Source organism: Erigeron canadensis, chromosome 4 (assembly GCF_010389155.1).
Source record: "Erigeron canadensis isolate Cc75 chromosome 4, C_canadensis_v1, whole genome shotgun sequence".
NCBI lineage: Eukaryota > Viridiplantae > Streptophyta > Magnoliopsida > Asterales > Asteraceae > Erigeron > Erigeron canadensis.
Window position 1 is genome coordinate 31,874,260 of NC_057764.1, and position 72,089 is coordinate 31,946,348.

The 72,089-nt window shown below is 31.3% G+C and overlaps 6 protein-coding genes across 6 annotated transcripts; 5 read left to right on the top strand and 1 right to left on the bottom strand.

The window, feature by feature from the left end:
• Window positions 1-6,032: 6,032 nt before the first annotated feature.
• On the top strand, window positions 6,033-9,895 carry LOC122597411. Its single transcript, XM_043770009.1, has 3 exons — window positions 6,033-6,134; window positions 8,945-9,215; window positions 9,441-9,895. Exons 1-3 carry the CDS (start codon window positions 6,033-6,035, stop codon window positions 9,722-9,724), a joined length of 657 nt encoding a protein of 218 aa, XP_043625944.1. The 3' UTR covers window positions 9,725-9,895.
• Window positions 9,896-12,826: 2,931 nt separating this feature from the next.
• On the top strand, window positions 12,827-14,068 carry LOC122597412 (protein FAR1-RELATED SEQUENCE 5-like). The gene is made up of 2 exons (XM_043770010.1): window positions 12,827-13,353; window positions 13,537-14,068. The coding sequence occupies exons 1-2, from the start codon at window positions 12,827-12,829 to the stop codon at window positions 14,066-14,068; spliced, it is 1,059 nt and encodes a 352-aa protein (XP_043625945.1).
• A 311-nt stretch (window positions 14,069-14,379) lies between these two features.
• On the top strand, window positions 14,380-15,284 carry LOC122594875. Its single transcript, XM_043767176.1, has 3 exons — window positions 14,380-14,581; window positions 14,655-14,741; window positions 14,847-15,284. The coding sequence occupies exons 1-3, from the start codon at window positions 14,381-14,383 to the stop codon at window positions 14,961-14,963; spliced, it is 405 nt and encodes a 134-aa protein (XP_043623111.1). The 5' UTR covers window position 14,380; the 3' UTR covers window positions 14,964-15,284.
• Window positions 15,285-19,682: 4,398 nt separating this feature from the next.
• LOC122595632 (F-box/kelch-repeat protein SKIP11-like) lies at window positions 19,683-22,779 on the bottom strand. Its single transcript, XM_043768038.1, has 2 exons — window positions 22,125-22,779; window positions 19,683-21,712 (listed from the first exon to the last, which is right to left on the bottom strand). The coding sequence occupies exon 2, from the start codon at window positions 21,477-21,479 to the stop codon at window positions 20,142-20,144; it is 1,338 nt and encodes a 445-aa protein (XP_043623973.1). The 5' UTR covers window positions 21,480-21,712; window positions 22,125-22,779; the 3' UTR covers window positions 19,683-20,141.
• Window positions 22,780-38,733: 15,954 nt separating this feature from the next.
• LOC122597413 lies at window positions 38,734-40,115 on the top strand. Its single transcript, XM_043770011.1, has 4 exons — window positions 38,734-39,136; window positions 39,244-39,342; window positions 39,385-39,529; window positions 39,620-40,115. The coding sequence occupies exons 1-4, from the start codon at window positions 38,734-38,736 to the stop codon at window positions 40,113-40,115; spliced, it is 1,143 nt and encodes a 380-aa protein (XP_043625946.1).
• Window positions 40,116-63,214: 23,099 nt separating this feature from the next.
• Window positions 63,215-65,995, top strand: LOC122596170 (homeobox-leucine zipper protein ATHB-13-like). Its single transcript, XM_043768699.1, has 3 exons — window positions 63,215-63,492; window positions 64,022-64,413; window positions 65,330-65,995. The coding sequence occupies exons 1-3, from the start codon at window positions 63,348-63,350 to the stop codon at window positions 65,756-65,758; spliced, it is 966 nt and encodes a 321-aa protein (XP_043624634.1). The 5' UTR covers window positions 63,215-63,347; the 3' UTR covers window positions 65,759-65,995.
• The last annotated feature ends 6,094 nt before the right edge of the window (window positions 65,996-72,089 follow it).

A 72,089-nucleotide genomic window follows, 5' to 3' on the forward strand; every position in this document is an offset into this window, starting at 1 on the left:
CAATCCCAAAGTTATACATGAGGTATAGCGTTGGCCGGTTCAGGTTGCAATTCACTACAAGAAATTTGGGTTTTGGGGGCGACAAAGGTCACTTTTGTTATCACATATGGCCCCATATTGGGCCACGTGTGTTCTTTATTCGTTTGAATGAGTTTGTCGGGTCTTTAAACCTGTTTATTATATGATTTGAGTTTATTGGGCTTTTACACTCCTTTGTTATCTCATATGGGCCCATATTGGGCCATGTGTGTTCTTCATTCATTTGAATTGGCTTATTGGGTCTTTAAACCTGTTTGTTATATGATTTGAGCTTATTGGGTCTTTACATTCGTTTGTTATATCATATGGGCCCATATTTGGTCATGTGTGTTCTTCATTCGTTTAAATGGGCTTGTCGGGGTCTTTAAACATGTTTGTTATGTGATGTGAGCTTATTTGGGCCTATTGGACCCATTACGTTCATCAATGGGCCATATGTGTCGTCATTTACTTGAATGGGCCTAATGGGCCAATTATGTGTTCGCTTGGACCTAACGGGTCAAGTAGGTACATACCTTGTGTATACGAGCATGTTGTGCCCAATACGTTCATCAATTGTGTTAATGGGCCATACGTGTCTGTCTTTCGCTCGAATACGCATATTGGGTCTTAAACCTCGTTTGTTATCTCATGTGGGCTTAATAGGCCCAATATGTGGGTCTAATAAGCCTATTGGCTGACATAACTTACTACTCTCTCTGTCCCAGTTTAAATGTTCAAATTTGATTCGCTGGGTCTTTTTTCCTCTAATTTTGATTGTAAGTATGTGTGTTTGTATAATATAATATTTAATGAAAATTATATCAAAGAAAATACATCGAAAAATCAATCTATTCATATATTTTACATCAAATATTGTATAACAGAAACAAAAAAAAAATACGCTCAAAGTTGCGAAAAATCAAAATAGGACATTTCAATTGGGAAGGAGGGAATACGTATTATGCATTTTTCTAAAGTTAATAATTATTAAAAGAATTAACACTTTAAAAAATGGTTAAACAAATTAATAGTTAATGTAATATATTAATAAATAATGAAAACACTAAAATTTTTTTGTGTTATACACTTAATAAAATTATATTTTACAATTAATACTTATTTATACTTCAATATAATTTTTAAGACGAAGTAAAAACATATTATAATTAAATAATTGTTTTTGTGATGACTATGTCGTCCCTAAACATTGGAGGGAAATATTTTGTTATGGAGGGAAGTGAAATTTTCAATTTTTTTGGGAAATATATTTGGGACAACTTTTTCGTTCCAAAAGTCATCCCTAAAAGTATGGCGGGAAATTTTTGTTTAGGCGGGTAAACGAAAAAATAAAAAAATAAAAGAAAATACATTTAGGGACGACTTTTGTGACGACAATGTCGTCCCCAAATCTTTTTTTGACTTCTTTAGTCAAAGTCTTGAACTTTTTGTCGTTTAGCGACTTTTAGATTCGTCCCAAAAAACCAACTTTCTTGTAGTGTCATATTGTCTCAATATAAAAAGAAAAGCAAAGAATTTCCAGGAGGCCATAATCGACCAAATTTAAAGCATTATAAAATAAGCTCCGAGGATTTCTTGTAGTGTCATCTTGTCATCGTGTATCTTATTTTGTCGCCTTTATCAGATTCTATTGCTTTGAGGAGGGCATTGAAAAATTCAATCGAGGGCATTGTGAATAATTGAGCTATATTCACCTTATAAACACATGACATCTACATTAACATTTTCAAAACTCTTGGGGCAGTACCCCCCGTTCCTATAAGTATACATCCGCCTCTGGTTCCAAGAACTGACTGACCAAGAGTGTTCACTGCTTTAAGGATGAAAGAAAAGAGGTTTCTGGAGGTGTTTATCACTTGTCACCCTCCTGAGATTGCCAAGGAGTTGATGGAATGCTTCTTAGGTGCTAAAAATGTCACAACGATGATCAAAAACGAATTCGCACAGAGATCTTCCTATTTAAGATGCTCAAAGGTTAAAGTCGTTTTGTGCTTGTAGTTAATTCGCTTATAATTTCACATGATGTGTAAATAAATTGGGTCAATTTACCTCTTTAGATGCGTGCGGGTCTTCTTATCGCACCTTTGGTCTCCAGGGGTATCTTCGGGTTTCAACCTCTGCCTGCTTGGATGTCATTAGGGTTCGAATCACTAACCAACTAACACGTCGTTCTAAAAAATTAAGAAACGGAGAGTTGATTATACAGTATCAAAAAGACTCAGACTATAAAGCCTACACGTCCAAGGTATTTTAAATTTCCTATTTCTACTAGATATTCAAAGAAACAAAATAGACATAATCGAGTGGAACATTTCATTGATTTATGATAAGCCATAATTAGATATATATTAAATGGTTTAAAAATGATAAATTCTATTAAAATAGGCCTACTTTAATATATGTTTCGTGAATTTCATGTTTGAATTAAAAAGGTAAAATATGACTTAAAATGGTGATCAAGCGAAGTGACGTTGCTCTGGTTCATGACAAAAACATGGCATGCAGTTGACTTCTATTGTTCAAAAGCTCAGCTAGTCAACAGTTATATTCCCATTGAAAGAACTAGCTAGCTTTTGCTGTGATTGGTGGTGTACCAATTTCAAGGAAAAACTATTTTCATTGGTAGATTTGGGGGTAATTGGATGAAACTCACTGATCCTATGGATCATTTGGTACCCACTAATCCCCAGTCAGGCTATTGTCCAGGTGAATCTCAACCACTTAATAATCCCCTGATTATCTTAAGTTTGCCTTTGGCAAGACTCGAACTTAGGACTTCTCCTGAAAAGTAGCGGCTGATGGCCACTGGGCTATTACCCAATGGTTTTCCTTAGTAGATTTTGTACGTGGTATTGTGAGAAGCAACAAGCAGAGACTACAATTTACAAGTTGAAGACTTTGTGTTGGTATAATTTATTTGGGTCGTGGATCACTAAAGCAGTAAAGCCCAACATCTCGTTTGAAGTCCAAACGAGTAAGGAATCAAAGAAAACCCATTTATTGTTTTGTGATGTCGGTTAGGAAGCAAACACACGTGAACATCAAGAAAAGGACATTATATATACTTCTTTTAGCTGCGGTTTAGCTAGGCAGACATAATATTCGGCAGAAATTAATATTCGCGAGGATTGATGGGGATAAGTAATCAATAACGAACAAAACAAGATATAATATTCAATCTTCGAAGGTGTGTAAACACTATCAGATTGAATCAATTCGGTGGTTCACCCAAAATTACTTAATCGGATACAATCAGAGATTCGAGAACGTTTTGTGTGCTTTGTTTGAGAGAGTATGTGTGAAAACAGGGAGAATTCTCAGAGAATTCGTATGTTTTATGTGTTCAGAATAATGGCCCAATAACTGTTTTGTAGACAGTTTTTAAAGGGTTTCGAATTTGTCATTTTTGGTCCCTCAAGTTCCGAAAATAAAATTTTCGGAGGGATTTTCAATATAGCAATATGTCGGAAATAACAAAAGTTTTGAATTTGCCAGGGGCTCTGCCCCTTGGACCCCGCTAGGGGCTGCCGCCCCTTAAACCCCGCTCCCGGGGGCGCTGCCCCCGGACCCCCGTTCCTTAGGGGCTTTGCCCCTAAGATCATAACAAATTCATATAAGTGTGCTCTCCGCACCACCAAACTTATATGATGTATTATTATGATTTAAATAAACCATTAACCCAATTACACTAAAAAACCAACAAGGATTTTAGTCGACACATATTTGTGGCGGTAGAGAAAGGGCAAAGAGAAGAAACGAACAGAAAAGTTTGAGCAGATGGAACGAGTATATGTCTCATCAAGTATAATATCCGGCTAAGTTTTTTGCTATATCTCCCGATGGCCAATTGTTAGTTAATGTTATATGATGAACTTTACTTTCACTCACGTAAACATCGTTCTTTTTGGATTATAATTCATATGACTTATTGAGTATTTGTTCACTATTTGAATTCTCGTAACACAATCTATTGTGAGTTAATGATTTGTGCCGAGTCCACCTAGTTTAGGGGTTAAGACATGTTATCTAATTAACATAGGTTGTGTCAAAAACTGCTCTTGTCAAGTAATAAAATTATGTCTATGTAATTTAGAATAAATACTCGGTAAAGTTTATTAAGTAAATTAATACGACTTTTGGGATTCGGGAGGGATGCACTTTTTACTATTGTTTACAACTTATATTCTTATTTTTGTCTTGTTTCAGTAATTTAAGTTTAGCTATTTTGTTAATTAAAATTAGTTTTCTTATTATTTTTCAAAACCAAATAAAAAGTGTAAAAACTAAACCACAAACGCTATTTGTGGGAACGATATCCACTTACCCTATCTAGTATAAGGTATTTAGATTTATTTTTGATTGATACTTCGACGTCGATCAATTTAACTACGATCCTCGAAGAATGCCACTTCATGTTGGATTCTAGTGTAATTAGATTAACTTGTTTGATCATTATTGTCATAATAATACATCATTTTGGTTATGAGGTGCGGATTGCACACTTATATGAATTTATTATAACCTTAAGCCCCTAAGGTCCAGTGGTTTGGAGGCAGCACCCCTGGGAACGAGGTCCAATGGGCGGCAGAAAAGAAAATACTCCAGAAATAAAGTTTCAGAATTTGAGGGGTTGTTTTTGGCAATTTGAAAAACCTTCTAAATTAGCTAAAACATATAAAACAAACTTTCGCTCTTATATTCCCCATTTCTGGTCGATATGTCTTTCTTCTTGGTTCTGTTTTCCTTTAAACACAAAACATACTCAATCTCTGATTGTATTCGATTGAATATTTTGGGGTAAACCACCAAAATGATTCAATCTTAAAGCGAATACGTGCCTTCAAAAATTACTATATATCCGGTTTTTGTTCGTTATATACTGAATTTCCTCAACACTTCATTTCTTTGTTTCCATAACGACCATTATCATATATAACAAATCAATGGGAATTTTCATTTTGAAAGCTTTTCAAAATATGCATCTATTACTTTTTCATGAGTTTCATTTAACCAGTCACAGTTACATGGTTACTGTTGGAATATGATCACGTAAAATGAACGTATGTCCGAAAAGTATTTAAGCCTACGGGGTCACACCTCAACGTGAATGTTACTATAAATTAATTAATATATTAAATGTAATTTATTGATTAATTTGATCACGAAAATCTAACGGGGGTTCGTTAAAAGAGTTAAAAGTTAACGGTACTTAATTAAAGGACTTAACGGAGAAGAGTTGGAATTAGGAAACAATTAGGAAACTCCTCTAGATTGTTCTAGGGAGGGGCCGGTCGAACTAGGGCCTAAAAACCCTACAAGACTTGGTCATTAAGTTTCCTAATCCTATAAATACAAACCTATGCTTTTGGTTTTTCATACAATTAAATTCATAGGGTTTTCTCCTCTCTTTTCCTCCCCTCTCTCTCGACCGAAACCAAGAACCCCAAGGGTTTTTTGGTTTTCGGTTTTCATAGCTAGGAAAAGGAGTTTTCGGGTTAGCTAGGTTTTCGGGTTTAAGCAAAGGGTTGTTTGTGATCAAGTACTAGCATACATACGTTCCACCGTTGAGTGTGCAATCGTAGAGAGGTTAATTTAAACCTTATTTTGTCTTCAATCTCTCCATAATAAGGTACAAATTCTATTCCTTGCTTATTTATTTAAACTACATAGATCTTGTCTTCCGTTACGTACTTTGTGAATTGTTGTGATAATTAGTTATAAAACCCAACAGTTACGAGATAAATAATTTTAACATGTTTAACTAATATAGCTCGACTATCATTTCTTTTTTCATTATGCTCTCAAAGTCTAACCTGTAACTCGTTGAAATTAAAATACATATCAAATTTAAAACAACCACATAGATGAGTTGACATTAAACCTCGTCATAGTTAATACTCAATTAAATATTGTAGAAAAATATAAAACAAAGTCAAATGGTATTATACCTAATTTTGCTTTGTTCAAATCTTGAAAAGGTTATGAAGCCACGAATGACGGTTGCATGGAAAATAGATGATATGGGTTTGGTTCCAAGAATTGACGGGCCAAGAGTGTTCACTGCTTTAAGGATGAAGGAAAAGAGGTTTCTGGAGGTGTTTATTATTACTTGTCATCCTCCTAAGATTGCCAAGGAGTTGATGGAGTGCTTCTTAATTAGGTGCTAAAAATGTCACAACGATTGGCCGACGAACCAAAAACAAATTCACTTAGAGGTCTTCCTATTTGAGATGCTCAGAAGTTAAAGTAGTTTTGTGCTTGTCGTTTATTCACTTATGATTTCACATGATGAGTAGATAAATTGGGTCAATTTAATTTACTAGGAGAGTACATAGTAGGAGTAGCAAACAAGATAGATATTCATGACAGTAATCCAGTGATTTCATTTATAGTTATTGTAATCTTGTAGAATCTATAAAGATATTTGGTTCCGTCTCTTGATGTTGTCATGGCTCATGTACGTGGGGGTAAAAGACTAGTCTAACAGGGAATGGTTTAGCATTAAGGACTTATCCACCAATGATTTCAACATACACATGTTAATTAATGAGTCAACAGATTTTCCATTTATATTGTAGAACAGAAGGCAACGGATAATCGAAAACACATGGCTTAGAGATAAAATAAGATTGTAACAAAATCAAACTCAAGATTATTAAAAGAGATAAAAATAAGTTGATAGTGCTAACGAAGTTTTTTTTTTTTTTTTTGAACGCCAGAATATATTAAAATATAATAACCACTAGTAAGATGCTATAAGCTAAAAAATAAAGTTACAATCTAGGAATATAACAAATTTATCCAAGTTTTTCTTAGATGTGGAGGCACAAATATACACAAAATCATAATATGGATAAAAATCACAGCTAGGAATCGGATAATGGGTTTTTTCTAATAGCGTTTGTATTACTCTTCGACAAGGCATTTTTGGGTAGCGGGATATATTGGCTTAGAGAACAAAAATTGAACCTCAACTTCTCATGGTTTCGGGCATTTACCTCTTTAGATGCATGTGGGTCTTCTTATCGCACCCTTGGTCTCCAGAGGTAGCTTCGGGTTCCAACCTCTGCCCGCGTGGATGCCACTGGAGTTCGAACAACTAACCAACAAACACGCCGTTCTAAAACAAACAGAAATGTAAAGTTAATTATACAGTATCAAAAAGACTCGGACTATAAAGCCTACACGTCCAAGGTTTAGGGTTTAGGGACTATAAAGACTCGGACTATAAAGACTCGATTATGTCTATTTAATTCTATCATGACCTTAAGCCCCTAAGGTCCGGGGTCTGGAGGCAACGTCCCTGAAAACGGGGTCCATGGGGTGGCAGATATAAATACCTCAGAAATAAATTTTTAGAACTTGAGGGGTTGTTTTTGGCAATTCAAAAAAACCTTCTAAATTAATTACAACAGATAAAACAAACTTTCACTCCTTTATTCCCCATTTCTGGTCGATCTGTCTTTCTTCTAGGTTCTGTTTTCCCTCAAACACAAAACATTCTCAATCTTTGATCGTATTCGATTGAATATTTTGGAGTGAACAACCAAATTGATTCAATCTTAAAGCGAATATGTGCCTTCAAAAATTACTAATATATCCGGTTTTTGTTCATTATATACTAAATTTCCCCAATTTCTTTGTTTCCATGACGACCATTATCATATATAACAAATCACTGGGAATTTTCTTTTTGAAAGCTTTTCAAAATTTGCATCTATTATTTTTCATGACTTTCATTTAACAAGTCACTGTTATATGGTTACGAGATATCACTACAAATTATGTTGCATTTGTTCACACTTTATACTTAGTGTGAACAAATTAAAAATTTTGTCACGCTTTTATGTGTGTAAAAATATATAGAATTAAAAGTGTGTAGAAATTTTTAAACACTAAAAAGTATGTAGAATCAAAAGTTCACACTTTTTAGTATGAACAAATGAAATATTTTTTGTAGTGTATATAATTTTAACATGTTTAACTGATATAGCTCGACTATCATTTCTTTTTCACTATGTTCTCAAAGTCTAACCTGTAACTCGTTGAAATTAAAATACATATCAAATTCAAAACAACCACATAGATGAGTTGACATTAAACCTCGTCATAGTTAATACTCAATTAAATATTATAGAAAAATATAAAATAAAGTCAAATTGTATTATACCTAATTAGTACATATTAATTTCAAATTAAAAGATAAAACTAATTATGATATCATCAAATTGATACAAAGACGGTGAAAAGAGTGCTAAAAGTTGTCCAATGGTCCGGTGTTTATAATTGTTTAAGTTACTAACGTTAAAAAAAAAAAAAGAGAGAGAGAGTTAAGATTAATCTTTGTATATATGATAGATTGGTAGGGAAAGAGAAAACATACTATTTGTATCGTTAAGGTTTAAGGCTGGAACTCTATTTTCAAGAAAAAAATATAGTATAAGTTTATAGGTTGAATCTATTGGTTAATACTTTTGCATCAGAAGACACAGATTAAGAGTTATATCATGTCTAGATATCTAGTTGATCGATCTCATGTCTTGCAACATCGGAGTTCATCTTGTATTTAAGAAAAAACCCTTAAAGTACGTACCCTCTTTAGTGAGATAAGTGTAAATTATGCAGTTACATTTCAACCTCCCCATATACATACACTCTTGACTCTTGTGATATGTATATATGACAGTTTTACAACAAAATCATCTTTTAATTAAAAATATAAGAAAGAGCAAACCCCAAAAATGTACTGTATTTGGGTTGCCACTACTGTTTAATGTTTACGCATAACCTAAATCAAAATTTTCATCTTTAGCATTTAATTCACCATTAATAACTTTTTCTAAATTTCAATTGCATGGATTAAAGAGTTTCATAATCTAAGTCTCCAAACTTGCCCTATAAATAGGCAGCTTCTATGTATAGTTTTATATCAAGTTACAAAAAACTTAAATTGGATCTTTTGCAAATCAACATATATAATATAATGGCAATGAAATCTATGATCACCTTGCTAATCACCCTTTTGGTAGTTGTTTTTGTTGCACAAGAAGCCAAGGCTACTGTTGGTGTTGTAAGTGTCACTGGAACTGTAGTTTGCCCTGTGATCAATGGGTCTACTAATATTAATACTACTACCAATGTCACAATCCCGACTCCTCCTCGTCTTCCTGTCGTCAGTAAGTTATCTATATATTGTAATATGATCAAACGAATATATATCTTTAATTTTGATCATGAGCAAGCAAATTAAATTGCATTTTTTTTTATGATTCTAATGAGGTCGATCAATACCCTAGCATGCATATATGCGTTCAAACTTTTAAAATTACTTCGCTAGCTAATTAGTAAGATTAATGAATGAATTAATCAAACATAATAACTGGCATAATATATATATGCAGATGGTAGCGTTCAAGCAACGATACTCGATGTTCCAGTTGGAGCGATGGTAAGAACAGATGGACTTGGACGATTCGCTGTAACTTTTGTTCGGCCAGTGCTAAGGTCCGTTGAAAACCTGCGACAAGTTACCACCATTAACGTGACTCCACCACCCACGGCTTGCAATTCAACCCTCCCCCCAAACACCGTCCTACGATCCATCCCGCCATTACAAGTGGTGAGCCAATTCATTCTTTCTGTGCAGTTGAATACGACAGCAGGATTCCAGCTGCCTGCAGTCTAATTAATATATATACGTAATGTAATAATAGTACGTAATGTATAAGAATAAAGGAAGAGATCGATTGATATATTGCACGCTTTGATGCTCATCACTCTCGAGTCTCTCCGTCTCCAGTGTAATATAATATTCGATCGTTTCCATATATATATACTCGATCCGTATTATATAGTATTATTGTGTTGTACGTTTGATTTTGATGATATTGTATGTACGTGGTATAACTGCATATTCCACTAGCTAGCAACTATACGTACATGCATGCATGCTCGAATTTGCCATTGATTGTTAAAAGTATGCATATATATAAACGTACACCTACCTAGTTATCTACTACATCAAAAAACATGTAAGATATGGCACCTTATTATTGTTTGGTATCCTAAACAAAAATGTTATTAACATTGAAATTTGAAACCAATGTATAGCTTCACGTTGCATCTCAATAGACTTAAATTCAGTTGTCAAAGTGGTAGGCCCAAAAGTGTCAACCCAATTTCTATATTACATACATTTGTTCTCATTTTACTTAAACTTTTTCTTTTGTTTTCATTTAACTTACATTGGTCCATCTAAGTAGATCATTGGATTTTTAATATGTTTCAACTTTCTAAGTTAAAAACTTTTGCATATTTAATATATGAATATAAATATTGATAATGCCGTGTCATACTGGATACAAGTCTAAAATTTAATTTAATATTATGATGTGATGAGTTAAATTTTTGATTATTAAATTTGAAATTAAAAAAAAAACATTACAAATTAAAATTAACAGTTTATTTGGTATTAATTAATCGGATGAACTTTCAAATTGTTCATTTATAGTTGAGAGGTTGTTAATTATTATTTTTTTAGACAGTTTAAGTAGAAAACGAAAATATTCATGAAAACAAACAACTATTTTAAAGCTTAGTAGTATTTTTTGGTTTCTCAAACTCGTATATCTTAAGGAAATATTTGTTCTCTCACATATAAAACCAATTTACTTTCTTTGAAAACAATGGTACGCATAATACATTACAAGAAATTCAGTTTTTCGTCGAGAAAAGCCGCTAAACGATAAAAGGATGTACCTTTTAACTTAATTAATCACACTACAACGAATTAGTTAATTTTACACACTTTATTCTACACACTTTTAAAAATATTATTAGATTATTCACACTTATAAATGTGTACAAAGTGTCTACATCAATAAGTGGTACAAATTTAAAAGTTTCACATTTAAAAATGTGAAAATAATATTCACACTAATAAGTGTGTACAAATTTTATATTTTATGCACTTATAAGTGTGAAGATCATTTCTTCGCCAGTGATTTCGTCGCACTTGTGTTATTATCGCCCGCTAAGAAATGATTTTTATAGTGCGTAGAAAATCACTCGCGAAGAAATTATCTTTACATTTAAAAGCGCGTACAAATCTTATATTGCACACACTTATTAGTGTGTAAAAATTTTATTCGCACTTTTAAATGTCAAACTTGTAACTTTTTTCACACTTTTTAATGTAGACTATTTGTACACATTTTTTAGTGCGAACAACTTAGTATATTTTTTCGCATTTTTAAAAAGTGGTGCGTACGTACAAAGGACAAATTTTTATAGTGTCAACTAATTAAACCAAAAGCTTTGCGATGAAAAGTTTGCGACAAAATAATTATATATTTGAATCTTTGAGCCCTCAGGGTCATACACAATATCATGATCTATAATGTTGAACCATAAAGCTACGGAATAATATTTGATCATTTACTCATTTAATTAAATAGTTTTAATTAAATTATTCGTCTATAAATTAACGCGAGTTAATTAATGATAAATGGATAAACTGACAAATATTATTTATAGAAGTCAATTAAAGTTCACTATATATAACTGATTGATAAATAACCTACTAATCAAAAGAAGTTTAATTAATTAAAGGAAAATGCTACGATGACTAACACATTACTAACAATTTTTTACTAACTGACATGGAGGGTGATGTGACCCATCCACATCATTAATCATTAAATATTGCTTAAATAAACTAACCTAGGTTGGATAACCCTAATACTAAATTTCCATCGTTTCCCTCCGTACTCTATAATATTACGCACAAGAACAAGAATGGATTCCCTCTGCTCTTAACTTCTCTTATAATCTTCTCCACAACAAAAACCACCTCTCAACATGAATCAATCTTCTAATGTTTCTTCTCCATTACATAATGAAGACATATTATCAGATTGCTCGTCTTTTTTTTCTTCCCCACTAGATGATGATGGGTTGTTATCGGGTTATGATCAGGGGTTATTACAGCATTCTGATCCATCACCATTACCAGAGCCATCATCAAAAACTATGAATTTTCAGTATTATGAGGATGTAGATGGGTAAGTTCTATCTATTATAGGCTTCTTAGTAACATATTGAATTAAATTATATATATATACGTAATGCTGCTTTTAGATTTACAAATGAAATTAAAATTAATGCTAAAAAATAGCTTGTCTTCATATAATACGAAGTAACGGACATGTGAATTGGGCTATTATGTTCATTTGATTTGAATTTAATTGTTATAATTGTTGTTATTTTAGAGATCATCAATATTGCTTGGAAAAAGAAACCAGTTGTGAGATAAATATCGATAAAAGCAAACATCATGAAGATGTGTTTTTTAAAGACAAAGGTAACATTAGTAACCATGATGAAGATATTGAAGAACCAAAAGTTGGCATGACTTTTGATACTATCGAAGAGCTTGCTAGTTTTTATGCAAATTATGGGGAAAAAAGGGATTTGGAGTTTGTAAAAGGTCCTCGCGAAAGTCTTATATGGATGATCAGAAAAGTATGCCACTTTTTCATGTAGTCGGGCTAGGAAGTCCGTGTCGAAATCAAAAAATATATTGAACCCTCGATCCGTTTCAAAAACAAATTATCCAGCAAAAGTTAATGTAGTTCTTGGCATTGATAAAAAATGGAATGTGTCTAAAGTTGAACTCAAGTACAATCATCCGTTTAGCAGAAGCAAAGGACGCTTTTAACGGTGTCAAAGAGTTGTGAACCGAAATGTCAAAAGACGACTTGAAATTTATCAAAGAGCCGGAGTAAGAATGAATAAAGGTTTCAATACCTTTGTCGTGGAGAGTGGGGGATACGAAAATGTACCATTTACAGAAAAGGATTGTCGCAACTGCTTTGACAAAGTGAAACAGTTGAAGTTTGGCGAAGGTGATGCTGAAGCAATTCAAAGTTATTTCACAAAGGTGCAATCATCGTACTGTGATATTTTTTACACGTGGGATTTAGATGATGAAAATCGACTAAAGAGTTTGTTTTGGGCTGATGCGAGGTGTAGGGCAACTTATGAAGAATTTGGTGATGTAATCACATTCGATACTACATATCCTACAAATGAGTATGAGATGCCAATGGCTCCATTTGTAGGAGTAAATCATCATGGACAATCAATATTGCTTGGTTGCGGATTGATTTCAAATGAAGATAATGAGACATTCACATGGCTATTTCGGTCATGGCTTGCGTGTATGTCTGGACGTCCTCCTCAAGCCATTATCACAGATCAAGACCAAGCTATGAAGAACGCAATACAAAATGTATTTCCTGATGCACGGCATAGGTGATAAGTATTTTCCCTTCTAACTAGCTGGTATACTTTATCTATTTCTAAACTATTTTAATTTATATATAAATGGCCCTTAAAAAGCAACATGTTTGCCTTTTTACATTAAATATATGAAAGTGTTAGTTGCAAGTCTAAAAAATAATTGTGTCGTTAAATACATCATGTTCTTGTTTTTAGGTGGTGTTTGTGGCACATCATGAAAAAACTACCTGAGAAGTTAGGCAGCCATAGAAAATACAAATTCATTAAGTACAGGCTTAAAAAGGTTGTGTACTTGATAAGCTTGTATTTAGAAAGACATGGATGGGTTCCTTGTTACGTGAAAGATACCTTCTGGGCAAGGATGTCTACTACACAACGTAGCGAGAGTATTAATGCATTTTTTGACAAATATGTAAACAAGAAAACTACCTTGAAGCAATTTGTCGAACAGTACGAAAATGCATTAAGGGATAGGGCCGAGAAAGAAAACAAAGAAGATTTTAATTCTTATAATATACACTATCCACCAATTGCCCATTATGCCATGGAAGAACAAATGAGGGAAATTTTCACCCATGCTAAGTTTAAAGAATTTACAGAAGAATTAACAGGAAAAATGTATTGTAGGATAGGTTCTTTAAAAACACAAGATGGTATTTCAAAATATGAAGTAATTGAGGATGTTATGGTCAATGGAAATATAATAAAGAAACCATTTGCAATTTAATTCAAAAAGGGTGATTCAGGGGAAGAATCTGATGTGAGATGTATTTGTCGCTTGTTTGAATACCGTGGAATGTTGTGTAGGCATGTACTTACCGTACTTATCAATGAGAATATAAATTTAGTGCCAGATAAATACATATTGTGAAGATGGAGAAAAGATGTCAAGCGGAGACATACTAAGGTTAAAGTAACTTATAGTGACTGGGTTGGCTCAAATGAGGGGCGTCGTTATAGTAGAATGTGTAGTGCTTTCTCAATGGTGGCAGACTTGGCATCTGAATTAGAAGAAAAATGTAATCTTGTACTTAACCGAATGAGTGAAATAATGAGTGAAGTTTCAGGTAAAAAAATTGTTCATGATAACTTCATATGTACCCCGGGGCAGAGTACTTTTCCAAAGAATAGCAAAAAGATTCTTGATCCGTTGGTAGTGCGGAGAAAAGGTCATCCTATGACTAAGAGACTCAAGTCCAATATTGAAGAAATTATTACAAAAAAGCCAAAAAAGAAGAAGGTATGTTAGTAAATTTTATATATTTCACTTTTTATAACAATAACTTTACGGTTATGCTTGATTGTGATTTCAGAAATTGACCGAAACTGGAGATGAAGAAGTTGGTTGTGAAGTTGATAATGATTTACCAAAGAAAAAACGTACAATGAAGGAAAAAACGGTAATCATGTTACACTAATATTCAGTTAAAAGTTGTCTGATTATTATGTTTGATAATTAATCATTAGTTGTTTCAAGTATTTAAGGTGTATTATTATTCTTGTAGAAAAATCAAAATGAGAACGTTTACCGTGGTACGGGTGATACAAGTCATAGCGGATATGCTAATTTCCAGCCTCACTATGGTGGATTTCTTCCAAATTATCCTATGCAACATCATTAGTTTCATGTGCAAACTGGAGACATGTTCCACCAAGTTTCTCCACAGCAATATGTAGGATTTCAAGTGCAGAAATCATCACAAGTTGGCCGTCCTGATGCATCATTGAATCCCCCGAATACACAGCCCTCCAAAGTCAACAATTAGCTTTCCATAGCCGGTTTGTCTATTTTTGTTGTCCGGTAAATTTTCATCTGTGTTTTTCGTTATTTGGTACATTTGTTTGGATTGTTTTAATAATTGGAGTAGTATCTCAGTAAAAGATAGGGACATATTTTATGTGAGGCATTTGTTTTGTTGGAGTTTTAGCCCAGTTATGTTTCATAATGGAATAATGTAGTATTGATATTTTATACTGCCATTCTTTCCTTCATATTTAAAGCTCTACTATATAATTCATTTAATTGCACTTCCTTCCCAGAAAGCTTCAAAAAATACACATGGTTTCTAATGTTTGAGCCAACCTGAAATAATTCGTTTATTAGAAGTTAGTGACAAACCCCCAAACAAACTAGAATTACACATACTACTAGATTAGGTAAAATAACGTGTCCTGCGAACGATCCTGTAACTTACCACTAGGTTATATTACACTGACCGGGTTCTCTGCTTGTTACGTGTGTTTAGGTTAGATAGTTACTTGTACAACATAAATTTAAAGACTAGAAATAAAAATGCACATCAAGGTATACTTCTAAGATTTCGGTTGGTTGCGGTCGTAAGCTTAAAGGTCCCTAGCAGATCCATGGTTGAGGCATTGTTCGTGTACGCACTTACGAAGGGTTTCTATACTTGGAATCTTGTTTCCGGAATCTTCAACATCATGAGGAATCTTGTCTACCTCAACAAGGTTAGTTTTGTATTTATTTAAGTTACTTATATTGCAATGCATGTGATCTTGAAAAGGGATATTAAAATTGTTTTAATAGTTTATTAACACGCTTTCGCCACGTACTTTGATTTGAATTTTTGAAAACCTTAAAGTTGTCACTCAAACCGAGTCGGTCTCCAATTTGAGCTTGAATAATTTTTATTGAGTTGTTTTATTTTTACATGAATTTTCAATACTACTATCCACTTCAAAAATTTTAATTTCTACTGCTTTTTTTGCAAAAGTAATATATCTACAGTCTCCACTGAACAATAACTAAACACTTCAAAAATTTACAGAGTAACATGTATACATAAAGAAAGGGATTTTATAGACTTTAAAAAAGGCCCTAGAAATTGGTGCCGCTTAGATCCACCAAAAAAGTTGAGCCGGCTCTGCCTATACACGATACTACCTTAGCTAGCTGGAACATACATAGACTAGTCTTTCAGACGTTTGGTTCAGTTAGTGTTCCTTCTTTTGATATAATTTTGCATAAAGTGTCCCTCTCTGAGATGCTCCATGACCATGAGGTTAAAGTTTGGTACTTAATGTGGTTTTAATTTACCTTTTTAACTTCAGATTAATTAGCAAAATAGATTTGTTTGTGTGACTGATTTCAAAGATTTCATTTTTGATTATTTGGTTTCAGTATAAAGTTACATTGTATTCTTTCGGGCTCTTTAAAGATTGTTTTGGCCTTTTGGATTCCTTTCTTGATGTTTTTTTTTGCCAAATTCATGTAGACTTTAGCCTTTCATATAATTAAAGCACTTCAGATATTACATAATCTAAACAAGATAACAAAAAGTTTGGTTACGGGAACCAACAGATATTTTTATCGACTTATAACATCATTAGTTTGGTATGGGTCCAACGATGTTTTAAATCAGTACCCAACCAAATATTTCAAACTCTTTAATTTCTGTTTATGATTCATTTCATTCTAGTTCAGTTTTGTACCATCAGCAAATAAGATTCGGATTCGAGTCCAAAGAACGCTAAATATCATTAAAAAGAAGCGAGTCCCCGTGGAACAAGCAAAGTTCCGCCATAATGAACCTACCGGTTGAACTCTGTGAATCTGTCCAACCTTTATATTGTGAACGGCTTCCTAAATGATTATCTAGGAGAAGCTTGGAAAATAAATGTGCTAGATTCACCCTCAAACGAATTCGTTGCGAGTATGGGTATTCATTGGTTCAGTTTTCGAGTTCTTTAGCATATTTGGTATGGTTTTCTCGATTTTTTATTTTCTGGTGTTCAAACTGAAAACAGGTTGAAATTGAATTCAATTTATACAAAACCGAATCTGAGTTCAGGCCGTTTTTGGTTTAAAAACTAAAAAACAGAATATGAATTTTCGAAAACCTTTCAGACCAAAAATTTTCTTATCAAAGATTTCATTAACCCTTGCTAAGATTTATCATAATTGATACGTTCAATAACATTTAGACTGTATAATATACCTTAACGACATAAAGTCGAACCGAAAATGATTACAATAGAGATGGAATGCATGTGACGAGAAATAAACAAAGATATGTGACAAAACTAACCAAGGTTTTGTAACTAATGCCAATAAGCAACTTAAAAGTATGAAACAATGCTCAATGACTTTTAATAGCTTAGGGAATTTAAAATACTCTCATAACTAAGAGTTATTATAAGATATAAGTTATAGAAAGCTATTTCATAGTAGTTATATTAAAAAATTGATTAAGATATTTTAAATTATAACTTAATGTTTATGTTATAAAAGTATGACTAATTCGCAATTGAAAACTTCAGTAATCTAATACGAAAAAGGGCTAGCTGAGGTTGCGGGTGGGGGGAAATACGAAACTACTATCCTTATCTGCGGGACATGTGACTTGGCTCAACGAAAAAATTTTATGCCATCACACAGAATCGTGCAACAAAGTTGTTTAGTATGAACGTATTTGGTTAAAAATCTTGAACAAAGATGTAATCCACTAATAGGTAAATCATATGGACGACTCTGTAATTAACTCCAATATTTATTAATGTATTATAGATACACGTTCTATGTAAATAAAACAAGTATTAAATAATGTATTATAGATACACGTTCTATGTAAATAAAACAAGTATTAAAGTAAAACAATTAAAACAATAAGTTACTTTTCACTGAAAATCGTCATGCATCATGAAAATCATCGTGAATCATTATATATACTTGTGACCCGTGAATCTTTGTGCATCAAATTTATCATGATACAAGGGTCAAAATCTTGTCAGTGTTAATTTTAATTTGAATCTCGAGTTAAATGGATTGAAACCAAATGTCAACCCCTATGTTGAAGCAATAGTACTCCATATGTAAATTCGTAATCAGATATCCATTTTGAAACAGTTTCACATATATCATATAGATATCTCATATATCTGGAAACAATGTTGAAACCGACTGTCGAATGTCACAAATCTATGTTTATAACTAGAGGATGTTCTAACGTTAATGTCGTTGTCTCGGTCCACTATAAAATGCCCCACGAATGACAAACTAGAATACATTGGAAGAACATATGCACATCCAAAGATTCGAAAATGCACAAATTTGTGGTGAACTTTCACACATCAACAACAAAACAAACTGATGGAACGCTTTATAGATGCTAAACATGACAGATATTTGGCCAAAGAATGAAAAAAGAATTTGCAAAAAGGGTTTCCTTTTTAAGATGCTCAATGAGGTTTACGTCTCGTACTATATGTGGTTATCTCAGCATAAAATCACATGTTTAGAGAACTTGGGTCAACTTGGTCTCTATAGCTTTAGAGTTCAGATTAGCAAACAAGAAGTTTTTGTTCACTAAAAGACTTGTATTATCACACCCCATTGTCATGGCCCATGTGGGTTAACACTGGCCCTGAGAATGTGAGTTTGAATGGACCAGTACTCCAGACAAAAATTGCAATATGGTAAATTAAACAGGACAACTGAACCTGTACTGCTGCAAAGCTCGTTTGTGAATTGTGATCATAGCCAAAAAACAGTACTTGGCTCGTCACTGTCCAGCCCAAACCGTTTCTTTTTTCATTTTTCTTTTACTTTTACTTCTATGACCAGTGTTGTAAATAACGGCCTTAACGGCCGTTATAACAGTAACGGAGGTCCAGCATTACGTTAAGGGGGTTGGAGGGTAAATTTAAAGGTCTGAGGATTTAACGGCCGTTATAACGGATTTAACGGTCTTAATGGCCTTTATAACGGAATTTAACGGTCAAATAACAGAATTTAACGGTCAAATAACAGATTTAACGGAGCTTAACGGTCAAAAGACATTTTTTTGACTAATTTTGTTAGGATATTGCTAATATATATATTTTTTATATAAATTCCTTTCAATTTTATAGTCTCCGTTATAACGTCGTTATAACTCCGCGAAATGAGATTTAATCTTAAAGGTGGTCGACCGCCGAGCGTTATTTACAACCTTGTCTATGACACCACATTAAGAGAAAAAATTAGACTTGAATAGCTAGTCCCAAGCTTAACTTCAGTACGGGTCCAAAATTTTCTGAAACTAAGGTATCAACAATATACTGGATTTCGGTTTTCAAATTTCCAGGATCCTATTAATTTTGTTTTGTACCACTAGCAAGGTTTTGGGTTGACAAATTTCTTAACAGATGATAAACAACATACAGTCTAGACGTCTAGTTTTGGGTTTCCAAACTCTTAAATTTATGATCTCAGTTTAATTTGGTCTAGTTCATTTTTGTATCACTAACAAGGCTTGCAGTCCAACCCCCAAGAATCCTAAATTTCATTTTAGAGGAGAAAAGAAAATAGTAGACCGTAAGCATGTGTAACACAATTCGAAAACCAAAAACCAATGCAGTCTAACCGAAAGGAACTAAAATCAAACACAAAGAGCTTATAATTCGTTATCAACAAAAACATAATAAATACAAGGACAAGAGTGCTCAATAGGAAACCATATATGTTATGTTTTCTTGTAGCTTATTTCTCCTTTGAGCAAGGTTAAGATACTAAAGACCATAAAAAAAAAACATGTATCAAACTGTTTAGATCATTTTTGACAAAACTCTACCTACCGAAGATAAGTTATTAGATCCTCTAACCTTGAGATAGATGAGAATGTAAAGAAATGTACTCAAGATCTATCAAGAAATCTTTAATCTCAAGTAAAAATCTGTTTTCTTTTCCTGATTAACAATGAAAAATGATAAGAAAAAAAAAAAGAAAAGAAAGAGAAACCTTTGTTGAAATAGTTGAGTTACCCATGATCAAGAATCATATGCCCATGAAAACACCAACTTCAGCAGCCCATCACAGCACAATTGTACACAAAGTTACTCGACTGTTTCCAATCGAGCCTGGTCCAACGAGGTGGCCCATCTCTTGGAACCCACGAATTCACTTCAATAAACCCTGCCCCACTAGTTCTTGGTCCTCCGATGACGATGACCCGATCACCACAACCCCTAAATGCAATACCCCATCCATTCATCGAATCAGCCCGTTCAGGCAATCTTCCAACAGTTTCCCATTCTTGCCTTCCTTTATCAAACTTCCTCACCTCCATATCCGCACAATCAGCAGCGTATAATTCATTATCTACAACCGCCACTAGTGGCGGTGCCTCGGTTGTGGTCGTTGTGGCGTTGACGGCACCACCAGTTCTCACTGGTGACATATTCGGGATTTCCTTCCATTCCCGAGTTGCCAAATCATATTCTTCACCACAAGTCAGTGGCTTCATATCAGCCCCTCCAACCCCTCCAATTACATAAAATTTATCATCCATAAACACTCCCGAACACATCTTTCTTGGTTGAAGCATGTCCGGGAGTGTTTCCCACATTCCAGTCTCGCTGTTGTAAAGCTCAGCAGAGTTCACAATCTTTCCATTCGGGTCAGACCCACCGGCTACAATTGCGATTTCACCAAGACTAGCTGACCCAAATAAGCATCTGGGCTCATTCATTAGCTGCCCAAATGACCATGAGTTTTTTAACAAACTATACTTATATATTACATGATCCATAACTTCTTTTCCTAACACAAGTAGCTCAGTCCCTACGGCTAAAGATTCTTTATCGGAAAACTGGAAGCACGTGTTCGATGACATTGTTGGGAGACGCATCCATTTCTTATTTATCGGATCAAATGCTTCCCACTGGACCAAATGGCAGGAAAAGTAAACCCAATGCTCGATAATACCGTTCTTCCTTCTTAATCTATAGAGCTCCCCACTCCTAATCAGGTCACGAAACGTTCGGTTTAGCGATGCTAAAGACCCATAAGTAGATCTTGAGCATTTGAGTAAACAACTAATTGAGTTGTCACGACCGATGGCATGGATTAGGGAGCTTGAATCTGAATTATCACCTGCCTGATGTTCATTATTATCAGTTTGATCAACGGGGACCAATGCAAGATCAAGCAATCCTAATCCAAGATCAAGATTCTCATAGCTATTGGATTGCTTGCGGGTTTTTCTAATGTGAATGATTTCATCATCTTCAGCTTCTAACGGTCTTTTCTCTTGATGAGTTTCAATTTTTTCAATCCTGCAGTTGCTCATAAAACTCCAAGTGTTGTCCCTTTTGCTACTAAAGCTTCTCGAAACCAAAAAAGACCTCTCTTCCAACATGCCTTATTGAACCAGACCCAAAAGATGAAAACTTTTCTGGATTTCTGAACAGCCCTAATCAAGATTTCTTGATATCTAATTGAATCAGAACCAAAAGACAAAAACTTTTGGAAATGTCTTGAAATCTTATTGAATCACAGCTAAAGATGAAAACTTTTCAAAATTTCTGAAGAACCCTAATAGAGATTTCTTGACACCTTCCACTATGTTCACCAAGCAGGAATCTTTTTCAACTGAAATGATAACAAATACATAATTATCATACTCTCAAATATTCCCAAATCATGCAACAAAATCTTATTCAAGAAAACTCATGTGTCAGAAGTCTAATAAATTCAAGATCCATATATCAAATCAAGTAACTAAAAAAAGCACATAAAACAATTAAATTGATCTTAATCCACAAATGGCAATAGCTTGTAATCCATCCAAAACATAATAAAAATCCAATCTTTCTTACACAAGATTCAACTATAATCTAATACTAAGAAATCCTAGATCTTGCAATCTCAATATCAATCATCAAAAATCAGCATCAACCCAATCCAATCAATAAAGGTTTTTTTCAAAAAAATCATAAAAAATTCAAATTAGATCTAATAGATTCAAAATTATACTAAACAAACAAAAGGGAATTTCACTTACATACTGGATATGAATAAAGTTTCTTCCTTTGTATAGAATTATGCTCCAAACTTTCCAAAAAAAAAAAAACCCTTTTTTTTCTCTCTACAACAAGAAGAATATGTTAGTTCATTTCTTTTGTCTTTCTTTGTATTTCTTCATACATACATATACATATACAAATATATAGATATATATATGTATATATGTAGTTGTGAGCTTAAGTTATTAAACCTTTGACAAAACCAAAAAAAATAAAATTGCTTTTGGGATTTTAGGATTTTGGGTATTTATCTTTCCTTCTCTTTCTCTCTCTACTCTCTCTCTATATATGTGTATATAAATATAAGTAAAAGCAAAATGCTTTTTTTAAGGTTAAAATTTATTTATTTATTAGGGAAGAATGAAGAATAAAAGGGTGGAATGGATTTAATTGTAGTTTCTATTGCTTCATTTCTTATAAAAATCCCAACTTTTTATTTAATTTCTTCAAAAGAAAAATAATTAAACGTCTAGATACATTACATACATGTACATATACATATATATACATATAGATATAGATAGATATATCATATATGAGAGAGAAAGAGGGTGGTCGGGAAAATGAGAAAGTGAGGCGGAAGACGGTGGTCGGCGGTGGTTAATGGACCCACAACCAGCTGTGTTTTTTTTGTTTAACTTTGTATCGAGTCGCCGCCGTGTTCGACTGTTATTTTATTAAGGGAGGATGACCGGAAACCGGTAATAGCCGGTCATGACACGTGTTTTGGTTCATGTTATTATCTCGTGAGTTTTTGGGTCTAATTCGTGTACGTCTCTAAAGCCGTTTTTATCGAATAAATAAGTCGGCAGCTTTTTAGAGTTTTAGGAGAATTTTCTTCACTTGTACACATCCATGAAGTACCATTTTTACAAAATTAATTTACAAACTCGGCTAATACAATAATCTAGGTAAAGTTCTGTTTATCTATTTTTAAAAGAGCAAGTTTTTTTTGGACACTTGGATATCATTTTCGAAAATACTTTGTTTACTGCAATTTATCATATTCCAATTCTTAACAACTTTCAATATATTTCTATCTGTGAAAATTCAAATTTTAGTCATTTTTCAAAAACTTTAGTTGCTACAATTATAATTTAATTATTATATTATATATTATTTCTCTTTAGTTTGATTAGATTGACGCAAATAAATGTTAAAATAATATTTGGAATAATAGAAGCGACTTTGATTGAATTATTGTTTCAATCATATTGTTCTTAGATTTATTACTCGCCTTTGTGTTGGTCGTATTTATTAGTTTTTTTTGAAATAGTTTTATATAGGTTTCAGGTAAAATAAAACAAGTATTAAACGAAAACAAATAAAATAATATGTTTCTCTTTACTGAAAATCACCGTGTATCATGAAACTATCGTGCATCAATTGTTTCGTGAATCTTCATGCATCAATCTAACCATGATCTAGGGATCAAGATCTTGTTTTATTTGTTTTGCTTTAATACTTGTTTTACAATACCCAACCCGTTATATATATATATATCAAGGTAATTTAAGTGTTTCCTTTAAACGTTGAAATACTCAATTTATATTGAAGAAAATAATTTAGATATATAATCTATGCCAAACAAATGTTGTGTTAGCCTGGCCACTAAGTAAAAGGTTTTACTTTTTTATGTAGAGATCAAAGTTCAATTTTTAGCAATGGCCAATGGGTTAGTTTAGTCTTAATTGGTGTAATTTGATAGTATATTTGTCATTCAAAAAAAAAAAAATCTATGTCAAGGTTTTGTTTTAAAATACTAAAGTTTCTAATATCATTCAAAATGTTTTAATGTAGTATAATTTGATGTGATCATTCATAGTTTATGTTGATGTTTTTTTTTAACAGTTAGACGGTATTCGACATCAGGGAACACCTCAACGTATAATGGTGAAGCCCTGCACGTACTCTAGACTACGAGATGTAGACCATAAGCCGTTACAGGTAATTCAGGGAAAAAACTCATAGACTTGTCACTCCTAAGAGTCGAACCCAAGACCTGTGGGAAAAACCAGGGATGCATCTGTCAATTGAGCTACCTTCATTTGCTATGTTGATGTTTAATTAGTGGTTATATATATTTGATGGTAGAAAATTTGAGATTAAGTGCAATGGAGGACTCTAAGACCTTTAAAACTCAAAAGCTGATGGAAATTTGTAGTATTGTAGTTACGGTGAGCTTTACCTCGTTGTTTGAGGAATCAATATTGATGCAGATAAGCCGTTCAAAAAATAAAATAAAATGAACAATGTTGATGCAATAAGTTGCAAGTGTTACAACAAAGTCGCCTTGGCTCAAAGTCGGTCACAGTGGTATACCAAGATTCCCTTAACAGCTCACTGAAATAATTACTATCGATGATATGCAAAGTACAAGTTTAAAGTTATATGTTTCGGTTTGTAAAAAACATGACGAAATTGTGTAATTATAGCAAATTTGGAATATGAAGATTATAAGTGAATTGTGAATACACCTTTATGTGTAACAAATATCTAATGATCATCTCTTGGACACTACACCAAAATCTCCTACTTGCAAAGGAGGGGTTAATCAAGACCGGTTATAGGAATGGATTAAGTAGACTGTTTAAGCCATCACATTGATAAGGGGGCATTAAGTTACAAGTTTAGGCATCTTTATAAGAACACAACTCGGATCTAAGTAGTAGCTTTAATCGTTGTGAGAACTATATGATAAGGATAAACACACTCTATAATCTATATAGTACATTAAGACAACTTTATTTAGAAATAAACCATGCCTTAGATGTTGTCAACTTTTTCCACGCGTCCTGATCTGATGGTTATGAACATATGGTCCTGACTTGAAAGTGACATTATCCGTTCTGTCTCCCAGGTGCTTCTCTTGCATCGTGTCGCCAATGAATTAGTAGACACCTTATAGAATTTCGACAACCACTAACAATGGCACATGAATGTACCTTATACCTTTTGATCCTTTACATTGCAGTGGAAGTTATCCAAAGTTGTTGACGAAGCATCAAAAAACTTATAATATTTTGATCTTCCAGATGTTCTTCCAGGCTTAATCTTCTATCCTTTGACTTCACTCTTCGACTTCAGACCAAGTGTTTTACTTCATAGCATTGATCGCTTGTGGTTATTCTGGTCTGAACACCTCTACTGGATTTTTCCTATGATTTGCTTGATTAGATGTGCCTTTGTCTATATAGAGTAATGACCAAGATGAACAATGATATCAGTGTAAGATTTCTACTAGTTTACTTCAGGAATGATCTCAGACTGAGAATTCCTGGAATCTGAGAAGACTTCTTCACTATTAACTCTAAATTCTTTGATTAAACGATTTGGTTTTAATCATCAATGCAAATAACATATATATATATATATATATATATATATATATATATATATATATATATATATATATATATATATATATATTATATATATATATGTGGGAAAGAGAAATAGAGTATAAACAATCTAAAAAGTATAAAGGGATCAATCCTGGTCGTCCGATCAAGGGCTCAGATCAAGCCTTCTCCTCCTTCTTCCTCCTTCTCCGGCTACTGCGTCACCTTCTTCTTCTCCGGCGAGACAACCATCGCCACCACCATCATCTCTGACCACCCCAACCACGGCGCCGGCAGCAAGGGCGGATCCTGTACCGTATCAAACAGCTACCATCTCTTGGATCGTCGCCCATCAAATCCATACGATTCCTATATGCGTCCGTTGATAACCAATTTAGAACAGATGAGGGAAACGCTCATGCTGTATCCACCGGAAAACGAAACTAATGATTGTCGGAGATGTCACTGGAGGTGGTGGAGATGGTTGTCTCGCCGGAGAAGAAGGAAGAAAAAGGAAGTGGTGACGCTCGTCGGTAGAAAATGGGGTGGCTTGCGGCGACAGTCTCGCCGGAAAAGAAAGAAGGAGGAGGAAGAAGATGTTTGATCCAACGGTGGAGATTGTTCCCTTTATACTTTTTGAATTGTTTGCACTTTATTTAACTCACCCTATATATATATATATATATATATATATATATATATATATATATATATATATTAGCAGGATACTCACACAATGCGGAGATGGTAGTTATGACGGCAGTCCATGTGGTGTCGGCCACATGTGGTGATGGCACGACTATTGGTGGTAGTGGATATGTCGAGTGTATATTAATGTAAATGTAATTGTATAGAGGTAATTCATCTAAAGAGTAGTAGAAATATTTCAAAAGATAAGGGGCTAATAGTATAAATTATTTCATTAAGGGTAAAATAGTCATTTTGCATCTTTTCTTTTTCTAACTTTTCAACAAAAGTATATAATATTTATGGGAAGAGATTCCCTCCAGTTGTTTCCAACTTTATTGATTAAGTTGAAAATATCTTACCCTTGGATTAAAATCAAGTGTCAAGATTCAAAAATGAACTTTGAATCTTGTCCTTTAATTTCAATCCAAAGATCAAGATTTAAATAACATGAATAGTCATGTTAACCAACTTGATAAAATGATCTCCTAATATTTATATAGTATGTATATATATATATATATATATATATTTGTTGGCAGAACTTTTATTATATGTTAATTGTATATTCATATATAAAAGTATTAGTAACATATTCAATTTACCTTAAACCTAATTTACTTTAAAATTTAGATTGGAATAAAAAATGAATATAATATCTATTAATCATATGTCGGCGTGATGTGTCGTATAGTGTCGGTGACGACAGTGATGGGCGGCGGCGGCGGCGGCAGTGTTGTGGCTATTAATATAAAAATAATTGATATAAAAAGGGGTAATGTAGCTATTTAAGTGTTAAGGGTAAATTTGGTAAATCAAGTTCACTAAGTGTATTATAGATATTTCAAGGATATTTTTAAAATAGTGAATAAAAAAGAATGACATTTTGGGTTATCAACAACTTAATTGAAAAAAAACAAAAAAAACAGAGGGAACCAAATGTTTCATATTGTAGTATAGATAAATAAATTTTATTAAATTTTAAAAATACCAAATCTGATTAAAAGTAAAAGATACTAAAATAAAAAAATGTGAATGCAACAGTTAAAATATGTAACTACATATAAATAAAAGACTACTCATTTTAAGATGGCATACATGAAATTAACATCTTGTTTAGTGATATTAATAGCTATCTTTTCATATTTGACTTTGTGTACTGCATAAGCCATGGTAAAAGCGCACATTTGGACACCTTTGAAGTGTTTATTATGCAATAGAAGTACAAAATTCCTTGTACGAGTTTAACAAATGAATGAGATGCAATTTTATAGATATTTCTTATAGGACTGTCCTTGTTCTTTTTACACTTTTTCACATTTGGGAAAAAAAATTATTTAATGTTCTTTTAGGCGTCAAAAGAAACCCAAAAGCAAGCAACTAAAATCCAAGTTTATTTTGATCACCTCTTCTGGTAATGGTTATGGTTATGGACTTATGGTTATGGTTATGACCCCTTTAATCTAGTGTGATCATCCTTTTAAATCTCTTTTGTTTGTATTAGGCAACCTCCCTTAATCAACTTTCTTTACTTTATCTCTTTATTTAGATTACCAAAATTACATTTTTCACCTATTGTGACCCCACATCTCTTTTTTCTTTTAAGGTGCATTATCGTCTTTTCGGTGTATCCATACTTTTGGAATGACAATGACTTAGACCGACCAAAATTCTTGTGATCATAACACACAATAGAATAACATATCCCTTTTGGGTTTGCCAAAACGAACCAAGTTAATACTTATCTTACTTTCAAACAATTATAAATTTTATAATATCGATCAATTTAAATCACGCTTTTTTGGTATGTTAAGATGGTGGATGTACAAAAAAGCATTTCATAGTCTACAAATTCTGCAAGGAAAACGTGAAAGTGTAACTTAAAAAACATTTCTTGGATAGCCATCGACCAAATTTAGGCAATAGCGTTTATTACGTAAATATATAAGTGAAGGGGAAAAAAACAATAGCTTAAAGTGTTTTTTTTTTTTTTTTTTTTTTTTTTTTTTTTTTTTTATGTAAAACTAGTGCTCAGACCCGTCCAGGACGGGTAGTCAAAGATAATTCAAGAGTGTTTTTATTATGCAACGAAAAGCTAGCGAGCAAACATGAATTTTCTTTTAGTTTTCATCAAATATACACCATTTTGAAAATTGACACATTAACGATATAATTCGAGCAACCATCAATATGACCAATATCACAACTTAATCAATATGAAAGGTAAAGAATAAACATATGAAAATTAACTTCATATAAATATTGATTCCAGTTTACTCATTTATTTTCAACTTTAGTAAAATAAAAAAATTGCAGTTTGTTATATCTAAACTTACTACAAACAACAATTTTAGATTAAACGATTTAGAGTTAAACTAAAAAAAAAAAAATTCAACAAAAAGAGAAACAAAAAGTGTATAGTATATAATTTGAAAAATAATACCAATTCACCAACAAAGACCATTTCGAACGTTTTGATTTACATCGGGTTGTTGCACACCGAAACAGTCCATACATGCATAACACGGAGTCATAGATGCTGGTTAACATGTGTTGGCTTAAGATCTTCAAGATAAACTAATGTGGTCTTATTTTTTGTTGTTGAAAAAGGAGTCATAATGAACCTATAATGGATGACAAATTAAATTAAAAGAGATAATAATAACAGTAACATAAAAATTCAATGTTAAATAATAATAAAAATGATTAAATACGAACAAAGTATATAAATAAAAAACCTTTTTGGTAGTCAATCGTAGGGTAGTTTTTTTTTTGTTTAAAATATGTGAGGGTTTTTTCTAGGTGGTATATATACAGATAATATGGTTATTTACTGAAATGGTACCTGGACTATCCACCATATTACTGATTTCATACCTATAACTTTAAAATTACTCTTATCATACCCCAACTTATCAATTTTCCACTCGGACGATACCTGACTTGACGGGCGTCTGTTTGGCCATTAAATTGGGGTATGACTACCGTAAATTTTAAAGTTTTAGGTATGAAACCAGTAACACGGTGGATAGTCCAGATATCATTTATGTAATTAACCATTATTATTACTATTATTATTATTATTATTATTATTATTATTATTATTATTATTATTATTATTATTATTATTATTATTATTATTATTATTATTATTTATGGTTGTTGTTGTTTTTTTAATTACACAAAGTACATTGGTATATTTTTGTAAATATTTGTATTTATTTTATAAAAAAAACTTTATTTTTATAAAAAAAATTATTGTAAATATTTATTTTTTTATTAAAAACTATTAATATATCAAATACCATTATTTATAAAAAAAAATTTTAATAAAATAATATTTTATTTTATAAAAGATCATTTTTAGTACAAAGTTTTTAAAGGGGTAAACCGGAAAAAATATCATAATTTCTTGTATTGCATTAGTACCTGTACAACTACTATGTAAGGTTTGAATCAGCTCAAAACAGATTTAATTAACTCCAAGTGGTGGTATCCATTCAAGACTTAAAGTACATTTATCACTGCTTTACATGAAATTAATGTACTGCTTCCGATTTACTTATTTTTTTTTATATAAAAAATAAATAAATATGAAATAAATAAAATCATCATGGATCTATAATTTGATAGATTAATAGTTTTTAATAAAAAATAAATATTTACAATAGTTTTTTTTATAAAAATAAAGTATTCTTTTATAAAATAAAAGTAAATATTTACAAAAAAATATCAATGTACTTTTTAAAATTATTTATTCCTAAATAATACTTTGTGTAATTAAAAAAAAAACAACAACAACAACCATGATAGTAATAATAATAGCAATAATAATAATAATAGTAAAAACATCACTTCCATTAGAAATTAATAAGATTTACAAGAAATTATAGTTATAATAATAATAATAATAATAATAATAATAATAATGGTTAATTACATAAATGACACATGGACTATCCACTATATTATTGGTTTCATACCTAAAACTTTAAAATTTACGGTAGTCATACCCCAACTTAACGGTCAAACTGACGCCCGTTAGGTCAGGTATCGTCCGTGTGGAGAATTGATAAGTTGGGGTATCATGAGAGTAATTTTAAAGTTATAGGTATAAAATAAGTAATATGGTGGATAGTCCAGGTACCATTTCAGTAAATAACCCTAGATAATAATAATAATAAAAATTTTATAAGATTTTTTTATTAAAAGGTTGGCCATTTATTAAATAAATATTAAAAAATAGAAGATTAATAAAAAGTGGTATTAGGCTAAAGGAGTGAGATTAAAGGTGTCAAATAAACCACAACCTCATCTTTTAGTTATTTTATAGATTTACATTTTCTCATCATTAAAATTTATGCATTTGACCAAATCCATAATTTGTTGCCCATTTCCCTTCTATATTCAATATAAGATTTTTAAGTTTAATGGAAAACTATTTCCAATGTCTTTACACACGTTAATATGACTTAATCTTTTGAATACATAATCTTCTAATAACATAATTGAAACTGTCATCAATTGTTAGAAACTGTATGAAGGACTGCTTCATAAAAAAAATTTCAATAGAATTTGATAGGAAAGAATTTGGATTCTATTATTGGTTTTGGATTTCCATTAAAAATTAAGAGCCAAATAGCCCGTTGTAACGCATTTAGTTCACATAATATTTTTGAACAAGATTATATATGAAAAAATGTTATTTGCTCTTTGGAGATTCAAGTGACGGACAAAATGAAGAGATTTCCCACGTCCTCAAAGAATGAATATTCCAGCAAATGAGAGGATTTTTTACATTCCAACTAAATCTTTTATTTTTGAACAACCAAATAAATTAAAGAATGAAATTCAACTATAATTTTATCGGATTTTATCAGGATATATTTATGAAAATGCGATCTTAGTGTTTCATTTCATGAGGCCATTGGTGTGGCTTGGGTGGTCCATGATCGATGGCATTAGTGTTTATATATGTTGTAAATTCTCAATTCTTCGCTTGCACGATGGGAACTCGATGAGTGGTTGCCTTTCCGTTTATTTTTTCAAAAGACGTGACAATGTGGATCTGATTTTTCTAAAATTATTCACCCTAGTAACATTAGATTAAAAGCATAGTTTGATAGTTATGTTATATAAGTTAATTAAACGAGAATAGAAAATAAATAATTTCACTTAAAAATATCGTTGTACTCGTGCAATGTAGCGGTGATCTGACAATGACAGTGGTGCGGCGACAGATGATGATAGTGGTGGCAGCGTTAAATAATGTAGATAATTAATGTAAAAGTGTTTGATTTAAAAGGGGTTGTAGAGATATTTTATAATATAAGAGATTAATGTTGTAATTTAATATTAAGGTTTGGTGATGATTTAATTCATTAAGGGTAGTTTGGTCAATTAACATGTTCATTTTTTTAAAAACTTTCAACATGGGGGTTTAATATTTGGAAAATGCTAAATAAAGTCTTTAAGGATTCACTTAACGTGCATAAAAAAGTTGTACGTTTCCATATAAAAAGTCCACCTCCTGATTTTTATGGTAAGTGTAGAACTATTTAATACACCTTAATTATGAAATCTCTTAGTGCTTCGTTTAGCAAAACCCTTAGTTTTTATATAATAATCACTACAACAAATTAATAAATTCTACACACTTTATTCTACACATTTTTGAAAAGTGTGTAAAATTTTGATGAATACTTCGCACTTAAAAATGTGTACAAAATAGTCTACATCAAAAAGTGTGAAGAAAGCTAAAAACTTCACATTTAAAAGTGTGAAGAAAAATGTTCACACTAATAAGTGTGTACAAATTTTATATTTTACACACTTATAAGTGTGGAGATCATTTTCTTCGCGGGCGATTTCTTCACACTTGTGTAAAATTCACTTGCGAAGAAATGATTTTTATAGTACGTAGAAATCACCCGCGAAGAAATTATCTTTACAAATAAAAGTTCGTACAAATCTAATATTTTACACACTTAATAGTGTGTAAAAATTTTTCCCGCATTTTTAAATGTGAAACTTGTAACTTTTTTCACATTTTTTAGTGTAGACTACTTATACACATTTTTAAGTGCGAACAACTTATGAAAAATTTTCGCATTTTTAAAAAGTGATGCGTACAAATGATAAATTTTTTGTAGTGAATATAGATATAGATAAATGTTATGATTAAAAATCATGTTGACTGTTTGAGAATCAAATTCGATTTTTAACATGAATTGGATCGTAATCTTAATTTCAATGACAATGATTTGGCTTTCCTTATTAAGACATAAATATTAAATAGTATCGCGCTTATATATATAGAATTTTTAATAATAATATATAATGTCAAAGGTATTTTAGAGAATAACTAATAATATATATATATCTGTCTATATATATATTAAAAGAGTAGTTAAACAAGCCTATTTTATAACCTATCTTATATTTATAGAAAGTTTTAGATTAAAAAAAGAAAAAACCTTCCATCAAAATGATCAAATCTTATGTATATAATAATCACAATTACAATTTTATAATTCAATATTAAATATTATATTAATGCTATTACAGTTCTTTATTATTATATTATTATTATTATTAATTATTAATATCAAACTAATATGTTGAGTTTTGATGATTTTTATTATGAATTTTTGTAAGGATTTAGGTTGAATATGTGATTATAAGATATGTTCATGAATAAGTTTGAAAAAAAAAAATCCATATTATATTATTGATAATTTTATTTATGTGATTAAATTTTAATACCTGTTTATCTTTATTCTTAAAGCTAAAAGATAAATAATATTAGTCAAAACTTTTTTTTATTTTTATTTTTTATTTTAGACGACAGTCAAAAATTTTTATTAAATGATTGTTTTAAATAGGCACACATCGTGCGGGTAAAAAACCTAGTATATATATATATATATATATATATATATATAGTTAGAATTTTGTTTTTCTTACTGATAAATCATAATGATGACTTGTTGAAAGTATATCTTTTTCTCAGGACTATGCATGTTAATGTTTTATTAAAAAAATATATATTATCTTCACGTAATTGCACATTTACACCGACTACAAAAATGTTTATATTTATATATAAGTAGATAAACATAATAGATGAATCATCTTAAGGGATAATATTATTTATTTACAGCTAAAAAAGATATACAGACACAAATAACAAAGGATTAATTGGAAACCAACCTTAACGTTTTCACTTTTTCTAAGTCTAAAAAATAGCTCGTTGATAAAACTAGTTATACTATTTATTTCTCCCTTGGCCTTAATTTAAAAGTCTTAGTTTCATCTTTAGATGTTCTTTTTTCAACTTTGAAAATAATTTTTTTTTTTTGTGTTATATATAGTCGATTTTTTCTCATGTCAAATATACGGGTTATTTATTACATATTCGAGTTAATATTAAATATATTTATAAAAATTCTTGTAAATTTAGATTAAGTTTTGTTTATGTTATATCATTATCAGTGCCGTCTCCGAGAACATAAAAAAATTCCGAGACCCAACTCGAGAATAATAAATAGGCCCCTGTAATAGTTAGTCAACAATAAAATATAAAAATTATAATATTACAATAGTAAAGGGTGATGATATGTACATAGATGGCTACCTGCTTCACATTTTAAACAAAATACGATAGTATTTGTAAACTCAATCAAATATATCAAGTTAAAAAGAAAATACTATACAGTTGAAGCATAAAGACTTTTAAAAGAGCCGGATAGTTTGCTAAAAGAATGTAATCAAGATTGTAAATTTGAATAAGTTATGGACTTATGGAGTAGATTGTTAGAGGTTTAAGTTGTAAATGTACTAAAGTTCAGGGGGATTATTTGTACAAATGGTCATTATGAATAAAAGAATATATCAATCCACAATAATGTCGTTTTTTTCGTTTACATAGACTCCATTAAAGCTTTAACTTTCTACTGTATGTATTTTCCTTTGAATTTTCCTGGTGCGCCCTTAAAGAGAGTGGGTTTGGCTCGGTTGCAACCCTTGCCCACCCTCTGAGCGGGCCCTGATTATTATCAATTCTTGATAATGATATTACCTTTAGCTTTATAATTGATAAATTTTGCTTATATTTACTTTTATATATTTAATCGTTTGATATATATTTATTCTTATCTTAAATTATTTTATTACAAGTATTTTATTTATAATTTTCAATAAAAATATTGAAATAAATATTAATTCGTTATCAAACATAAAAATCTCTAATTTTTTAGATATATATTTTGTTATCAGATAGACATTGTAAAATAAAATATTAGCTATTTTGACATTAGTTAAAATGTAAATTGGTGATGAAAAATAAAAATATGTATATTAATTTAGACATTAATTTCGTTTTGAGGAATTGAGAGCTATAATTGGTCAATGACTATTCGATCAATTGTCTTATATATATATATATATATATATATATATATATATATATATATATTAAGATAAGATATATACTTGATGTATATTATAAATAAAATGTGTTTTAAATGTATCCATCATTTATATAATTTCCATCAAGAGTACAGAGACTCGGAAAGCTTCCACTACGACAGACTCCACTTCTCTTTCTACGCCTGTTGTGGAAAGCACGAACCCAATAGAGTCTTGTTTTTCGTGACTTGATTATGTTGGTCATTCAACAAAAGTCAAGTTAGATTCTAAAATTGTTTGGAATTATAGATGTCCCAGTGGGGATATCCAAGGTCCGTTCTCTTTAGCGCAGTTACAAAAGTGGATCGAATACTTTCCCATGGATTTTAAGATTTGGAAAATGTCTGGTAAGGAAGATGAAAGTATCCCTCTACACTCTATTTTTAAAGAAGCGGGTAATAGACAATATTGTTAGAAGTAGTGTCACACCCCACCTTAGGCGGAATCGTAGGATATGACGAAAAAACATAACATAGCACATGAGATTTATAATAGAGTAATACTAAATGAAATCCAAATAAAAGTAATTTCCACAAGCGGAAAGTCTAGGCAACACGCCTCAAAATAGCAAAGAAATAGCAATTGCAAATAGTGTTCAATGTTTCAAATGCAATCTAGGAGTCCATGAAGGATCTCTTTATTAGTCTTACTAAGGTCCGTATGCTCACTCTTCTTAAGCATTGTTATTACCTGAAAATGAATGCTCAAAAATGTCAACATAACGTTGGTGAGTTCGTAGGTTTAAAGAAATACAAATGAATTTGTTGTGCATAATATATGAGGTTTGGACAATAGTGTAAATATAAATATGTAGTAGCATGTATGCATACCAAATACCGATCAATGCCATCATAGTTTTCCAACAACACAAACTCATCACTGCTTGCCAACAACACAATCACATCACTACTTGCCAACATCTCAATCACACACTGTAATACCAACAACTACCAGCTGGAGTATATAGTTGGTCGATAGATTTCAAATAGTCTTCAATAGATATCAACAGACATCTACTGCATCATAGAATCAACACAAACAAGCTAGCATACACATTTCATAATTACACGTATTTGTCCAAGAAGACAAACAAGTTTTGACACAACTAGTAAAGAAAAGAAAACTGTTTTGAGCATCATTTTCCCCCAAAGAAATAAAATAAAAAGGGGCCACGAAACTCACCTCAATCAGCAAGCAGTTGTGCAAAGTCCAAAAGATCACTAGAATCTACACAACCTATACATGTACAAGTTACAATTATGGACATGGTCAATAACCGTCCATTGTAACCCGCATTTGATGATATACATATATGGCTACTTTCAAAATATTCACAACTAATTTGTCATGTATTATTAAGTTACAAGTCACATAACTTAATATAGTGCATTTGTTTTAATGATATACCATTGGTTTCTACAAGTTCATATTCACTGAAATTTTTGGTAACTTTATCTATTTTTTATTAGGATGAAACGAACAATTCAAGCTTTCAAATCTTAACCACTGTAACCTTAGCGTGTTATACTTTCATAAATTTTTGCTTAATTTATTTCGCACGTTAACTGTTTTTTAAAAATTCCATAATCACAAACTAGTCAGAAAATTCACTGTTTGCGCGCAGAAAAGTTTTATAAATGTTAAGGGCCTTCGAAGCTTCAAAAAAATCCAAATTTTTACTGTACACTCTTAACTCTTAAAAATGTTTCTGAAAAAATAATCTTCCAGTTCATAAAATCGACCAAGATATGACTATTTGAAGTCGACCTAAATCTGTTCTGAAAACTCAGCTTTGCGCAGTTTTGTTATAAAATTCGTTTGACAACCTTAAACTTCATATTTTTACACGAAACCAATTCCACCAGAAAGTAGACTTCTTGAATTTAATTTTAGACACCAAAAACGTAACTTAACCATCTTTCATGACCAAGATACGACCTTTCAAGGTTAACAAACCGAATCTGTCCAGATTCTGAAATAACCCAAACTTACTGTTTTAAAGACTACTACAACTAATATTCATATATAAACTTTCAAATCTTTCCAACACCTATTTACATCTGTTATTATGATTTCCATGCCTTCATAATTGAATTTTTTTAATTACATTAATTATTATGCTACAATAAATATTTAAACTTTTAACATTAATATGATTTATATTTCAAGCTTTTGACTTAACCCTAAAAAAAAACCTTTCATTCATTATTATATATTTTGCCATAATATATATATTCATCAAATAGGTTACTTATAATAAAAGATCAACAATATATATATATATATATATATATATATATATATATATATATATATATGAAAAGAAAAGATAAGTAATTTTTACTCCAAAATAGATGATCACTCCTTAGATACCTTAATAAAATAAAATATTAATTTTATAAGGATTGTAACCATAGATTTTTTATATAATAAAACTCTTAGAAAACATATTGAGAGTTATATTATCTTACCAAAAATCCATGAATCCTTGGAGAATAAATGGCAATTGAGAGATTATGGAAATTGTTTTTTTTTTCTTTGTGGTGGTCTTGTTCGACGGCAGGGAAGAACACAAAGAGTAATTGTGTTTTAGATTTTATTTTATTTTAATGATAACTAATAATGCTTTAATCCTATACTTGTAGCATCTAGCTCAGCAGCTTCTTCAAAAGAGATGACGGATATAAAGCGGTTACCACTATACTTGTAGAGATAAGTGTTAGAGTTTGTTTACAATTAGAATATGTAATTATTATTAACCAAGAATTGAGATGGGATGGGAATGTAAATCCCTTTTGCCGTAAATTACATATATTGTAAGGATAAGTTTTGGTATTTGATATAAACTCATCAAATTACATATGAACTTTTTAACTGTTTTATTTATTTAACTTATAATTTAATAGTACAATAGCTATTATCATTACTACTACTACGTATGTATAATTAATGATCATAGATTTTATTCACCAATAAGTATTATATAGAAATTTATATATGTCTAGAATTGAATATGACATATAACTATATGTCTAGATATCAACGAGAATAACTATAACCGTCTATGTTTAGGAAAATAGAGTAATTAAATCATAAACTAATGTTATTCAAGTAATAGGAGTCACATATTGGAATGATCACCACATATTGACTAGTCAAGAAATTTGAAATGCAAGTTAGAGACTATAATAAATCACCAGTTTTGGTGACGGATGTCACAAGTAGTGGTTTGGATATTCACACAATTGACGAGGTTTTGAAGGACGCGGATGACTGTTAGCTCCCTTTGCATTTGTGGACAAGTGCAATGGGTGCTCGGATCAATCCATGGGAGATCATTCTTTTTACATTTAATCGGGATAATTTCCTTTTTTACTCTAGTAGTTAACATTATTTTACGTGTTCATTTCTTTGATAGTCTTGCTAAGTTGCTAGATTATGAGTTTTGAACTCTTAGTGTGTTTCTTGTTGTACCGGCTAGTTTCTTACTAGCATCTTTATCTTTAATTAAATTTAAATGGCGTTCCAAAAAAAAAAACACAATATAAATATTTATCGTGAAAGTTAATTAAAAAAATCTTAAAAAGTCACTTTATGACATTTCGTAAGAGATAACACAAAAATATATAACGATAATTTTGATAATAGTGATATAATTAGTGTTTTAAGATTAATGATATTGAACTACTGTTTTATCAATAACTGACGTGCTTGTTTGAACTTAGAACATAAGAGCACCCCTTATGTGCTAGTATTGGTTGCGTATTGGACATCCAATACGGTCCACACCATTGGGTGTGGGTCGTATTGGTCCGTATTGGATTTCGTGGCGGAGGGATTCGTAGTGGTGAATACGGATTGTAAGTGTTTTTTTTATCTTTTCCCCAACGGCTACCTGATTAAAAAAAAGAAAATTTTCTTTTTTTGAATTTACTATACAATCTTCAAACGGCTAGTTATCAAAATTTTCAAAAAAATCAACCCTTTTCACCTTTTATTCACTTATTTAACCCACTTATTTCATTCATTCAACCAAAACTCAAACACTTTCATATCCAAATCTAATTCATTCTTCAAACTAAAAATCACCATGTCTTTCTCATTGAGAATCCATACATACTCGGGTCCATTGCTTAGCGATGACGACAGTGATGAGGAGCTCATGGCTATCATGAAAGATTGTATCGAGCTCGATGAGGCCGAACCGTCCCAGAAATTAACTCGGGAACCGGTTTATAGAGATCGGTATGGGACTGCTGACCAACTCATGATAGATTATTTCATTGAAGACTCAACGTTTGCGCCACACCATTTTAGGCGGCGTTTTCGAATGAGAAAGAACTTGTTCATGCGCATCATTCGCGATATACAAAGCTACTTTTTGTCTCCAAAACCAAGACATTTTACCCGAATGGAAGACTTACGTGTCGATGCAAGAAAAAGGTTGGTTTTAGTACCATCCATAAATGTGTATCTGCCATACGACAACTGGCGTATGGCAAATCTCCGGACTCACTTGATGAATATTTGCATATGGGGGAGGAAACAGCTAGAGTATGTCTAGAAGATTTTTGTAAGTGTGTTTTTGAGCTTTATGCAGCTGAGTATTTGCGAAGACCCACACCGGATGACATACAACGTTTGCTAGGCAAACACGAAGAACTTCATGGGTTTCCGGGGATGTTAGAAAGCATCGATTGTATGCATTGGCTATGGAAAAATTGTCCAAAATCATGACAAGGGCAATACACTCGTGGTGATAAAGGACGTCCAACCATCATACTTGAAGCGGTTGCGTCTTATGATTTATGGATATGGCATGCATATTTTGGCGCTGCAGGATCTAACAACGACATAAACGTCCTGAATCAGTCAAATTTGTTTAGGTATTTTTAAAATGATTTATCGCTTTTTAAAATTTATCGCTTTTTAATATAATTTATCGCTTTTTAATATAATTTATTTATTAAATATAGGGAAATAATTGAGGATACGGCTCCCGACACTCCATTTAACGTTAACGGGACCGAATATAAGAAGACATACTACCTTGCTGATGACATTTATCCAGAGTGGTCTATGTTTGTGAAATCGTTCTCATGCTCGCAAGACGAGAAAAGGAAGAAGTTTAAGAAGTACCAAGAAAGTGCTCGAAAAGATGTTGAGCGGGAATTCGGAGTTCTTCAAGGTCGATGGGAGATACTTCAGGCACCGGCAGAAGCCATGAGTGTTAATAAGATTCGCCGAACCATGTATGCGTGTGTTATGTTGCATAACATGATTGTTGAGGATTCGAGATATGCCATAACCTCTTACGAAGAGAATTTCATTAACGAGCCACGTAACCTACCACGACGAACATTCGAGGAGAGGCTAAAGGTGCATGAGCGGACCATTAAGGAACTTCGAGACCGACACGTCCACCATTCTCTACGTCATGATCTCGTCGAGCATATTTGGAGTCTTCCTTAAATCTTGTTGCGCTTAAGTCATTATTAGGATTGTTTTTTTTTATTTTAAATGCATTTTAATTTTTTTTTTCTTATGTACGCTGCTCGTTTTTTTTAATAAAATGGCATTTTAGGATTTAATATAGTATTTGTGTTTATTTTATAAATTATATTTGTGGTTTTATTTATTAAAAGTTTGAAAATAAATATATTGGAGTGTATTGGTTAGTATTGGATATATTGGGTATTGGGTGTGAATTGAGAAAAATGTATTGGAAAGAGGTTTTGCTGATGTGGCGCTGATGTGACACTGTATTAGTTATTATTGGTATGGACCATTAGGGGTGCTCTAAGAAATGTAACACCATCTTATATGTAACTCCTGTTAGTTAATGTCCATGCATGATAACATAAGGGTTGGTGCCTCGTGGCTGCGGGTTGCGGCGGTTACACAATGATGATAATCAGTGAGAGAGGAATTGATATGCGGGTGTGTAAATAGAAAGATGAGAAAAAAGTGACCGTGTGTTAGATCTTGGTAGAGTATTTGTCTGATTGTGTTTAGAGATATATAAAAATTATAGGTAATCTGTAAATTAGGGGCAATATGAGAATATTAAAAAAATTGCTTAAATTTCTTAAAATAGATTTTTAATTTGTATTATAAGGAGGTATAGAATTGTTTTTAGTTTTTCCATATTTGCTTTTGATCGTTTCCTATTTAAAAATCATTTGTATTGTATTTTCTAGAATTCTAGCATAGATTCACCAATTAGACTGATTTTTAACTTCAATGTGTTTTGATTCCAACGAATAGATTGATCATTTACGTGATTTTGAGTTTGAGATGTCAATGTTTAGGTACTTACGTGGTCGATACTCGATACAATTTACATATATAGTGCCTATTGTTGCACCAAGCCTATATATAGTTATCTATCAAGCTTTATAAACCAAGGAAAATGAAAAAGTGTGAGACCTATAAATTTCTGTAATATTTTAAAATTTATTATAAAAATGAAAAATAAGTCCTAGTTATGAGGTTTATGGATCGAGAATAATATAGATATAGAATAAGTTTGTACGAAAAGTTGATATATATATAATTATATGAGTAGTGATATTGGTATCATAATTTTTAATATAGATCTACCACATTGTATATATTATATAGCTGATTGTACAAATCATTAATGCACATAATATGATAGATTTATCAAAAGTAGTGGTACAAATATCACCTCCCCATGACATAAACGCAACACATATCAATAATGAATTTAATGAAGCCGTAAGTTCTATTGCATCAATATATATATAATGATAATTAAAATCCATTTATTCTGTTTTGTTTTTTATTAATTGTGCTAAAATTTTGAAGTAATTTCTGGCATTTTACTTATTGCAAAAGTTTAATTAACAAAAAGTACATATATGATAGATGATAACTCATAGATCGACTAACAAATCTTTTATAAACGCATTTTTTAAAAACTGTTGTATAAAACGCATTGGCAACTAAAATCTCTGGTAATACCCAATTGTTTTTCGATATATAGTTCTTCGTTAAGCTACAACGACACACAATGATATAGTGCAATAATAATGACCTAACAAATTGGTACCGTAGCATTAGTTCTTTTAATAATTTGATGAATTCTTTAAGATGATTGCATATATATATATATGTTCATACCGATCTAGTCAACCTTGCATGTCTACTCATAACAGCGGTTCCATATCTCTTGTTTCGTCTGAGACACCGAATTATTTTACAAAACAATAATATACATAAGTCTAGGGAACGTAATTTAAATGGTATCGATAAGTTTTATGATACTTAATTATTTTATATTCACAATATAAAATAATTGTGGTACTTGTGTGGATCTGATAGGGGTCTCTCCTCTTGTGGGCTTGGGATGCGGTACCTTCACGGCGGACCAAGCTGCTTTAAAGGCTGCTTCATCCAAAGTGGCCAAACATGAGAAGGCGTGCATGGACAATCAACACATGTTTATACCATTTGCTTTTGATACATTCGGTTTTCTCGCTCCCGGGGCCATTGAGTTACTTGGTAGGGTTCAACGGTTCATGCACGGTAACATTGCGATGCCAAGGTCTACGAATGTAGTTTAAACGTTTAGGGTTTGCGATACAAAAAAAGTTAGTGGCGCAACTTGTTACCCGTTTGCCTTCTAACTTTATGTAAATTATGATTCCTATATATAATATCATATTTGGGGATTGTCAATAAAAAAAATAATCACAATACAGTGAAACCTCTATAAATTAATAGTGTTGGGACTGAGATATTTTATTAATTTAGTGAGTTATTAATTTATCGAGTGTTGATTTCCACTAATCTCTTAAATTGGGTCTGGACAAATTATTAATTTTATCGAGGTTTTAATTTATAGAGTATTAATTCATAAAGGTTTGACTCTAATATGTACGTGTTGTTCACTACTTGTTTTGTAAAGTACGTACGTACGTGTTTAATTTATCATATATACGTGTTGTTCACTACTTGTTTTGTAAAGTACGTACGTACGTGTTTAATTTATCATATATGTTATATTTTTATAGATATAAGTATAGTATAATATAGAGTATATTTTTTTCTTGGCATCAACTTGGTGGCTCAATAAAAAGTACTGAGACTAGTGGAAAAACAAGGAGATGTAACGAAACCGTGTTACATTCATAAAAACTGTGGGCATGCGTGTGGGGTCTGATATATACATTCATAAAACAGTTGTATATGCGCTGACTACTTCTACGTCTTTTATATAATTAACAAGCAAATACTAAGACGGCTGTTCGCTTGTTTTCCTCTCACGATATTTTGACTCGATCGATATTAATTTACATAACCTATCTTTTGACCCCATATATGTACAAATTTAACGTTGTCAAAATTGGGCCGCAACAATAGCCAAGTAACAAACCATGTATGACTATAACTGTTTGGATATATACGTTTTGGTTTTTTAGTTTTTTGAAGTTTAATTAGTCAACCCTTTATTGGATCAGTTTATAACCCTAATCGTGTCCATTTTGTTATAGCAAATTTTATTTGCTTCACAAAACCTTTTTAGGATCTAAAGGGATTATAGATAGTGCATAGTCGATCTCCTTGAATTTTTATCTTAAGTCGTTTTTCATGTTTTTCGACTATTGTAGTTTGATCAATCGATCTCGATTGACTTGTGTAGTGCTAGACTATGTTTGACACAAGCTTTTCGATTAAGAGCTTTTCAAGAGTCCTAACTTTTTGTTTATTTAAACTAAAAGCTTTTAAAGTATTAAAAGCTTTGTTTGAATGCAACTATTTTTTTTTCCAAACATACCCCTAGTCTCTCTTACTTATAAATATAAAAGTTTGTACCAAGATTCAAGAATTCAAGATATATATATATATATAACTCGGACTTTATGATCAAGACTATTATTAATTGTACATAATTGTTTATTTATATATGTATATATTGACACCATTATTCACAATGTAACTCCTATAAAGCAGGTGGAAATAAGTATATTACGAAATGGCAATATTAATTATTCCAATAATATGACTTAGAAAACAATGATGGCCTTGCATTACGTACATCAGGACAAGAGGTCCTTCTCGTCCAACGTTTCAGACCAAAGACGTACGATATCTGTGTTGGATCATTCAACAACTGATCACAAACGATGTTAAAAAAGGCCACAACTTGTACGTATGAAACAACTTTAGTTTAATTTCTACTTTTGGCACGCCACACTACACGTTTCAATAAAAGCCCAAATATAATAGTCCGTGTTGATCTTGAGCTTGAAAGTTCGTTTTTCAACTCAAACGTGTACGAATCTCATGGACCCACACTCTGTCACATTCGAACCTTTTTTTGAAGGTGGGTGGATGAATGAATGAATTGTTTTGGAAAGGAATTTGTAGTGATATAACATGTTTTTTAGATAAAGAGTGTTGACAAAATGGTACAAGTAAAGTTATCTATTTGATGCAATAAAGTCGCTAGGGACCAAACTTATGTGGAAATTTCATCCAATGAATAAAGTTGATTGGTTTATATCTCGATTTTTAATCATTTCTGTGGGATCACCAATCTCAAACATGCATCTACAGTTAACTTTTCTATTTTTTGTTTCAATGAGTAATATTTGTACAATGTTTTTCCATATCGAATCTATTATTTTGGCTATAAAAGTGTTTGCGCCATGTGTGGTGGTAATACCAGTTAATCAATTAAAATGCTTCAATATATAAGAATATTAATGATCGATCGGCTGAAAGGATCGATAATGGTAAATGTCGGTTTTATGTGGTGTTCGGTGTCAGTGATGTTAGATTAATCGTGAACTTGGATGACATGTTGCATTAATCGTGAAAAACAAAAACAATAATAATCGACTACGTACGTACATTAATATAGGTTTATTATAAATTAAGGTGGATTTAGACAATAAACAAAAGAATAAAATTTATTACATTCTCATGCACTAAACTTGATAATTTATGATAAAAGTTACTTGTATATATTACGTACGTAACTAGTTACCGTTTTCTAATCGGATATTTGATTTCCATTTAATCTTAATATTAAATGAAGATAAAGATGTCTTAACCAATAGTTAACTGCTCACAGTTATTGATTTCATCAAATTAATTAGATATTGCTTATGTTATTTGCTTCTATAAAATTAGATATGTTAATAAATTATATAACTATGTGGAGCATATAATCTGGATTATAGGTAAACATGATCTAACAAGTAACTTAAATTAGAAATCAAATGCCAGTCACCTCCAAAATTATATTAAATTATTACAATTCGAGATTAGCATTTTTTGTAAAGCTAGAATTCGAAATGTAATTAACCACCTTTAATCCAACTTATAGGTGGTTTTGTAAGTCCATCAATGTCACTAAACCGTTGAAAAATATCGCTATCATGTGTTCATGTCATCAAAATTCACAAGATTCGAACATTTCTCGATTTTTAGGATGCAGTTCAAGATAACAAGCGAATATATATTTTATTCTAAAATCACTTGAAGAGTTCGGTTTATTGGTCAAATGAAGATAGGTTCTAATTAAAATGTTGCTTGGCTTGAAACAACATGTTTGTTAGTTTACACAAATTATTTTGTATGGGCATTTATGATCACACAGAGAAAAAACGAAATGTTATGATCACGACTAAATAAATAATTGTCCGACACCTGACACTCATTGATCAAAAGTATATGATGACCAATTTCCATTAGATTAGATTTCAATACATATATATTGGTGTAGAACTGTAGAAGTACAACTTTATCGTACAATATTGCATATTTCAGGATTTCTGAGGACCAATTTTTGCTTTTAATAAAGATCTTAACATAGTACATCTTTTTATGAACAGCATATAACAAGTACATTTCGTTTAGCTACCTGCCTTTTAGTTTGAGTCATTCTTCACGACTCATAATAAATAGCGACAAGTTTATCATCACAATGTGACAATGTCAAGCAAATGTTCTCATTATGTCAATTAAAAGATATATCAAGATCGATGTTAATACTAAATGTTAGTGTAATTCATTCTAATAAATTCATCTTTATTTTGTTAAAAATAGGTTACAATAAGCTGTCATAAAAGGTATATCAATGAGGTTTAAACTGTAGGTAATCCGGCAAAGTTGAGTTTTTTATTACTCAGATGTAAGTTATATATATGGGCATCTCGTGACAATTTTTGAATCAATCTTCAATAGTGGCGGATCCAGGATATTACATAAGGTAGGTCCTTTTGTTATATTAAATAAACAAGGTCCTTTTGTTATATTAAATAAACAAGATAAAATGTTACAGTAATCGGGTCGGGTCATTATTAAGAAACATAAAAAAAAAAAAAAAAAAACTGATGCCCGAATTGAGAATAAAAATTGGACACCTAAAATGAGTTCCAAATTGGACATCGAACCAGTTTCCTCAGTGTTCCCTTTATCAGACTGAATCAAAAACCCGTATAACTTCACAGATATAACAAAATAATATTAAAAATAAATACTAAATTATCCATAGTTAACTCGCTTGGTAAAAATACACCATTCCGCTATACACATTTCACATTTTTTCTAATGGGAAGCAACACTACTATCACAAGAGTATCTCTTGGTAGGTAGTAGAACACTACAAACGAGAAGGATTTTATATAAATTTGTGTTTTTTTAATTTGAAATTAACAACTTCATAAAATATTTGAGTTTTAAATATCAAAGTTTAAAATATCATGTAATTAAAACAAAATATATGGAGTATTCTCTTTGATTAATTTATGGGGTTGAAATGTATATTTCATAGAACTAGTATCTATTAAATGATTGTTATATAAAAACTGAGGAGTAAAAGTTGTAACTCTAAATAATTATAGGGTTGTGATATAATAATAATGATAAATGATATCTTTTCATCTCATTGTTCACATGAACTGATGAAGAGCCGACCGCCATTAACATAAAATGGAAGCTCTAATTTCTATATTAACTTCTATAAATCACCCAAACCAGATCTCCTTTGTCACTATGTTTGTTGATGTTTAGCTTAAAGGTAGGTCCTAGTAAAGTTTCAAGATAGGCCATTCATGAAACCGATCATATAGACTCTATAAAATATTTAAATCCAAGGTAGGTCCCAACACCTACCTTCTAACATACTGGATCCGCCCCTGATCTTCAATCACCTTTAAGATTATATGTATTTAGATTCAAACTTGAGTATTTTTATAACGAGCATGATACCCGCGCAATGCGGCGGCGATGACAATGACAATGATGTAGTGGCATCGACGGATGGTGACGGCGGTGGCGACCGTTGGTGGCGGCAGATGCGTTTTGGTATTGGATCTAAATATATTTGATTTAAAAAAGTAGTGGATATCTTTTATATAGTAGTATATAGATACGTTATTAGATAGAAAAGCATAAAATGTCAAGGGCAATTCTGGTAATTTAATGACGGAAATTACTAATAATTAATAAAACGAGGTCTTTTACTTTATAAGGGAGTAAAGATAAAGAAAAGGTATATCAAGATATTGTCTATTGGTCTACCTTAAATATAGTCATGTATTATGTAACATCCCAAACTTTTTAATTAACGGTTGACTTGAGTCGTTAAGTCAACACAACATGTCCGTTAAGTCTCTAAGAGATTTAATGTTTATGTGTGATTAATGTGCATTATGTGTAAGGTTTTAAAGCCTTAATGATTCATGTGTTAATGTGTCTAAAGGTATATTTTAATGTCTTTGGATGTGCTTAAAGTGTTTAATGTGTTGTAAGTATTCCCCATAGGTGTTTTAAGCTAAATATGAGCCATAAGAAAAAGTTTTGATAAAGCTGGAAACTAAAAAACGGGTTAAGGGTCTAATAATCTGTCATTAGACTCATAAATCAGAGAATATACATTTCCTTTGAAGCCCTAGCCGTTCCCTTTGTTCCATGGCATCATATTGTTCGATTTCATCGTTATTCGGTTGATTCGAGAGTGTTTTGATCAAGTTTTTGCATCCTCTTTGTAATCTCCAGGTATCCAAGGTATAATAACATTGATTTTATGTCCTTTCAATCATATAATCAGATCCATAGCTGGTCTAGGTTATTAGAAGATCAATTGATGTCAAAAACGTGTGTTTTGATCGATTCGGTAACCTAAAACGTTTAACTATGTGATGCAAATCAAGTAAGGATTAATCAATGATTTCATTGCATCATTATGGTCTTAAAATGGTGAATTTTGAGGTGCAAAAGTCGTTCATAAGGTTTGGGGTGTGTTTGGTTAAGTTTTGGAGGTTAAACAATGAGTTTTGTGCAGATTCGGGGCTAGCTGCGCCGCAGCTACTAAGTTGCTGCGCAACTAGAAAACAGTGACCTTTAGTTGCGACGCAACAGCGACAGAATTTTCAAATGGCCATAACTTTTGAACTGTAACTCCGTTTTTAACAAATAAGCTATCCACGGAATCGTAAGAGAGTCTACTTTCTAATGGTTATGTTTTTAAAATATGATTGTGATGTCAAGTTTCCAGAAAGGTTAATTTAGTGAGTGAATGTCGAGTTTCGTCGAGTTATGTAAGCTTTAAAGTATTAATCGAATGTCCGATGCATCAAGCCTTGTCATGGGTCATGTTTATAGATACTTAGGCTTGATTCATGAACAAAAGTAAGTAGGTACTTGTTTAGCTTATTATATCGTTTAATGATTATAGGTAGTCGGGAATATTTGCAAAGCTCGGTAACTTACGTTATCTTTTTGTGCTCTTCTACGAGGTAAGATACATTACTTTGACACGCTGAGGGTTCAACATAAACATGGTTTTCATATAATAACTTCCCTAATAATAACTTGTTTGCTTATGAGTATTCGGGGTTATACGGGAGGTGATATGGGCTATGTACATGACTATTGAGGCCTGAAATGTTGTCCCTATGTTATGAAATGTAATGATATGTTATGCAATGATATGATATGTAATGATATGCTATGAAATGTTATGCAATGATACGATTTGTAATGATATGCTATGAAATGTTATGCAATGATATGAGATGTGATGATATGAAATGAAATGCTATGAAATGTGATGTATGATGATGATATGTGAAATGGGCATGATTACATGGCTTGTTCATCTAGTTCACTAGACTTATTAAGTTGCCATGACACGTGCACGTTTAAGGGTCCAAACGTAAAAGATGTATATGTGATGATTGTTTAGGTTGTGTAAACACCTAAACTATATGTGATGTGAAATCGAGCTCGTAAATTTGATGTGAAAGTGTTAAGCTTAACCCGTACTTGCCCGGTTAAGTGCGTTGATGTGGTTGCTCGGGTGGCTCCTTGCAACGAGGTACAACGTGAAGAGTAATACGGGAGGCCTTACCAGCCCCATTGTCCTTGAACATACGGATTACTCCTGGATTTGGCTTGCCATTCCTTAACAACATTGATGTACAGCCGTAAGGTTGTTCATCTAGTCGGGTGTGACTTATGTCTCACTTATAATGATGTATATGTTATACGAGATGCGTGACTTATGTCACAATTATAAAGATGTTCAGATATGATATGTGATGATGCAAAAGATGACTAGGCACATTAGGATGACCCATCCTAATATGAATGATGTTGATGCTATGATATGTATATGAGATGATATGTTCGATGATATGTGCCTTAACGACTTAATATGACTTTTATATAATGTTTTAAATGGACAAACGTTTTATAAATTATGTGTTATCTTACTTAGCTAATTTGTTAGCTAACACTTGCTCTTTTAAAATGTGTTGTGCCCTTAGGTCCAACAATAGTGAGCAGGTAGATGTGAGAAGATGTGAGGCATGGGTAGATGATCTTGAAGCTGGTTATAGTTTACCCATAGTGGCTGCTCGCTTTAGACATTTGCTTATTGTTTAGATAATAATGACTTGTATTGATGATGTGCTCGGTTGTTTAATGTTAGGCAACCGATGGATTTCCATTTAGACTTATTTTGATGATATGGCTAGTAACACCATTTAACGAATAAACCAAACAGATTTTGCTGGTTTGGACTTTTAAAGTTTAATTCCGCTTTCTTTGACGCCGTTAGGCAAAAGTTTTTGAAAATCCTTATTTTTAAATATTGGGTGTTACATATTATTTCAATGATAATCAAATTAACTAATCATATATGTTTTCCTCGTATATCATTACAACTAGAAATAAAAACACATGTAGTTATAAATTAGTTAAATGCAAAAATCTTCCTTGTGGTTTGTCGTTTTTATAATTTTCGTCATTAACTTTTGGCTAAAATCATTCATATGGTTTGCATTTTGTCAACTGCGTTATAACTTTGCCATTAACCCCCTCGCATGCAAGTCATATAAGGGACATTTTCATTTTTTACTCATTCTCATACTCCCCAAACAACAAACCCATGAGTTTTATAGAGTTAAGTGCAAAAATTGTCCATGTGGTTTGTCATTTTTGCATTTTTCATCCTTATCGTTAACAAAGTCAAGTGAACTTTTCATCTTCTACGGTTCTACCTCCAAACAAAAATTTAATCAAAAAAAAAAAACTCAAATCAAAAACCTGTATATACCTACATTTTAGGATTTAGTCAATGACCTTTAACACCTACATATATATATGGGGATCTTCATATTTTAATCTGTACTTGAATATGATGTGAGTTTTTGAACATAAATCTGAGTTAAAATGGAGAAGATGAACAGATCATCATATGTGGAATTTTCATCTGAAGGCATTGACTATATCCTTGTATGAATGTTTATATAGATTTTTGGTTTGTTTTTTTTTATATATATTTTTGATTAAATTCTTGTTTGGAGATAGAAAATGAAAAATTCACATGAGTTTGTTTACGACAAAGATAAAAAAAAAATTGCAAAAACGACAAATCATAGAGATGAATTTTTCACTTTAACTCTAAAAGACTCTTGTGTATGTTGTTTGGGGAAAAGGAAAATGGGTGAGGAGTTAATGGATCCAGGTACGAAATGCAAATCACAAAAATAATTTTGGCCAAAAGTTAAGACAAGTATTAAAAGTGCAAAAATCGACAAACCACGGGGACATATAAATTATATACATAGTTATAGTTATTCATTAATAACTTTATAGTTCTTTTTTTATTATTATTAATCTACAACAAAATCTTTGCAAAAAAAGATCGCACACTATGTAATACCAAAATCCACGTTACCCATATGGCCATTTGCGCCGGTCTATCATATTTAAAGTGCAACTAAATTTAAAATTTCTCTCACTAGTGCCCTGCATATATTTGTTAAAAATGTTTAATTAAATCATTTATTTCCATAAAAACCAAAAGTTCATGTTAAAAAGATTTTTTTTTTATTTGTTTAATGTTTAATACTTTATATAATGCACGTATTGTATGTGATATAAAGATGAATTAATTCTTTGTAACAAGTGGCTATAGGACACTAGCTAGAAAAATCCATGACTTTATTATAAAAAGCCATAATAGAATGATGTATATGAATAATAAGGTAGTACAATGGATATCTCGATATGTTTATAGTTTGTATGTTTAAACATCGCTAGCTTGTATGATAAGAGTAAAAATCAAAAACAGATTGATCGGATAGATACCCGCATATCTAAATCGGAACTCGTCATCCCCATATAACATTAACCGAAAAAACTTTGTCCCGGCCTATACCTGTTTTTTTTTTTATAGTGAGCGTGGGGATGAGATTGTGTCACATTTAATAATTTTTTTTATATGACAAATAAATTATTTTGCCCATATTTTTGATTAATTAAATTAAAATACTATTAAGATATCATAGACTCAATACCTAAATTTAATCGTGAAACGAGCTCATCTTCACCTTTCTTTATATCACACAATACGTGCATTATATAAAGTATTAAATTAAATGATGATTGTTTTAAATATTAGACTTTAGATTTGTTAGACATCGACACGTGCATAATACAAGTTTTAAGAAATTAAGAATTTACAGTAGGAATATATAATTTAAAATAGTTGCTAAAAATAAACAAACTTGAAAAAGAAGCAATCAAACTCCCGAAAGCCCAAAAGAAAAAGATTCCGGCGTGCACTAGCATTTTTATACTAATATTTCTCGTCGATCGGAACATTTTTATATCCAATCAGAAATAGCCACGTCTGTAAGTTTATTGGTTTTATGAGGAAAAGGTGTCAGTGTTTTACTGTAAATGCCACATACGCACCAATATTGGCATTTTTTTTCTTAGTATTTGCCTCTCTTTTTTTTTTTTTCTTATTCGTTTTCTTTTGTGACTTTAGTCTTTTATACTTTGAACGCTACAACAAATTTATAATTTCTTACATATATTTTATTATATTTTGTAGAAGTATATACAACTTAATCAATTTATTTACATTTAGAAACGTATACAGATTACATTATTATTATTGTTATTATTGTTATTATTAAGTGTGTTTAAAAGCAACTATTATTTTCACACTTTTTATTGTAGTAATTAGAACACCAAATAATTCAAGGATAGGAAACAGTGGCGAAGCTAGAAAATTCTCAGCAGGAGGTCGGGATCTAAATTTTCATTTCCCTAATACTATTTTTTTTTAAAAATGGGGGTCGAAACCGAGTATATCAAAAATTTTCTACACGAAAACAATATACCCCTACATCGTAAAAAAAATTCCAAGGGGTCGGACGCCCCTCCCTGCCCCTATGTAGTTGCGCCAGTGATAGGAAATAGAAATACATAAAAGTCAAGGATTGAGTAAATATAAATTAGTTACTTAAATTATCATTAATTTATCATCTTTACAAGATCTACCCATCAAAGTTATCATTAGTACACCAAATATATATATTTTTGGTTATAATATGTATGTTCTTTTTCTTGATGATTTTATTGTGATCTCTAATAACTTGATAAACGGTTACTTTTATTAATATATATTTCTGCCGTTTAAAAATAAAATAAAATTAGTACACCAAATAATTTAAGCATAGGAAATGGAAATACATAAAAGTTAAGGAATTACGGTAATAAATATAAGTTAGTTACTTAAATTATCATTAATTTATCATCTTTACAAGATCTACCCATCATAAAAGATATTTGCATTATTTATCATTATAAAGATAAAGTTATTACAAAAAACATTCATCCACTAAAATAAACCAAATTACTTTTTTTCTTTTAAATCTCTCATTTTTATACTTTAATGAATTTATTAATATCGTTTTTGTTGGTAAAAATGAATAAAAATCTATTCTCTAAAATATTACTTAGGTCCAAAATTTACATCCTTGTATCGGTAAATCATTTCACCTTCTTCATACATAAATTTTCAAAAGATTTTTTTGCTGATTTCATTTCCAGTCAAATCTAACGTTGATTTGAAGACACGAACATGTACTACTAGTATCGATCCAAACACACAAAATCATAATTTATAGTTTACAAATAAAAACAACACAAGCATATACGACTCTAATAACATAAATTAATTACAGTTAGTTTTTTTTAATTGATATACAAATCCTTAATCTATATAACTCTGATAGTATGTGGAATTGAAATGGGTCACATATTCACATGTCTATAGTTGGCTTTAGGTGTCGTGACAACTTTATTTAGTTGACTTCTATGAATAATAACATAACTTAAGGTAGGTTTGAACTTAAGTTGCGATCCGAGTCGGTTTTTGGTACAATTAAAACCGAATCAAAAAGTTTGGTTTATGAAAACCAATGATTTTTGTTTTAGTCGGTTTAATTTAATTACTTTTGGTTGGTTTTGATCGGTTTCGTTTTTTCTTTAATGTTTGTATAAAAGAGTTTTAGTTTAACAAGTTAAAAATAAAATACTTAGTATAAAAAGGTTTCATCCTAGCTTGATTCATATTATTTAGCAGAAGTTAAAAGAAAAAAATAATCTAGTTCAGGATGATAATTTACGATTCACAAATGGATCACATAATATACATAAGAAAACATACCTAGCCAAATTAAAATAAATAAACTCGACTACAAATTTTCTAAATCGAACATAAACTAGAAGAATATATTCAACACCAAAATGGACGGTATAATACGCACAAGAAACCAATACCAGAATCGGGTTCGAAAAGAATAAGAGAATCAAAATTGTATTGCAAGAGACATTTTTATTCCTATTTATTATTCTCTTTAGGCTAGTTTCAATTCAACCGTTTTAATCTAAGAATTAATTTATGTCAAAAGTTTTAATACCTTATATTCATTCTCATACTATCATCTTTAAGTCTTTTTTTTCTTTTTTTCTTTTATAAGATAACAAAATCTCCTTCATATATGTATTTTCATTGGTGAAATCTATTAAAATTTTGGTCACGGAAAACATAGAGTCCCCCCTTATGGAAAAAGAACGTTCGATAATTTTTTGACCGTATATATTTACCGGTAACTACTTTTAGATCTATATATACCAAAAACATACTCCAGGAAAACTTTATAGCTTTTATACCTCTATTAAGTATAAACTTTATAGTTTATACGAATCAATAACCTAGTTCTATTAATAACAAGGAGAGCAATTTGGCCGGAATTTATAATTGGGCCATACGAAAAACTGACCCATGATTATTTGGGTTATTTATTTACTATATAAGTTGAGAACATATTCAAATTAACACTTTAATTTTTACAAATTAAGTTGTCACCAATGAAATGAAGTGAGAGAATGATGAAAGAACATAAAATTTGAAATCTAATTGGTCCATCTAATTTGCCACATAAATTTGTAAATATTTGTTTGTAATTAGTTTGTATATCTAGCATTGCTCTTTATGTTATAACTGTACATGTGTGATGTGTAATCAATGGTGAACATCTATTAAACTTTGCCAGTAATGATAGTTAGTTTGTCGAATAACGTTTACCTCATTCGCCAATTGTCAAATTTTTTTGTAAAGGTCGTTTATTTTGTTTAAAAAACGACTAGAAGGGTACCCGCGCGTTACAGTGGCAACGATTTATAACGCGTGAAATGCCGTAACAGTAATACAAGTTGTTTAGGTTACTTTCATGAGATGCATCGATGAAACATTTAACCATGGTTATCATTATAAATATAAGTCAAGGATTAGATGTAAAAAATAATAAGATACAAAAATTAACCATTTTAAATACATTTGTTAAGGTTATTTTGGGGTAGCTTGGGGATATTTAAAAGAATGTTGAATTTTCTAATATAGACAGGTCAATTTGTTTTATAAGGGATTATTAAAAATAAAATTATTATACAAACCAAGTTATATTAATCAGTTTCTATTTTATTTGGTCAAATATGTGGTTGTCTAAGATTCACTCGTTTAATTAGTATATATATTTACTAGGAGTTAGGAATAAAAATATTAAATTTGATGTAATTAAGATTTCAAAATTTAAAATTAGAGGCCATATATTTGTAATATAATATAGATAAATTTAAAAAAACAACATCAAAATATCAAATGTACTTTACGCTTTCATGAAACATTTCAAGAACTACAAACTGTGTCACAATATGATAAAAATTTTACACATACACATGGGCGGATAAAAGCAACATAAATAAGAGTGTTTACCCTTATATCACACTTCATTTTGTGTGTATAAACACTTTAAATTATAAATACTCATGACGTACATTAAGATGATGATATTATCTAATTAATTAAACCTTGGTCTAACTAAGGGTGTATTGGGTTAAGATTGTAAATTCGATTTAAGATAATACTTCTACTGAAAACATTAATGAAATCACATGATGATCATTATCATTTTGTTTAGGCATTTTATGTATCAAAACTAACCAACCAAAAATGTATAAAATTAAAGGGTTGCTCTAGGCCCCTTAGATATTGAAAATCCCTAACAAAGAAACAGGTGTTCCCATTATAGTGACCCTATAAAGAGTCCAGTAGCCATTTTCTGATGACGGTCAATTGGACATACACATGTGATGTGCACATATCATGTTTAGTTTGGGGAAAAATATATATGAGAAAAATCATATATAGTCGACGATCTCAATCTTTTTAAGTTTATGTTACATAATTCATCCACTTTTTTTTAAAACTCGGATATTAAGGTCTATGAAAGTTGTTATTGTAAAAATTAATCTTAATTTTCATTGTTAAAAGTTGTCAATATGACTAGTACTCGACCGGAGCCAATAAATAATTTTGTTACAACTTGTAAACTGGCATTTCAAGCTAGCGTGTCAATAAAATAAGTATATAAGAAAAAAAAAACAAAAAAAAAACACGCAAGATGACCCAGAGAGAGGAGATAACATGGGGACTGTGTGCGGACAATATGAGACACAAAGGCCAGGCGGGTCGAACTCTTCTGTAACCACGCACTTCAACATATTAACCCCATTTTGGAGACACCAAGTATGGCATAGTTTTAGTGTTTATTGCTCACTTTATAATGTGGTCGGGTTATACTACTGACTGACACAAGTGTATCGAGTTTGGAATTGCATAGTTTTAGTGTTTACTGATTACTAAAGATGTCAAAATTAGTTGTATTGCAAACATATTGCAGTTTATCAAATCTTGTTGAAGTTTACCATAACTTACATCTATATTAATATATATATATATATATATTGATGATTTTAGTTTGTTTCAACCCGATGAATACCCCTAAACACCACAAGCTTGGGTCAAATTGTTGCAAATTAACATATGTGTACTTTTAATTTTTGGCATGATAGTTCTTAATTTAAAAGTGAGGTTTGTGTATGACTATCTGCATACATGTCATATGCATAATTGGATCTTCCATGTGAAAATTGAATATAATCGGCTAATATATTGTCTGTCACATGTTAATATATATATGTGAACATGGAGTGCAATAGTGCACAAGTGTTCGGGTGATATTACAATCGGATATCGGCTAAAATATGTAGTTGAAAGTGGTTCAAACAGAAAAATCCGACTTAAATAAGTACCAAATTAGAGTGTAGTACCAAGCTACTTCTACTCTGATATGACAAGTATCCGAAAATGAATGTGCTCACACCATGCATATCATATGCTGCACGGGTCGCTGACATGTCTAAATTAGCATATATTAACAGACGCGATACATGTTGCCACCATGTGGCACGTGATGATTTTAAACTAGCGCGTTTAAGAGTCTTTAATTAAGTACCTCAAATTGTGGCTTGATAGAAGCTAGAGAATGATTAATGTGTTCTTTGTGCTTTTTTTACATTTCCTTTATTCTGCTTCTAGTTTAGTTCTTTGAAAAGCTCAATTGAACTTTGTAAAAGACCAATATAGAATAAAATTAAGATAAAAGATAAACAGAACTAGCCTACTTAATCTTGCTACATTTTATATGCTTCAAAATTCAGAAGACGTACTCTTATATTGTTTCACACTGGAGTCTTTCTTTCTGGATGCTATATCTCCTTGGAACCAAATAATAAGGAAACTTTTGGTGTCATTACTATATTCTCCATAGTAGATGATTAGCACACCATCTTTTTGTAAGTGTACACCACCAAATCAACGTAACATTAATGTACTTTACAAGTGTACAACCCTCTATATAACGTCTAATAGTGTACGGCTAAAAAAATTTAGTATACAGACCATCATCTGTTCCATATGGTCATGCTAGCCGCTAGGAAATACTGTGTTTCAGTTTTGGGCTCCCAGTTCTTGGAGAGATTTTGGGCCAATAGCTTGTTTAAGGCCTTGGGCCTGCTTTTCAATTCTCTACGATATTTTCTTGGCCTACTTTGATATGGCCTTGGGGACGTTTTTATCGTTTGATATGGCCTTCAAGGATACCAACTATAAAACACAATGGAATGTTTAAATTATCACAGCCAAATGATCTTAGACATCCATAACCTTTGGCCCAACAATTAGTTTTAGCCCATGAGAAACATTATAGCCCATCAAGCTTTCAGTCTAGCCAATAGTTTCATTAATTAGCTGCAACTCTATCCGTAATGATCCAGCAAGGCTGGAGGTTGGAGCCCTTGCCTGGAGACAGAAGTCATAGATTCGATCCTCATGCCCAGCAAAACTGGGGGTCCTTTTTTACCTTTGGTAGACACTGTAAGCAATCTCTCTATCATTAGTAAGGGTAAGACTGTCTACATCCCAACCTCCCCATACACCGTCAAAGACGTTATTGGGACCCAAAACCCGTGGAAGACGGCATTGGGAGTTACTTTACTTTTCTATCCATAATGATCCAGGGCCATGAAACAAACACAGCTATGAAATATCCTGTTTATATCTTGTTAATATCCTATTCCTGGAATGTTAAAATTTCTGTTTTGCTTATGTTCACGTATTGGAGAAACACTATTGAATAAACCCCATCTTTCGATTACAGCATCATTGTTACTATAGTTTTATCAAGAAACTAATTCACTGTAAATCTTTAGAGTAAATCACTTTTTCGAATTGTATGTTGGCAAGAATCCATCTTGTCATGTACAACAAACAAGTTGTTTGGTGGGTTCTTGCGGTCTAGAGTTAGTTCAAATAGCAACTTCACTATATGACTTGTGACAAGCATCTCTTCGATTCGTCTTGTTGTCTCGCTGTCTTGGCCAGAACCAAAATACACTATATATATAATGAACATATATAACACTCGCATATCCGAGTTTATATGACGAATTGGTACTCTAAGTGACGGCGTATTTAATTTAGAAATGACAAACTTTAAAAAATCATCTATTACAAGCGGTCTATAAGTATATTGTACAGTATATAATAACAAAACTAAGGCCCATGTATGATCCTTTTTCTTTTCTTTTTTTTTTTTTGCTATCTTGAGTCTTGTTTCAATAGATTAGACATGAAGCACAAAAAAAAAAAAGGATACTGAGAATTGTCTATATATATAATGATTGTAGATGAGAAGAAAATGAAGAAAAGAAAAAACAAATAAGGATAAAGCCAATATAATTGATGTTTGAAAACAATAATGTGTTTTAAAACCCAAAATTAATTTGACACCCTGAAACTGAAAGGTACATGGACCATTTGATAGCAACTGATCTCTAGATTGTGAACACATCTCCAAATTTGAACACAGTGGATTATGGCCTACCCAAAATAGAAAGCATAATAAAGGCTTTTTGTCATTTTCTTTTATTACAATGCCAAAAACTGGGAAGAAATTACTAGATGAACTAATATCTGTTTAATAACAATATTAACTATCAACATCATAATCTTTCAATTTTGAAATGAAGTATATATTACTGGTGTTTGTTGAGAGGTTGGTTACACAATAATATGTCCTGTACGTTACAATAGCTTGGGCTATTTCCAATGTTAAGGATTTCTTCAGCTACCACATCATATCCTTACAAATCTTTAAATAAAAAAATTGTAATTGGGTCGGTTAGGCCGGGCGTAGTAATTAGAGCTCGTCGAGCTCTTCGAAACTTCCATCGATGAGGAAGCTAGTGCTACCAACCCCTTCTTCCTCTTCCTCTTCTTCCCATTTCCTAAATACGAAGGGCATCGACACAATCGAGTGGGACCATAGAGCATTATTGTGTCTGAATAAAAAAAATTGTTTTTTTTTATTGAGGAAGAGGGGTTCCTTAGTGTGAGGAGTAGTTCTTGGAGAGAAAAAAGCTGATGTGGCAGTAAGGAAGATGTGAGAAAGAGGTTCCTTAATAAGAAAGGCCTTGATGATTCAAATATTGTTGTCCTTTAAAAAAAAAAAGTTCAAATGAACACAAATTCATATAACAAATAGAATTACCAATCAATGTACTATATAAGTGAATATACATAATTTAATTATTGAGAGACTTCGTGGAGAGACTATCTATTTTCCTTAGTAAATTTCCTACTTATGCATAAATGGATCAATTATTTAAGCTGTGTTTTATGTTAAACATTTTACATGTCAAATGGCCGGGTTAAATTCTATAATATTGTCCCAAATCTTATTGGCCTACTACCTTATATCCATCCATCTTTTGCTAACCCCATTTTAATTTAGATCTTGAACGTACGTCCAACTAAAAAATGGACGAAACAGATGGATATGGAGTGTCATTTTTGCAACAAAGATTTTTTAAAAATGTGGCTCTAGCTCTGCCTCTCAATAAGTTAAGGAAAATCTTGTGTATGAATTTTAGAACAGTGGAGTCATGGCAACATTTTAACCATACAAATATCACTTGTTTGGTCAGTTTCCCATGTTTAAGAGAGTGTGACTCGTTTTGTCTTTGCCCATAAGGTTTAAAAGAAATCATGGCAGTGTCACCACCATATAAAGATTGGTGGAACCTACTAATCTTTTTTTATGTTTGAGATATGTAAGGTACATGATCAAGTTTTGAATAAGGCAATTCAACAGTTCCTTATCAATTGACGACTCTTTTCCTTCTCTATGATTAATCAACTTCTTCCTCTTATTAGGAATCAGGATTTGATATTAAAGGAGTCGGTTAATTAATTTAGACGGTTGTTTGAAAAACTCATGTTGATGTAATTTGGTATTTGGGATGCAAACTTACTTATAAGAGGACTCCTAATGGAGCGTATTAACTGAGTTTGTATTTGGCTCCATATTTGGATTCCGTGATGGACAATAATACGAGATGTTTGGGTTTTTATAATGCTCCTATCGTATGGGTAATTATTTGTTAAATAAATATATTGGTGAGTTCTTAATATTTATTAGAATATATTGGATGTATTGGATATTAGGCTGTGAATAAAGAGAAAATATATTGGAAAAAGGTTTTACTGAGCAGTCTATTAGATGTATTCAACAAACCCATTGGGAGTGCTCAAATAAAATGTGTTTGATCAAAGATGGTTGATTCCTACTAACCGTGCATCTTCCGCTCATGCATGTTTTTATTTTGTACCACACCCCTAAATTTACATATGTACAACCACTAATGCCAGGAGTATCAGATTCCTTTTTTCTTCACATAATACAAACTTGTACCTCCATTCAAATTGAAACTATTGACTTCAATCTTATTGTTATTAGTTTGTGAGGTTTTATTTCTCATAATTCTTAGTTAATTACGAGTATATTATGTTAATTTGCTAATCCCAAGCTTTAATTTGGATCTTTCCCAATCCGACACTAATGTAGTAATGTTCTATAATTAAAACCATTTCGAAAAACTTTAGATAATATTTTTATTGAAGGATGTGATAATAATGTTTATATATATCGTCAAAATAAAAATATATATGTTGTTGAATGGTTGAAAAGGGGTGCTGAAAGTTAGGTTACAGCTTTCTCTGCGTAGCTGGACGATGTCGACGCTTGAACCTTTTTAAATTCTTATATGCAATTGGCAAAACAGACACACAACCAAAAAATGAAATTCATCAACTTTTTATATCAGTTTTTTCATTTTATATCGTTATTATAGCCTAAACCAAGCAACCCAAATTTCCATATATATATACTTAAGTAATCAGTATTCTGACATCTTTACAATGGGTTCAAAATTGAATGTTATAGGAATTAATAAGTTCATACATCTGATTAAAAAGAGTATCAGGAGTTGGCTGCTTACTAAATACTCGTAAGACCCTTCGTACATTTGTTTAGATAGCACACACTATATTTTGAATAGCTTTACTAGTCAATCTTTGAGATGATCCTACGCAAATTGAGATTCTAAATATGTGTTTGGGATGGTCCATGTACCGTCTTGATACCCATAGTGATAGCACATATCACATAAAACTTATGCCCGGTGACTCACTATTCTCACACATGGGTCACAAGATATAGTTTCTTTACTTGCATTTGGCAAAATTATTTGAAGATGTGACTTGCAGCCTTCATCTGTGAGCCCATACGGTCACATGATAACGGTATCAGTTGATCTTGATCTTGGTAAATATGATCAATTAAAATTTGTCAATGGGAATTTATACTTTATAACCCAATGACACACGTAAGGATACTTTAAGGGTCCTGTTATAATAACACTTCAATTCCGCATAAACACTTAAACATCCACTATACGGTAAGAATATATATGTATACTGACTGGCGGAGGGTGCCTAGATCTGAGATCTTCGATCCAGCTTCGAGACCTACCGTACATATTTTCCCGTATGGTGCGTGTTTGGGCCCACCATACGGGGAATATACATTTATAATAGTTACTGTATGGTGGATGTTTTGGGTGTTTAAACATCCACCATACACGAAGTAGTATGCATTGATACTTCTCGTATGATATTTTGAATTTTCTGGTCAAAGCAATATACTCTCCGTCACTTTATTACATGGATTCCCTCTTTAGTAAATAACAATAAAAAACAAGACAAAAGTATGAAATTTCACTTAATCAATTAACCGTGCGGTGAGTTGGGCATTTCAGTATTTGCAAAAAGAAAAAAAAGTATTGGTGGAAAAGATAAAATGGTCGGAAATTTGTAAAAGATACTCATTCTCTCACACATACTTACTGCCATTTCTGGGACACATTTATGATTTATTTGCACATAATAATATGATGATACGCCATATATTTCTATACATATGTGTATGTGGGCAGATAAAAATATGTATCTTCAAGATAAGTGTCTTATCAAAATGATGTAATATTAATCTGTAAATCTTCTTTGAACGGTACGATTTACGTATTTTCATACTTTTACATATAGCTTACTAACGTATAAGGGTCTTGTCTAGGGATGTGCACGGGGCGAAACCCGGCCCTAACTGAGTTGACCCGTGAGTGCATAAGAAACAAGACCGTGACCCGGTCTGTGAAGGTTCACCCCGCGGCCGGCCCGACCCGATCAACCTGTGACACGGGAATGTAATAAAAACTTGACCAGTGACCTGGCCCGTTAATTAGGGATTCGGGCGGATCACTACGGGTCGGTTTCTAGCAGATCACGGGTTTACGGATCATTTGCACAACCCTAGTCTTATAACGTAAGGATATTTAAATGGATTTTATCATTAATTTAAAATCATTTGATAAAAAAAAATAAAAATTGATGTTACTTTTGATTTAAGTTTGAAAACATCATAGACCCTTAATGTTAAAGAAGCATTTTTATTAAAACCTGCATTCAAAATTGATAAATTAGTATTTAAAAGGATTTGAGACTTAAAAGTCTTGAGTTTATGTCCTGATATGAACAAAATACGTTCACAACCGGAGATAGAAGTTTTTTCGTAATGAGTTTTCCTTGTTCCTTCATTTGGAAGGTAGATTTATAAAGATGTAATGCCGTTAAATTTAAATTTAATATTTATATTTAAAATAGAAGAAAGTTTTTTATTATAAAATAATCCCTCTATCTTTTTTTCTTATTGAAAGATGTGGATCAATGAAAAATCTCTAAAACTAGGTGAGACTCAATGAAAAAACTGATCTATATATCTCAAAATTTTTTAGATATATTGCTCTTTTAATATTTCTCTAGCTAGCAATGCTAAGTTAAATACTTCAAGTAATGTATTTACATACATATAAAAGTAACAAGAGTAAATAATTAATCTATCTATCTATAAACGTATAAAGCTCTCTCTTTCTTTCTTACTTCTCTCTCTATCCACTCACTCTACAGATCTCTCTCAAAACAAAATGGTGAAACCACAAGAGAGAATGACTTGTTAAAAAATGGTGAGTAGCTAGCTAGAAAAATTGAAGCTAAATTGGCAGGTCATGACTTGCAATGGAATGGCTTTCTTCCCTACCAATAATTTCATGCTACCAGCTGCAGCTTCTCATGATCATGAAGATGACCATCATACCCCTGATTCTCTTTCTCCACTTCTCCAACCCTGCACCACTACTCACGACTTCCATGGTAATTATTCTTTAATTTCATTCTATATCTATACATAAAGTGTTATTGCTATTTATGGTTCCATAAAAAAGGTCTCATGATTTATTCAAAAATCTTTACAACTGCATTGTGGAGATGTAGTACATCTGATTGATGGGGCAAGGTTGCAAATGCTCTGATAGATGCCACCATCTAAATGGGTATTTGAAAAGTTTAAATCTTTACTTTTGATTTTTGATCACCCGGCCCCACTAGCTAGCTAGTGCTTTTCCAAGAATCTTGATCATGTTGTATTGTAAAGTTAGACTGTAAAAAAGGTTTCTTGATTGTGTTTATTAAATGATATATACATGAGTTGTGTATATATATATAGTACAAATAATCAAACTTGCACTAGCTAGGGCATCAATGTTCCTATTCATGACATCCAAATGAGTATTCAACAAATATAGTTAATATCTATACAAACTATATATAAGTAACTATATATACGTGTCACTGCTGGGGTTTGAATTATTAACATCTAACACCTGTCGTTCTATATATATAGGAGCAGCCTCATTTTTGGGGAAGAGATCAATAATGCCATATGTAACCGATCAATTATGCGATCAAGAAATTACCAACAATAATGGTGAAGACGAATTATCGGATGATGGATTGATTGGAAGTGAGAAAAAGAGAAGACTAAACATAGAACAAGTGAGGACACTTGAAAGGAACTTTGAGTTGGGAAATAAACTTGATCCTGAGAGGAAAATGCAGCTTGCAAGATCACTTGGGCTTCAACCAAGACAAATTGCAATTTGGTTTCAAAATAGAAGGGCAAGATGGAAGACAAAGCAATTGGAAAAAGATTATGATGTGCTCAAGAAACAATTTGAAGCTATCAAAGCTCAAAATGACTCACTTGTTTCTCAAAATCACAAACTTCATGCTGAGGTACTAATAGTAAATTAATCACTTCAATTAACTTTGGCTCAATATATATGTTAGCTAGTGAGATCACTAATTACTCATTTAGCTGCTAGAAGTGTTTCGATTTTTAACTAACTAAAACGTCGTGACCAAGGTGTTCTAATGAGTAATGTCTTTTATCAATAGCTACTTTTCGAAATGTGGAGATGAAAATCATTATATTTTTATTGAATCTGTTTTTTTTTTTTTTTTAAATATGTTCTTAAAAACTTGATCCTGAGAGCTACTGAGTTTAACAACTGCAACATGTTTTCTTCTTTTTTTTTTTGTTCTTTTCCAAAGTATAAAAACTTTTGAAATGAAAGTGACTTTCAGAGTGAGTAGTTAGTTTAACACAAGAAATGAGTAAATTTCAAAATAAATCATTGAAGGATATTCATTCTTTTTTCCTTATAATTTAGATGTATAGTATGGGGTAATTTTAAAACATCTTCCTTTAGTTTGATTTTTTTTAAAAATATCTTCCCTTAGTTAATTAGATATATATATATATATATATATAGGTTTTAGATAAAATAAAACAAGTATTAACGTAAAACAAATAAAACAATAGGTTTTTCTTTACTGAAAATCATTGTGCATCATGAAAATCATTGTGCATCAATTGTTTCGTGAATCTTCGTGGATCAATCTAACCATGACCAAAGGGTCAAGATCTTATCTTATTTGTTTTACTCTAATAGTTGTTTTACAATACCCAACCCCTATATATATATATATATTGTCTCATTAGTTTAGTCATTATTATTATTGAATTACTCCAAAAAACTCTAATTTGAGATGGAATTTAACCGGTTTCTAGCTAACAAAAATCCTTTAGAAAATGAACATAAATCGCGCAGTAAATTTATAACCAAAAATGATCAAATTAAATTTACAGTTGATGGTACTTAAGAACAAGCAGGAACCAACAGATTCAATCAACCTCAACATTAAAGAAACCGAAGGATCGTGTAGCAACAGAAGTGAAAACAGTTCAAGATCAACACCAGCAATCAATAGCCCCCCGCGGTTATCATCACACCATTATCACAAGCAGCCAATCATCCCTAACCTCTTTCCATCTTCCATTAATGATGATCACCATGATCATGATCATCAAATCTTTCACAATCTATCATCAAGGGTAGTGTCAGATCATTTGCATGGCCTATTGAAAGCAGATCATCATCAACCGGCGGCTAACCATAATAATACGAGTAATATTATTAAAGAAGAAGCCTTGTGCAATATGTTTGCTGGCTCTATCGAAGATCCATCCGGCGCCTTTTGGCCATGGTTAGAACAACAGCCAGCACAATTCAACTGATTGAATTGAATGAAAACAAACATATATATATATATGGTTGTTTGATCTACTATCTAATTAATCAAGTTCTTGTAGGATCTACTACTGTTGATGATCTAGCTACTATAGGTTTAATTAATTTTGTTCATTATTTTTCAGTACTTGAATTAATTAATTAAATAGTGTATAAATTAGAACAAGAATGGATGTAACAACTGTAGTATTAATTCTTTTTAAAAAATGTTGTTCAAGTCATCATCGATCGGATTCTTGATTTAAAAATGTATATGGAATCGAATCTAATTTGATGGTATTTGCATGATGATTATATATACATATATGCATATATGACGCAGACGGAAATTTAAGATAACTAATTGATTCCGTTGATTCAAAGAATATCAGAAAACAATTCTTCAAATTATCGTTGATTCAGATTGAATACCGATAATCTGGATTCTCACACTAAACACACATTGTGAATAGGGAAAAAATGAAATTTTAATTTAACATAAACTGATCATTTCCCATGTCCAGATACATATAAATAAAGCTGCAAAATTCAAATGGGCCCTAAAATACAAGTGGGCCGAAAGTTATAACCAAAAGAAAGTCCAAAAAAACCGAAAAAACATACAAAATGATCCAAAACTCATAGAAAAAGGCCATTTCGGGGCTCGAAGGTCGACCAAACCGCCTTTGGCTGGTCACACGCCCAAAACGGAGCCTTCTAGCAAAAGTTATGTCCATTTTTGTGGTGGCCTCTTTTTGTCTTGATTTTTTTTAAAAAAAAGGGTCTAATCTTCAGTGGTTGGGTTTGGGCCTGCATCAATACACATATATTAATAGATAATTAATATATGTAAAATTAAAGGTACGTGGACAAAAGTGTACGTACGTACTGATTTGATGCTAACCTTATGAAGTAAAGATTAGTGCAATTTCATGTAAGAATCCTAGCTAGCTACATAATGATATACTACTGCTTTGACTATATATATATATATATATACTTGTATTGTATTAGGTTCTATATATAATTAAACTTTTTCACTAATAAATTAATGGCATGCATATTAATGTGACTGCAATACTACTTATGTTACACAATAAAATGATATGTAACGTATTTGTGTTTTCTTAGCTATGAATAACGGGTTAATTAGTAATATGATATTTGACAATTGAACAATTAAACATGAATTAAAAAGACCACTTCAAAGTGTTATTTAATTAAGAGAAATGATATGAATTTATTGGTCCATTGTAAACTTTCTGATAAGCCAAAGTGATCAGAAACGGATATTCTCTTTCAAAGGAAAAAGTGATCCGATAATATATAGGTGACCTCAACATGTCATTAATAGTTATATCTAGTTGTATTCTATAGTATTGGTGACCTCAACATGTCCTTAATTATATGTCTTTAATGTGAACCATAAATCGTAAAGTTCCCAATTACTAAAGGTTCGTTTAGTTTAAAAAAACTCCCGACCTTGTTTTCCATTTTCATTTTTCAAGAAAACATGAAAAATAGGAAACGCGTTCAAATTGTAATTTTTTAGAAAAGTTTTCCTAGAAAATGAAAATTCTCTTTTTCAACTTTTGCACTAAAATTAGAAACTGTTTTTTTCAGTTTTTGTTTTCACTTTTCTATTTTCTAAACCTTTTATAAACCTAAAATTAGAAAACAAGTGAATTTGAACATGTTTTCTAGTTTTCTAAAATGGAAAAATGAAAACTCCATCTTTTATTTTGAACGTGTTTTCAAAATTTTCAAGGGTTTTTTAAAAATGAAAAACCTTTTCATTTTCTAGAAAACTAGAAATGAAAAACTTAAAAACATTTTCTCCAAGTAAACGCGCCATAAGTAACTAATATTATTGCCAATGAATCTATAACTGTCGGGGATCAGTGTGAAAGTATACGATTTTCTACCTTCAGACTAAAATCCGAAACCTGATTATTATTTGTGGGTTTTCGTGAAGAATATTATTGGTGTATATATTTACTGTTTTTCAGTAAAAATTACTCGTAATAATTTAGGATTAATTAAAATTGGTTTCAGATATTCTTCTCTTTGAATATAGAATATAGATATCGACATTTTAAGTTCGAATCACAACAAGCCCACAGTGATCATTCTTTCACCATCAACTCAATTTTGTTTCAAAAAAATCATCATAATATATTTTAAATTCAAAGATATGTATACAACGGTACTGAAAACCATTAAAGATCTAAAATGGTATATGTGTGTGTGAAAGGGATGAGAGAGGTGGGGTATGATATGAAACACATATTTCAAGAGAGGAAAATGACAATGTAGAAGAAAACAATGTGGAGTTGGAAATGGTCACTTTCTCGAATTAGACATTTAGCAAGTGACATTTTTGACATGAAATATGGCTTTCTTTTTATATATTGTTACCCCATTTCTTTTTATAATGTCACTTTAGACCATTAGATCGATGTCAATCTAAAATACATTAAGTCAAGTAACTAATATATATAACGTTTGATGTAATAATAATATAGGAAAAGTTTATACTATGGAATCATTTATTACATAATCAACCAAATTTATTCTTTTGACGTAACAATTTAATCTTTCATACTATCCATTTGATAAAATACAGAAATAAAAATAGAAAAAGTCAATCCAACAAGAAACTATTGTAAAAATAAGAGTAGACACATTTCTATGAGGTTTTATGGCATATTTGTATCAATTTTTTTAGAGTGTAATACGGAGTATATTGTTTAGAGTGGCACTATTATATATCACGATACTAGGCAATATTGTAATAATTCTATAAGTTGAATCCCTCAAACAAATTAAAGTTTTCTAATAATTTGATGTAATTTACTGTTAATTTCATTTAAAATTGTATTTCATACAAACTCAGTCGATAGATTTTTACGTACACCCAAGCAAATATTCACCCAATCACTCCTAAGATAAAATTTACTGACACCCTTAAACCAAACCTAACGTACACATGAAAAACCTTTCTATTAAACAGGACAAAAGTCACCCACTCCACACGGACTCCAACACAATGGTCACGTATAGTATCCGATAGATTAATAAACTTTTTTAAGTTTTATCAATAATTTATTCCATATAAGTTATGCAAAATTTTATCATTTGATATTCATGTTCACGAATAATGTAATTATAATTAAATATCACGAGTTCCATATATTCAGCGTCTCAATTACGATTTAGTACCAATCAATTTTTAAGCCTATATATACTTTCTATTTTCTCGTCGATAAAACCTCATCCCTCTCTAGCTCTTTATAAATCATTGACATACGGATGTTAAAAAATAGTATATAGTACGTCTAATTAAAAGGCTGCTACAAAAACTAATATATTCCACGGCCATACCGTATCTATAGGTATCGAGCCGATAAATTAAAAACCTTTAGTCACTACAAGCGTGTTTCTAACGGGGTGATTGTGATTTGTTTTTATTTTAACTGAATTGCAATTGTGATTTGTTTTTACTATAATTAAATTGCAATGTCACTCTATGGGGTCTCGGTGGGTTTTCTCCTAAGGTTGTGGGTTCGAGCCTCGGCTGACACAATCCTTGGGTTTCCCATCTAGGAATTTTCCACAAGGAGGGGGGCTGAGAGACTGCAACTATATGCTCAACATCTCGCGAGGTCCAACGATAGTTGGTTAAAATTGTCTCCAGCCACGTCGGAGTCGAAATACACCTTTCAAAAAAAAAATGAATTTACTATGAGTAAGTATGATAATAAAATTCACTTAGAATTTTTTTAAATTTTTTTTGTATATGGATAAAGGATAATTAAATTTAAAAGCACGACATTTTACATGTGACAACATCTCTAACCTTGTCCGTAATTTTCAAATGCATTATTAAAAACAATATATATAAGGAAGATCAAGCTGCGCTTGTAGATCTCCTATAATTTACCTGTAAATATAATATACTTTATTTCTTAAATTATAGTATTTTCGCAAATTTTATTCTTCTTGGATCATGTGCAAAAATAATATAATGTCTATGAACGTGGTTGGAATTGTTGCAATTTGGCCTTTTTAATGTTTTTATGGATATAAAAGCATTTAAGTTAGTATTAAACCTGTATATAATATTAATAAAATCCAATTAAGTTAGAGATTGCCAGTAACCACGTGCATTGCATGTGGTGTGCAATGACATAAAAAAGAGATCAGCATTATTATAATTTTTATTATTATTTCTGAACTTAAAATGTCAAACAATTATTTTAATATTTTGGTTAAAACAGTGATTTGAAGTTGAAAGTTTATTATTTCAAATACAAATTTCTAAATTGAGTTGAATTTCAAGAGATCGACATACCGCAATGTATTATTTCTTATTAACTAATCAATAGGAACTTTTGTTTTATAAGATATTTTATCAATCATTTATGATCTTTGTTAAAAAAAAAAAATTTATTATTAATATAACCGTTGACTTTTGAAAAAATTACTTGTATGTTGATACAATCATACAAATCACATAATAGTTTTAATAGAAAAAAAGTTAATGGATGATTCTAAGTTAATGGATGATTCTAAGTTTGGTACAATATAGTGAAGATGACTTTGATTGGTGCAAACATATTTCAAATAAATTAATCTTTGTATCAATAAGGTGGAATAATGTTCACTTAAAACTTTATCAAAATAGTAATGTACTTTCTCATTATATATGCTTAGATTAGTGGGTACTGAATGATACATAAAATCAGGGGATTTTTATTTGATTACCCTTTATATATGCTTAGATTGCATAAAAACATTACTGGTTACTCTACGTTATCTGCCTCTAAATGTCTCAATGTTTATGTTTTATTATGTATACATCTACACATATAGTCGATCGGATGGTAAATTCAAAACGTCACTAGTAAGTAGTAACAACAAAAACTTGCATAGGTTGAATGTTGAATAGTTATATTCATTCATAATAGTATTATGATAAAATCCTATAATAGTCTCTTTTCTTTTTCTTTTTGACTTTTTGAAAGAAGTTAAAGGCCCACTTCAAAATAGGTCACTTAACCCATTTTCATATGATTCTGTTTAATTGGCCCTTTTAAGCTCCAACTCAGCAATTCCGAAATCTTTGGGCCTATATACAGCTAACAGTCTATCACCACCATTGCAAAGCCCGGTTTAAATGACCCATTTTAAAGAAACTTTCAAAACATTATACCAAGTACCAACCTACGATATAATAAAGAGTAGGACAGGGTATATAAAATTATAAAAGAGGGTGTTTTTTAAAAGACTTCCAAAGGGAAAATGATGCTTCCAAAACAAGCACCATCATTTTATATCACTCTCAATATTTAAAATTTTTGCAAGCCTTTCAAAGAGAACAATGATTTAACTGATGAACAAGAATATAGAGTTGTTCTATAACATTCAATTAAGATGTCCAATTTCGAATTTCACACTAGTCCAAATACAATTTGACGGTTTAATCATTATTTACCATTAAATTTTTTTATACTATGGAAATGCTGCAAAATTATGACACCATAGTTCAATCAATGATCAATCACCTTCGATCTCTAAGATTAATGCATCACCATTTAAACATGTAACAAATTAACATACTTACCAAGAAATGCGTGAATATTGATACTTGTATGTAACTATATATGTATGTATAGGCTTCTACTTTTCAAAACTATAATTGCGGGTCTTAATTAGTTAAATCAAAATGAAAACTTTTGAATGGGTTAATTTGGTTAGGTGGTGAGCATGAAGTTGGATGTCAGTGAGTAGTGATGAAAGGCCCATTTTAGGAGCTTTGAATGGAATCTATTCAAGTATTTCTCTCTTATCATTAGATTATGCAACTTTGAACTTTATAAAAAGACTTGCCATTTTCAATCACTCTTGTCCAATTCATTTTTGCTCTTGTTAAAAGTTTCCAATCATACTTGCACTTTCGTCTTTCCTTTTTTTTGCGAAAAAAATATGATCCCGGATACTTTGTATAATACATTAATTGTCCGTGTTGCTTATATGCAAGTATTTTTAAAACGTTCATCGAACTGGTTTATCATTATTCTTATTACTATTTTCCAAAAGACTTTAAAATGTTACCTAATAGTTGTTAAGATTTGTTGATGCAATATTATGTAGGGTTAAGGCTAAAAATTCCAATCATTTGTAATAGGGCCAATTTAAAAGCCTAAAATGCTTAGTTGTAAAATCAGCTTTTGATCTGTGATTCAGTGATATCTTGGTTTGCTTTATCATCTGCTATATTAGCACAATTGATAAACCGACTCTAGCTATTGGTGGTGTCGAATCATGGGTCATGGC

Excerpts from the sequence above, each read along its gene's own strand:
- LOC122597413 (XM_043770011.1), top strand. The coding sequence starts at position 38,734 with ATGTCTTTCTCATTGAGAATCCATACATACTCGGGTCCATTGCTTAGC. Across the intron at positions 39,137-39,243 it reads TCTGCCATACGACAACTGGC|CTGAGTATTTGCGAAGACCC; the intron begins GTATGGCAAATC and ends AGCTTTATGCAG. Across the intron at positions 39,343-39,384 it reads GATGTTAGAAAGCATCGATT|GGCAATACACTCGTGGTGAT; the intron begins GTATGCATTGGC and ends AATCATGACAAG.
- LOC122597411 (XM_043770009.1), top strand. The coding sequence starts at position 6,033 with ATGACGGTTGCATGGAAAATAGATGATATGGGTTTGGTTCCAAGAATT. Across the intron at positions 6,135-8,944 it reads AGGAAAAGAGGTTTCTGGAG|GCAGCTTCTATGTATAGTTT; the intron begins GTGTTTATTATT and ends CCCTATAAATAG. Across the intron at positions 9,216-9,440 it reads TCCTCGTCTTCCTGTCGTCA|ATGGTAGCGTTCAAGCAACG; the intron begins GTAAGTTATCTA and ends ATATATATGCAG.
- LOC122597412 (XM_043770010.1), top strand. The coding sequence starts at position 12,827 with ATGAATAAAGGTTTCAATACCTTTGTCGTGGAGAGTGGGGGATACGAA. Across the intron at positions 13,354-13,536 it reads TTTCCTGATGCACGGCATAG|GTGGTGTTTGTGGCACATCA; the intron begins GTGATAAGTATT and ends TCTTGTTTTTAG.
- LOC122596170 (XM_043768699.1), top strand. The coding sequence starts at position 63,348 with ATGACTTGCAATGGAATGGCTTTCTTCCCTACCAATAATTTCATGCTA. Across the intron at positions 63,493-64,021 it reads CACTACTCACGACTTCCATG|GAGCAGCCTCATTTTTGGGG; the intron begins GTAATTATTCTT and ends CTATATATATAG. Across the intron at positions 64,414-65,329 it reads ATCACAAACTTCATGCTGAG|TTGATGGTACTTAAGAACAA; the intron begins GTACTAATAGTA and ends TTAAATTTACAG.
- LOC122595632 (XM_043768038.1), bottom strand. The coding sequence starts at position 21,479 with ATGTTGGAAGAGAGGTCTTTTTTGGTTTCGAGAAGCTTTAGTAGCAAA.
- LOC122594875 (XM_043767176.1), top strand. The coding sequence starts at position 14,381 with ATGAGTGAAATAATGAGTGAAGTTTCAGGTAAAAAAATTGTTCATGAT. Across the intron at positions 14,582-14,654 it reads AAAAGCCAAAAAAGAAGAAG|AAATTGACCGAAACTGGAGA; the intron begins GTATGTTAGTAA and ends TTGTGATTTCAG. Across the intron at positions 14,742-14,846 it reads GTACAATGAAGGAAAAAACG|AAAAATCAAAATGAGAACGT; the intron begins GTAATCATGTTA and ends TTATTCTTGTAG.